General features: G+C 54.9%; 5 protein-coding genes across 10 annotated transcripts; all 5 read right to left on the minus strand.

Annotated features, from left to right (window-relative positions):
- Positions 1-616: 616 nt before the first annotated feature.
- PTPN6 (protein tyrosine phosphatase non-receptor type 6) lies at positions 617-16,844 on the minus strand. 3 transcript variants are annotated; one of them, XM_080811648.1, is made up of 16 exons: positions 16,713-16,844; positions 11,909-12,031; positions 11,463-11,657; positions 7,986-8,175; positions 7,710-7,826; positions 7,490-7,603; positions 7,244-7,340; positions 6,771-6,850; positions 6,450-6,599; positions 4,783-4,914; positions 4,503-4,657; positions 2,398-2,465; positions 2,140-2,291; positions 1,951-2,042; positions 1,435-1,555; positions 617-1,229 (listed from the first exon to the last, which is right to left on the minus strand). In XM_080811648.1, exons 1-15 carry the CDS (start codon positions 16,724-16,726, stop codon positions 1,441-1,443), a joined length of 1,794 nt encoding a protein of 597 aa, XP_080667774.1. In that variant the 5' UTR covers positions 16,727-16,844; the 3' UTR covers positions 617-1,229; positions 1,435-1,440. The 3 variants fall into 3 exon arrangements, 2 of the variants coding, with proteins under 2 accessions (XP_080667774.1, XP_080667773.1); XM_080811647.1 differs by lacking the exon at positions 16,713-16,844 and adding an exon at positions 12,121-12,498; XR_013967289.1 differs by lacking the exon at positions 16,713-16,844 and adding an exon at positions 12,121-12,500 and having other exon boundaries at positions 1,037-1,229; positions 2,398-3,661.
- A 578-nt stretch (positions 16,845-17,422) lies between these two features.
- Positions 17,423-19,252, minus strand: LOC308347206 (protein C10). Its single transcript, XM_080810368.1, has 4 exons — positions 19,109-19,252; positions 18,864-18,996; positions 18,411-18,587; positions 17,423-17,640 (listed from the first exon to the last, which is right to left on the minus strand). Exons 2-4 carry the CDS (start codon positions 18,913-18,915, stop codon positions 17,489-17,491), a joined length of 381 nt encoding a protein of 126 aa, XP_080666494.1. The 5' UTR covers positions 18,916-18,996; positions 19,109-19,252; the 3' UTR covers positions 17,423-17,488.
- Positions 19,253-20,111: 859 nt separating this feature from the next.
- On the minus strand, positions 20,112-32,239 carry ATN1 (atrophin 1). 4 transcript variants are annotated; one of them, XM_080810365.1, is made up of 10 exons: positions 32,106-32,239; positions 27,151-27,345; positions 26,887-27,024; positions 26,656-26,731; positions 23,903-25,956; positions 23,450-23,672; positions 22,378-23,074; positions 21,347-21,490; positions 20,820-21,000; positions 20,112-20,668 (listed from the first exon to the last, which is right to left on the minus strand). In XM_080810365.1, exons 3-10 carry the CDS (start codon positions 26,919-26,921, stop codon positions 20,635-20,637), a joined length of 3,444 nt encoding a protein of 1,147 aa, XP_080666491.1. In that variant the 5' UTR covers positions 26,922-27,024; positions 27,151-27,345; positions 32,106-32,239; the 3' UTR covers positions 20,112-20,634. The 4 variants fall into 4 exon arrangements, with proteins under 4 accessions (XP_080666491.1, XP_080666489.1, XP_080666490.1 ...); XM_080810363.1 differs by having other exon boundaries at positions 23,903-25,953; positions 26,618-26,731; XM_080810364.1 differs by having other exon boundaries at positions 23,999-25,956; positions 26,618-26,731.
- Positions 32,240-36,436: 4,197 nt separating this feature from the next.
- ENO2 (enolase 2) lies at positions 36,437-43,087 on the minus strand (the record flags this gene model as incomplete). Its single annotated transcript, XM_080812219.1, has 11 exons — positions 36,437-37,367; positions 37,661-37,719; positions 37,886-37,994; positions 38,230-38,431; positions 39,468-39,665; positions 40,793-41,015; positions 41,247-41,380; positions 41,827-41,896; positions 42,200-42,258; positions 42,404-42,499; positions 43,003-43,087. The coding sequence occupies 11 exons, from the start codon at positions 43,085-43,087 to the stop codon at positions 37,298-37,300; spliced, it is 1,305 nt and encodes a 434-aa protein (XP_080668345.1). The 3' UTR covers positions 36,437-37,297.
- A 2,610-nt stretch (positions 43,088-45,697) lies between these two features.
- LRRC23 (leucine rich repeat containing 23) lies at positions 45,698-49,895 on the minus strand (the record flags this gene model as incomplete). The annotated part of the gene is made up of 6 exons (XM_080810284.1): positions 45,698-45,971; positions 47,356-47,492; positions 48,083-48,213; positions 48,875-49,128; positions 49,580-49,689; positions 49,773-49,895. 6 exons carry the CDS (start codon positions 49,893-49,895, stop codon positions 45,698-45,700), a joined length of 1,029 nt encoding a protein of 342 aa, XP_080666410.1.
- Between the last annotated feature and the right edge of the window lie 5,240 nt (positions 49,896-55,135).

Here is a 55,135-nt window from a genome sequence, read left to right on the forward strand (position 1 = left end):
AACAGTTCTGTGCCTGCGAGCAAGTCATGGATGGCCGATCTGTGCCTCAGTTTCCCCCGCGGTGCAGTGGAAATCGCACAGGCACCTAGATTGAATGTGTAGTCTTTGAAACAGTGCCCCGACCCATGACAAGTGTGGAATGAGTTATCGTTGCCGGTTGCGACCTTCGTCCCTTATCTCAACGATCTTCAGGACCGCCCTGTCGGGAGCATCGCGCTCCATTTAATTGTATAGATATGTGGGGGTTTTTTTAATTTTTATTTACTTATTTGACAGACAGAGATCACAAGTAGGCAGAGAGGCAGGCAGAGAGGGGCAGGGGAAGCAGGCTTCCCGCTGAGCAGAGAGCCCAACTCTATCCCAGGACCCTGGGATCATGACCTGAGCCAAAGGCAGAGGCTTAACCCACTGAGCTACTCAGGTGCCCCAGATATGTATTTTTTTTTAATTGAAGTACAGTTGGCACAATGTTACATCAGTTTTGGGTGTACAACATAGTGATCCCACAAGTTGAGACAGCAGGCTATGCTCCCCACAGGTGCAGCCACCACCTGTCACCACACAACCATTACGACACCATTGACTGTATTTCCTGCACTGTACCTTTTTTTTTTTTAAGATTTCATTTATTTATTTGACAGACAGAGATCACAAGAAGGTAGAGAGGCAGGCAGAGAGAGGAAGGGAAGCAGGCTCCCCGCTGAGCAGAGAGCCCATGCGGGGCTTGATCCCAGGACCCTGGGATCATGACCTGAGCCAAAGGCAGAGGCTTTAACCCATTGTACCTTTAATCAGTCTCCACGTTAAAGGAGAGACCGAGGAGCCCGGCCCTTGGCCACACTCCTATGTTAAGCAGTGTCCAGAACCGGGTCTGACTGTGAAGGCTGAACTTTAATGTACGCACGTGTGAAAACACACACACACACACACACACACACACACACACACACACGCACACAGGGCTCCCTGCTCACCTCCCCCTCTGTTCCCTTCTGAGCCCCTCCCATCCAAGCATTCAGAATTAGAGACCCCCACACACAGTAATCCTAAGGGCTTTATTTACAAGAGTAAAGGGCCCCAGCACTGCCTGAGGCCTTGCTGGGCTATATACACGTCAGGAAGAGGGAAGTAGGGACGCAGCCATTTAAATTACAATAGAATGGGGGCGGGCTCCTAGGTTCCGGCTGTGGCTTGGTTCACGGAGGCCTCTGCGGGTATCAGGCCTGAGGCTGCAGAGAGAAGGGAGTAAGAAGGTGCCTGGAACCCAGAAGGGGTACAAGGGTCTGGAAAGGCTGGGAAGAGCAGGGTGAGGTGGTTGCCACCCCATCCCACCAGGGGAAAGCACTGGATCCAGGGAACACTGGGGACAGGGCAGGCAGGAGCCCGAAGTTTGGGGGTTGGGGGAGTGGTGTGGGGGGTGGGGTGGGAGCGTACCCTGGCTCACTTCCTCTTAAGGGAACCCTTGCTCTTCTCCTTGTCTGCCGACCGCTGCTTCTTCACCTTCTCCTCCTTCTTGTTCTTACTGTGCAAGTTCTCATATACGTCCTCCTTGTGTCTGCAGGTGTGGTGGGCAAGTGTGTGGGGGCAGTTGGCACAGGTCAGGAGACAGGGCCGATGCCCCAGCACCAGCAACCCCCTCTCCCTCCCCATTTCACAGATGAACAAACTGAGGCCAGGAGAGATGAGAGTGGGTCACTGTCCTTTCACTAGACCAAAAGCTCCCTGCAGGGAGCGGCTGCATCTCCCACATTAGTAACACCACCGGTGCCCAGCACAGGCCCCACAGAGAGGGCACTCGGGAAATACTTGTTCACACAGGTAGGAAGAGCCAAGCTGGAACTTGAACCCAGGCCTCCCTAACAGCAGGCCCCTGTGGTCTCTGGAAAGGGAAGGCCAGACAGGGAGGAGGGATGGGCAGCTGCGGGGAGGTGGCAGGCAGGGGTCACTCACTTGGAGGAGGTGCGGGAGGCCTTGGCATGAGCGTTCTTCATGGCTGGGGGGTAGGTGATGTTCCCGTACTCTGACTCCCGGCCCTTCTGGGACTGTGGGCAGAGGTGGGGTGGAAGGGCAGTGGTCCCAGCGGCATACAGCGAGACCCGCAACCCCCTAGCACCCTACCAGGCCCTGCTCTGCACCCACCTGCATGACCTCCAGCTTCTTCTTGGTAGTTTCAATGAACTGGGCGATGGCCACATAGATGAACTTGTACTGTGCCTCCGTCTGCACCATGCCCGAGCGCTGCGCCCGTACCATCTGGATGGTCTTCTGGATGTCAATGTCACAGTCCAACCCTGGGCAGGAGTGGTAGTTGGACCCCAGGCCCAGAAAAGGGTGGACACCGAGGAGCCGCTCACCCAGCCCCCTCCCCCAACTGCGTCCCCCACAAGTCACCCTCACCCTTGGTGGAGATGCTCTCCATGAGCATGTCGATGACAATGATGGTGCCCGTGCGGCCAATGCCTGCGCTGGGGAGGGAAGGGGGCGCCATCAGAGGCCTAGGCCACGCCTCCCTGGGAAAGGGGAGCCCCAGCATTCAGCTCTGGCAGAAACCGAGGCTCCAGTGAGAGGAGGTGACATGTCCAGGGTCACCGGGCACGCTAGCCAGAGGTAAAAGCTGGCCGGCATGTGCACCTGTACTCAGGGCTTCAGCCCAGGGATCTGTGAGCCGGCCTGGCTCTCCAGTGCCCCCAAGCTGGATCCCACCCCCTCCCCCACGCTGCCCCCTTTCCTTCTTCCCAGCACCTCACTCCCCCACTTCCTGCTTCACTTCCTCATTGCTGGCTGGGGGCTACTCCCTACTCTGGAAGATCTAGGACCACCCCAGTCCCACCAGCATCCTGCCTGCCCCCCAGGCACTCTGGGCCTCCCCCAGCTCTCTCCCAAACCCTTGGCCTGAATGAGGCCTTCCCCGCCAAGCACCCCCACCACCACCACACCACCATTCAAAAGTTTTATTTAGAGCTTTTAAGAGGGTTTTGTTTCTTCAGACCCTGAGGACAGGGAAAGGGCAGCTTTCAAGGCAGTAGGGCACAAAGGGGGCTGGGGTAAGGAGACGGAGAGGTGTGGAGGCACTGTGAGGCATGAGGTCTCCCTTCTTTCCTCACCCTCTGCCACATCCTGGGGCACACAGGTCCCGGGAACCTCAGGATCCCTCAGAGACCCCAGTCCTGCCTCTTGGCAGAGCTGCCAGGCTCATGGCCTGAGTCGCACTAATTTCAAACCCAGATTGTCAAAAATAACCCCCCCTTACCCACTTCCTTCCTGTAACATCTAAATAAAGGCCATGGGGATTTCAAAAGGTAGAAGGGGAGTAGAAGGAGGGTCCTTCTTAATGATGGGCCTACCCCTGCCTGCAGAGCAGAGTCCCTTAGATGACAGGCAGGGGGCACCCCCAGATTCAGCCCACCCAGCCCTGCCCCAGGACTAAAGTCACTGGTGGGAAGAAGGAAGATGCGTGAGGCCCTCAGCCTGGGGTCACTGGAGGGAGTGGGGAGGGAAGTAGATGAAACAGGCTCCTGTTTCCCCATCCCCTGCCTGGTGTGTTATTAAACCATCAATAGCTCCCATTTCTGGAGGGATTACTGCATTCCAGACACAGGGACAGGGTCTCAGTGAATCTTCACAGCAAGCACAGGAGATCCTGAATTTACAGATGAGGAATCTGAGGGTCAGAGAAGTGAAGTAATTTGTCTGTGATCACACAGCCAGTGAGCAGAAGAGCAGGAGTTTAAACCTCCTGGTCTCTGTCCAGGAACCTGCACCCACAGCATCCCATCGACCCAGACCAGGCCAGCTGGGTAGGCCCATCTCCAGGACTCTAACCCTCAGAACTGAGGGGCCCCCCACTCCTCCTTGCTTCTCCACCTCCACCACCTAGCAGAAACAGGGGCTCCTGATCATGAACTTGATGGAGCTAGTAATGCAGCTGCCCCTCTGGGAAGATATCTCCCATCCCTGCACCACCCTGGAGGCCGAACTGGGCTCCCTAGCTGGGAAGGCGGAGAGAGAAAAGAAGTCTAAGCACCCCAGGGCTACAGATTCAGAGAAAGAAAACATAAGGAGCCACACTGACCCCAGATGGAAGGTGCCAGGACCAAGAGGAAATACAGGCTGAGTAAGCCCGTGTGAGAAAGCAGGAGCGACCAGGACCTAGGTCTGTTGTGAGCACCCGCACAGACTCTCCCACGGGCTGGCTGGCAAGTCACCGGGGTGTTTGCTCATCTGTATTCGGGAACGTTGGGGGAGGTGGCCCATGCAGTTAAGTCTCTACAGAAGCCACCTGTCCCCCACCCCAGGCACAGGCTCCATCAGCAAGGTTGCTACAAGCTAAGTTTCTGCCTTGGGTCTGGAGCCATCCAGGAGCCCGGAGACAGCTGGGATCAGGGGGAGCACTGAATGCGTGAATGGGAAATGATTGTTTACAAGAGCACATGGCCCTCAGTCCCCAGTATTTCCCAGCCAGAGACTCTTTTGATTACTACTGCTAACCTCATTATTCTCACCTGCAGTGTACAATGATGGGTCCTGCGTGAGGCAGACTTTCCTGCCGCTGGTTGATCTGGTCCAGGAAGCTGAGGACACCTCCAGGCTCACTGGGGACCCCATGGTCAGGCCAGCTCAGGTACTGGTAGTGCCAGATCTCTCGAACCAGGTCCCCCTGGGCAGAACGCATGGGGCCAGTGCCCTCTGTTCCCACATGTCGCCCCATCCCCCACCCCAGCGGGCAAGAGCAGATCCAAGGAGGGGGTCCCAGGGAGCGAGGCAGGGCTGGAGAACACTCACATTCTCCAGTGGGGAGACATGTAGGGTCCGGAGCTTGTACTCCGCTGTGTCATGTTCCCTGCAGTTGGTGACCACATAGGGTCCGTAGACACGCTGTGTGCCCACCTCTGGCCAGTATGGGACGCACTTGTTCTGCAAAGGGAGGGTGGAGGTGAGGATGCTCAGGGGCCGGTTCCAGGCCCTTTTCGAGGTCCTGTGTCCCCAGTGCTGGCCCAGTCGGCTGGATGAATGGATGAACTGGCCTAGAATCCGAGGCAGATCCAGTCCTGGCTTAGCCAGCAACAGGTGGTGAGACCTGACAAACCCCTTGACCTTACAGTTCACTCAGTAAACACTGGCTGGTGCACACATTGTACCTGAGCTAGCTCCTGCAGCCCAGCCCAGACCAGGGTCACAGACACAACAAAGACGCAGCCTATGCCCCTGGGCCTCCACCATCCACAGAGAGACAGGCGAGCAGGGGAAACAGAGCCGCTGGGGAGCACGGCAGAAAGGGAGAGACTAATCCTCCCTCTAGATTATGGAGGAAATCAGAGGTGGCTTCACAGAGGAGGGAACGTTTGAGCCGGGCGTTCAAAAACAAGGAGTCTGTCAGGCAGAGATAGTGCAGAGAGAGGAAGTCCTTTCCTAGCAGAAAGTGCGCTCGTGCGAAGGCGTGGGAACCTGAGGCAGGCGGTTGCAGGGAAGCCACCAGGCCTTGAGGGCCGGCTCTTAGAGTGGGACTGGATCTTGAAGACAACTGGGAGCCACAGGAAGATTCTCAGAGAAGGCACAACCTAACACAGTGTGTGTGCTCTGAGGGGGACCCTTCTGACTCCAGGGGAGACGTGCTATAGATGGGGGGGCAGCCTACAGGGATGGAGACCGGCTGGGCTGCGGAGTGAGGGTGAGGGGCAGACTCCAGAGACTTAGGAGGCAGAGAGGACAGGAGGGCTGTTGCTAGGATGGGGACAGGTGGGAAGGGGCATGTTGCTTCGAGACACTTTAAGGAAGAAAGTCCATTTAAAACCTGGGTCTGGGGGCTACTGGACAGCTCAGTCTGTCGAGCATTTGACTTTGGCTCAGGTCATGATCTCAGGATCCTGGGATCCAGCCCGGCATTGCATCAGGTTCCGAGCTGAGCAGGGAGTCTGCTCTTCCCTCTGCCCCTCCCCCCAGCCCCACTCACATGATTTCTCTCTGTGTCAAATAAATAAAATCTCTAAAAAAAATTTTTTTAAGGTTTTATTTATTCATTTGAGAGAGAGAGAGTATGAACACGAGAGAGGGGGAAGAGCAGAGGGGGAGGGAGAAACAGGCTCACCCCTGAGCAGGGAGGTGGAAGCAGGGCTGATCCCAGGACCCCAGGATCATGACCTGAGCCAAAGGCAGATGTTTAACTGACTGAGCTGCCCAGGTGCCCCTAAATAAAATCTTTTTTAAAATAATTAAAAAAATAAAACCTGGGTCTGGTGGTCAGGAGAGCCCCAGGTTGGAAGCAGGGATCTGGGAGACAGTGTGTACCCAAGATGGTCTCTATGCCTCAGTTTCCCAACAAGGGCTGGACCTTGCCCTCTGAGGTTCCTTTCTGCCCTGGCACCTGGATTCTCTTTGGTTTCATGGTGATGGGTGTTACACCCTGGGGAGGAGGGCTGTGGGGGTCGGGGGCACATGGGACTCGGCCTTACCCGGCCCTTCTCCACCTCTCGAGTGGTCATGACGATGACGCGGGTGTTCTCCTGCCATACCATCTGCCAGAAGTCATTGACCGTGGCCTCCAGGCAGCCCTGGCTGGCGATGTAGGTCTTAGTGTTCTCATCGGGGCCTAGCAGCTGGTTCTGGAAGCAAGTGTAGAGAGCTGCATCCCAGGCCTGTGGGCCCCCGCATCCCCACCCCCCTCACCACCTAACTTGTCGGCTGTGCCTACGTGACTCTGGATCCAGTGCCCCTGTGAATGGGGAATCCCCAGGGCCCAGGCTCTCCTCCCTCGACGAGCAGGTACCACCAACCTTGACATAGTTGGCATTGATGTAGTCGGACCCAGGGATGTTACTGTCACGTCCCTGCAGGATCACTCGGGTGTGGTCAACTGGGAGTGGGTGGGGAGGAAACGAGATGGGCCTGGATCAGCCAGGCACTCACCAGCCCCTGGGGCAGACCCTTCCTAAGCTCACAGGCCATTCTTGTCTCTGAGGCCAGGAGGCTGTCGGAACACTGTGGGCAGCTGGGGAGTTGGGGGGCAGGGATGAAGGTTTCAGAGGAAGGAGGATGGTGAACATTGGGTGTGGGGAGGCTCCACTGCATGGGGCAGAGGCTTTCTGGAGGAGAGGAGGCTGGGTGAGGCCCTGGGTGGACCCTCCTCGAGCTGGGGGTAGAGACCGTATGAGATGGGAGGAGGTTGGCTCAGGGAAGGGCAGTCTCCTGAGTGACACTGCCTGGGAAGGGGGAGGGATGGAGGCTGCCCCAGGGGTAGGGTACTCACATGGGAGAATGTTCTTATAACGGTTCTTGCTCTTGTTCTCTGGCCTCTGCCCTTCCAGCCGCTGGTGCAAGTTCTTTACCTCCTGCTTCTGCAGACTCTGAGGGGCGAGAGGAGGAAGTAAAGTGCTGGCCCCTGGAGGGACATCCATGCCCGGAGGGAAGGTGGGGCAGACCAGTGTAAGGGGTCGGGAGAGAGGGGATGGGGTCTGGACCCCACACCAGTCACTCTGATGGCCCCACCATGCACCTCAAACTCTTCCCAGAAGCCAGCTTTGGCTGTGTCCTCCGACTCCTTCTTCTTGTTGAGTTCCAAGACCCGATTCTCAATGTCTGCGGCATTCACCCGAGTGGCATAGTATGGCTGGGCAGGGAGGGGCAAGAAATCAGTGACTCGAGATCCCAAAAGCTTCTGGGTCTGCGGGATCACTCAGGAAGGGGAAGGAGGCAGCCAGGCCCGCCCCTCTCACCTGCCGCAGGTAGACAAAGGCCCCCGAGGCCTCCTCGATCCCTGTCTTCTTGAAATGCTCCACCAGGTCTGTGAGACTGTCGAAGGTCTCTGAACCACCCACAGTGTACCGTCCACCCTGAGGGATGCCAAGTCAGGCCATTCCGCACGATCTGAGTCTCCCTCCCTGGACCCCCAGCCTTGGACTGAAGCCCAGGCTGACCCATGCCACCACCCCTGCTCTGGGTATAGACGGGAGCCCGGGCAGGAGGCCCTATCAAATGCTTGGCTGCCTTACCTCACACATGACCTTGATATGAGTGACTCTGAGCGGGGAGCCTGGGCCAGCCTTGGGCTGGTCGCTGAGCACGGATAGCACAAAATCTCCAGGCTGGCTGAGACTCTCACGCACAAGGAATGTCCAGGGCTCCCCCTTGGCCTGCAGCAGTGTCTCTGCCTGTCCCCCAGACATGTGACCATGGTACCACCTAGAGAAGGCAACATAGGGGAAGGGACACCTAAGCCCAGGGGCAGACGCTGAGCAGAGATGTTCACAGAGAGGGACAGGGCCAGGCACTGTGCTAGATGCTTTCAAATCCACCACCATATTTTTAAAAATATCTCTCTTTTTTAAAGATTTTATTTATTTATTTGACAGAGATCACAAGTAGGCAGAGAGGCAAGCAGGTCGGCGTGGGGGAAGCAGGCTCCCTGTTGAGCAGAGAGCCCGAGGCGGGACTCAATCCCAGGACCCTGAGATCGTGACCTGAGCCAAAGGCAGATGCTTAACCCACTGAGCCACCCAGGCGCCCCTAAAAAATATCTTTTTAAAGTCATCTCTGGGGCACCTGGGTGGCTCAGTGGGTTAAGCCGCTGCGTTCAGCTCAGGTCACGATCTCGGGGTCCTGGGATTGAGTCCCGCATCGGGCTCTCTGCTCAGCAGGGAGCCTGCTTCCCTCTCTCTCTCTCTGCCTGCCTCTCTGTCTACTTGTGATCTCTGTCTGTCAAATAAATAAATAAAATCTTAATAAATAAATAAATAAATAAATAAATAAAGTAATCTCTGCACCCACCATGGGGCTCAAACTTATAACCCCAAGATCAAGAGTGGCATGCTCCTCCAAATGAGCCAGCCAGGTGCCTCTCAGATCCACCACGATGTTTAGGTCCATTGCTCTCACAAAAATGCTGAGAGGTAGGCACCATCCCATTGTACAGATGAGGAACCTGAAGCTTATCGATCACACTGGCCCAAGACCCTGAGCTGATAGGGAAGCCTTGGGAGTTCTAACCAGGCCTGCCTCTGAGAGTGTAAGACAGAGGCAGAAAGGCAGGCTATACCCAGAAGAACTGTAGGGGAGAAAACAAGGAAGGGTCTCAGGAAAGCCAGGGCTGCACTAGGAAAAGAGGAGGGAGACCAAGAGAAACATAGAGGCCAAACCACAGAGAGCAATGGAGATGGGAGTCACGAGGGAGTCACAATGGGGACAACTCCCCCTGGGTACCAGGGAAGACAGACAACCCTGGGGGCGGGGGCGAGAAACAGTGGGGGGGGGGGCTCTGGGGTAGCCCAGAGATGGAGATGAGGCTGGGGCTTGGAGGGGCTCAGAAGGGCAGAAAGCAGAACTAGGACCTTTCCCCGAAGCACACCCCCTTCCCAGGAGGAAACTGTAGCCCCACAATGCCCAGCCCCACAGGAAACCACGTGATGGAAAAAACACAAAACTCCTTCTGGGGAGAGAGTGAGAAGTGAGGGTGTGAGGTTTCCTCAGCCCAGGGACCAGGGGAGGGGGCATTTTCCAACCGCAGGGATGGGGGGGGGGTGGGAGGGGCCGGTCTGTCTGGCCCCAGCTCACTCTTGCCCTGTGCAGAAGCAGCACCTGGCGGGTGGGGGGGGGGTCACCCCATCCCACCACTCAGGGATAGACCAGAGCTCCCCCCACCCCCACCCCGCAGTGGGGAGGGGGCTGACCCTGGTCTCCCTGGCCCAGGATGAGGAAGTTTCCATGCAAATATCAGGCTGACCACAAGCAGAGAGCTAGCCATTGGCGGGACAAATGCAAATTCCCTCTGAGGAGGAGGGGCAGCGACTAGGGCAAGGAACACAAAGGGAGGTATGGAGAAAGCCTCCCACACAAAATCCCAGGGTCAGGGGTGAGACGGGCATCCTCGCATCATGGCCTGGGGAACCAAAAGGGCCTCTTAGAGTCAGCTAAGCCTTCGCCGCTACCTCAGTCCTTCCCTCTCCCCCAGCTCTATCCTTCTCCTGCTTCTCCAGGCCTCAGGCTCCCCCTGGGGCGGGGGTGGGGGGGCCTGCCCAGCTTCTCTTTCCCTCTTCAGCTCCATCCATTCCTGCTCCTCCTCCAGGGCCTCCATCAACCCACCCTGTAGCAGGGCAGATGCTGACTTTGGGCAAAAAGGAAGAGAGGACACGAAGAGTTCAAGAGGGCCTGGGTAGCAAGCCCCCATGAGTGTGGCAGGCGGGGCAGAGGAAAAGGGCAAGAGGGAGAGGACACCAAGCAAGGACCAAGAAAGGCCACCATGAACAAAGTCACCCATGCCTGGGCCTCACTCCTCGAAGAGGTGGCTTCAAAGGGAATGGATCCGTGGCTTCATGCTGGCTTGGAGAGTGGCATCCAGCGGCCATGAAGCCCTTACCTCAGCCTCACCCAGTTCCAACTTTTTTTTTTTTTTAAGATTTTATTTATTTATTTGACAGACAGAGATCACAAGTAGGCAGAGAGGCAAGCAGAGAGAGAGAGGAGGAGGAAGCAGACTCCCCACCGAGCAGAGAGCCCGATGCGGGGCTCGATCCCAGGACCCCGAGATCATGACCCGAGCCGAAGGCAGAGGCTTTAACCCACTGAGCCACCCAGGCGCCCCCCCAGTTCCAACTTTTAACCACTGACTGGAACAAAGATGTGAGTTGAGCAGCGGGCCTCTCAGATAGACTGAAACCTGGCAGAACCCAGGGTCGCAATCATGACAACAATGAACACACACATACAGGCCAAGGCAAGTTGCCTTGGCCCCAGGAAGGTGAAAAACAATGGCCCTGGAATTATTTGGCTGCCCTTCACTTTGATGGAGCCGTCTTTGGGACACAGCCACTAAAAGAAGCCACCGTGTGATCCTGACGGTCCGTCAGGATCCGTCAGGTCCCCACCCATGCTATAGGGAGACCGTACGTGCTGCGGCCTGCCCAGTCCTGGGGACCACGTCTTTGGAGAGGGACAGGAGAGAGGAGGGCAACGCCTTGAGTATTACCCAATGCCCAGGTACCAGGCCCCTTGCACGCGCAACCCTGTCACACAGTTTTCCACTGATCCGTGTTCTGGTCAAGGGACTGGTCAAGCCCCATGGAGCCCCCGCAAGCAGACCCATCATCACCGCGCTGCTCAGACAAGACATTAAGTGTCCTCCTGTACAAGTCCCTGTGCCCCTCCTCAACAGCCTCTCAGTGAGAGACCATTTACAGCCAGGCAGACTCAGCTCCATAGAAGGAAGAAGAGCTTTCTAACAACAGAGCTGGCCTACTACCAGATGCAGCCACTAGGCCTCTGCATCCCCAGGAGGGCCTGGGGCACCAGCCAACTGGGACCCTGAAGAAGGGCAAGGCCATGGCCCCTGCTTTCTCGAGGGGTTGAGGGAAAGGGATGGGAGGTCCGTCCCCTGAGACACAGGTCCAGGATCACGTGGAAGAAAGGGGCTTGCAGAGCGCTGGGAAGGCAGTGGGGCGGCCCTAGCAGTGGGAGTGGGCCAGCAAGTCCCTCACCTCTCGCTGGTGGGGTCGGAGCAGTTCAGCGGGTACTTGAGGTGGATGATGGTGCCGTCTCGGTCCTGCAGGACGCCCTGCTGCTGGGTGTAGTACTCCACGAGCTCTGTCAGCGTCGCGAACTTCTCCCCTCCATATAGATCATAGAAATCGCCCGAGTTCTGGATCCGAATATGGGTCACCTGATCCCCCACCCTGCAGGGCACCCGGTGGTGAGGCCAGTGGGTGCAAGAGTAGAGGTGGGGACATAGGGGGGATGGGCTGGGGCACACGCACGCGCGCACACACACACACACACAGGGATGGGATGGGATGGGCACAGACAGACACAGGGGTGGGGGTCACATCAGTGCTGGAGTTGGGGGCCGGGGGAGCAGGCACTGCCACGAGGGAACCAGGAATGAGGTGCCGAAACACTTGCCCAGGCTGGCATGGAGGGCCCTTACCTGACGGAGAGGGAGAAGTCCCCCTGGTTCTTGCGACTGGGCCGAGCCAGGAAGCTCCCATGGACCCCGCGGCCCTTCAGCAGGGTCTCGGCGTCCAGCCCGCTGAGGTCTCGGTGAAACCACCTGCAGGTCCCCCGGGGAGCAGTGAGGAGATGGCCCTCTGGCCGCAGGGCACCCCTGCCTCCTGCGTCCTGTGGGTCCCAGGGCCTTACCTCACCATCCTGGGGGTGCAGGGAGTGAGGTGAGCAGGGCAGTCCCGGCAGGCCGAGCACTCTGGGGCTAATGGCTCAGTGCAGCTTGGCTCGGAGCGCCCAGGCCACCTCACAGCCCTGGCCTCCTGTCCTGGTGCTGGGGCTGCCACTCCACAGCCCGGGGGCAGCCAGCAGGGCGGGGACAGGAAGGGGCGCGGCCGACCCCTTGGGGGAACTCGCTGTACTTCTCGTTTTAGAGCAGAGCAGAAGAGACTGCAAAGCAGGGTGGCAGTCGGGGGTGGGGATGGGGCCCACTTCCCACACATCTGCCATCGGATTCGGGAGCATGGCACTCCCAAGAGTGATGACACACGGAATATGGACACAAATGTGCCTTGTGCCCTACTGGCGAAGGCCGTGCTTCATAAATGTGAACCCACACGGTCACACGCCATCTCTTCTTCCCCCGCCCTAATCCACACTCCACACTCATGATGACAGTGACAGTGACAAGTCTTATTTCATGGAGTCTCACGCCATGCCAGGCACTGTGCTATGATGTCACTGATGTGCCTTAGCCCATTTATTCCTCACAAGAGCTCTGCAAAGCGGGTGCCTCTCTCTTTCCCTTCTACGGACAGGGAACCTGACACTCGGAGAATGTAGGGAACTTCCCCGGGGCTGGCCATTCGGTGCATGGCAGTGCTGGGATGTCACCCACACACACTGGTTCCCAAAGACGGTGACTTTAGCTACTGTGTGCTGTCCCTGGGGGCTTCCAAAAACGGAGGCTGGGAGCTCAGGGCCACTGGGGGTTGCAGGGAAGGGGAGACTTTCTTCTTTTTTTTTTTTTTAAGATTTTATTTATTTATTTGACAGAGATTACAAGTAGACAGAGAGGCAGGCAGAGAGAGAGGAAGGGAAGCAGGCTCCCTGCTGAGCAGAGAGCCCGACGCGGGGCTCGATCCCAGGACCCCGGGATCACAACCTGAGCCTCGATCCCAGGACCCCGGGATCACAACCTGAGCCGAAGGCAGAGGCTTTAACCCACTGAGCCACTCAGGAGCCCCAAGGGGAGACTTTCTAACAGCCAAGGCCAAGCAGGTGCTTACAAACCATACAAAGGTGCTCTCACCTCCCACGACAGATATCTGGAGGAGCCGCTGGGACAGAGGGACGGACAAAATGACCCCCGCACAGCTGTCAGACTCACACCTTTTCTATTTCTTGTCCCAAGTCTTTGTGCCCTAGCCAGGCAGTGGAGCCAAGGAACAGAACTCGAGGGGATGCAGCTCTAGGGAAGCAGGCGGGGAATAGAGCCACCAGCAACCTCAGTGCTGTCCACCCTGTGCCTGAGCCATAGGCTCTCCTCCAGGGGCCTGCTCTGAATCAGCCAGAGCTCAGGACTCTGACCAGGGGCCTGCCCCCTGGGGGCTAGGGACTGAGGTCCCTGCCATGGTTCATATTCTCGGGGCTGGTTGACCTTGAGAGCCCTACACACCAGAAACTTGTGATGCTCCCCGTGCGTAATTCCATATACAAACACAAACACTACCAAACCAAAACAAGAGAAAAGCGGCCCAACCAAGGATACACAGAAAGCTCGAATCGGTGGTTTCCCCCAAGGGAAAGAGACTAGGTGGCTGGGGGAGAGATCTGGGAGTGACATTTACTTCTCCCTTATACCTGTTTTATGTTTTTTGTTTTTTAAGATTTTATTTATTTATTTGTCAGAGAGAGAGAGAGAGCACGAGCATGGGGAGTGGCAGAGGGAGAGGGAGAAGCAGGCTCTCGGATGAGCAGGGAGACCAATGCAGGACTCTGTCCCAGGACCCTGGGATCATGACCTGAGCTGAAGGCAGACGCTTAACAGACTGAGCCACCCAGGCATCCCTATACCTGTTTTTTTTTTTTTTTTTTTAATTGAAGTAGAGTTGACACCCAACATGACATTAGTTTCAGGTGTACAACATAGTGATTCAACAAGTCTACGCGGTATGACACAGCTCACCACGGCACAACTACCACCTTTCACCATCAACATTATTACAATACCACTGGCAAGGGGCACCTGGGTGGCTCAGTCAGTTAAGTGTCTGCCTTCACCTCAGGTCATGATCCCAGGGTCCTGGGATAGAGCCCCAAAGTGAGCTCCCTGCTCAGCGGGGAGCCTGCTTCTCCCTCTGCCTCTTCCCCCTGCTCATGCTCTCACTCACTGTCTCTCTCAAATAAGTAAATAAATATATATATAAATAAACAAATAAATAATCTTTAAAAATTTTTTTTTAAAATACCACTATCTTCCCTACACCATGCCTTTCATCCCCATGGTTCATTCACTCCATAGCTGGACGTCTGTACCTCCCACTGGCCTTCACCCATTTTGCCCCTCTCCCACCCACTTCGCCTCAGGCGCACTGTCAGTTTATTCTCTGTGTTTATGGGTCCGTTTCTGACTTTTGTTCACCCCTCAATCCATCCCTGTTGTCAAAAATTGCAAGATCTTATTCTTTGTTTGGCTGAGTAATATTCCATTGTATATATGTACCCCACATCTTCCTTATCTATTCATCTGTCAGTGGACACTTAGGTTGCTTCCTTATCTTGTCTACTGTAAATAATGCTGCGATGAGATAGGGGTGCCTACATCTTTTTTAATTACTGTTTCCATTTTCTTCAGGTAAATACCCAGTAGCGGAATTCCTGGATCACCTGGTATTTCAACTTGTAATTCTCTGAGGAAGCTCCATACTGGTTTCCACAGTGGCTGGGCCAGCTGACATTCCCACCAGCCCTTTTCTTTATATCCTCACCAACACTTGTTATTTCTTATCTTTCTGATTCTAACCATCCTGACAAACGGGAGGTGCTATCTCGGGGAGTCTGATTTGCATTTCCCTGGGGATGAGTGATGTTGAGCATCCGTGTCTGTTGGCCATGTGGATGTCTTCCTTCCCCCATATCCCTTTTTGAAAGTTGTCGCATGGGTATGTATTTCCTTTAATGAAAATAAAGAAATTGCCTGGGAGATGGCAATTTGTAGGAAATAGCTGGGGTGCTGGGAACGCTGGCTGGTGTATGCACAGGTGGATGAGACATGATGTTCATCAGGCCGTATGTTTAATTCAGGTTAAGCGCTCATGGTAAGCATTCATGCACTTTATGTATGCTATTACCTCAATAAAAAATAAGGCAAAATAATAACCGAGTGTTAAAGTTCAACTAAAGTCTCTATTTCCTACGATGACTACTTTATTACTTTTTCAAATATCAAACATCAATTCTCCACCTCCCCCCCAGAAATGGGTTCTCCCCCTCCCTCTTCCCTCTGGTACCTGGGAAGCTTGGTCTGTTTATTGGATGACCGAACCCTGACTACCCTTTCCATCTTGGATTTTGAGCCCCACCGAAAGACCACGAATTCCCTCCCAAAGCTATAGGGGCAGAAAGAGGAGCTACACAGCGGGATCCACCCCAGGGGGTCCACAGCCTGGCCCCTCCCTTCAGGAGTTCAAAGGCTGACACAACACCAGAGTGCAGAGTATGCGTCCAATAAACAAGCTCATCAATGGCCAGGCACAGGCGTGATCAGCTTCCAGTCCTACACACACACACCCTGCTTGTCATACACAGATGAGTACACATGCACATGCATACACAGGCCCACTACACATACCTCACCATCCACATCCATCTACACGTGTCCCTGGCCCAGGGCAGACACCCACACGCGGACACACAATCCTGCCCGCACATGACGCTTCGGGTCTCTGCCTCCCTCTTCCCTGCTTTCTCTGTGCACCCTGTCCTTGGTCCTGTGTACCCACAGCAGGGCCTCTGCCCATGGGCACTACATGGCTGGCTCTGCCTCATCATCCAGCTCTTGGCGCCCCTGTCCTCTCCTCCGGAAAGCCCTCCTGGATCCCTCCAGTTAACAATGCCATTGGCACCCCCAGACGCTTGCTGACACCTGAAGCTGTCTCATTTCCTGTATGACACTTCTGAAAATCTAAAATTAGTCCTATTTTTTGGGTTCTCTGTGTCGTCTGTTGCCTCCCACTGGAATGAAGCTTTCTGAGAGCAAGGACCGTGCCTGTCTTCTTCGCTAAATTATTGTCAGCACCTTACTAAGTACCTGGTCTATAGGGGATGCTCGATAGTGTCTGTTGCATGAATGATGCATGGGAGGGGGAAGGGAAGAGACCCTGAAAAAAAGTGGAGCGAACCCCAGATGCCGGGAAGTTCCGTGGGAAGAGGGGAGTTTTCTTCGGTTTGCCTTTCAGACAGGGTATGTTTCAGGTGATGTGTGCTACCCAGGGGTTGGGGTAAGCAGACAGCAGAAGTGGGGGACCAGAGAGTGAAGGGAGACAAGCAATGGAGAGAGAAGAAAGATGCATCTGTCACAGGGAAGGTGCTAGAGACAAGGAGGCAGAGGGGTATAAATGAGACTGGAGCTCCTCACATCTTGAGGCAGGGACAGGAAGAAAACCCAGGCCATGACCAGCAGCAGGTCATGCTCATGGTCCCACACCTGCCAGTGGGGAGCATACACCCTGCCACTCTCTCCCAAACTAACAGGAGACTGTGGCACCCGGGGGGACCCAGGGACTTACCCACGGGACAGCATCTCCCCAGATGGACGGGGGAGTCACAGGCAGAGGGCCACAAGGGGTGGGGCCGAGTATGGGCGCAGCTGTGCACAGCAGCCCAAACAGGTGAGGAGGAACACAGGGAGCTCAGCGTCTTCCTGGATGCAGCCTGCCAAGCCAATGGCACCACAGCAGCGGGCCGCTGGTTTAATGATCCCTGGAGAAGGGACAGGTGGGAGGGGCTGGCCTCAGACTGCCCACAGCCGCAGGCCTCTCCCTCCAGTCCCACTGGATTGTCCAGGGCCCGCCCGTCCTCACTCCTTCCCCTGGGAGGGGAGGAGCCACCTGGAGCTCCACCTGGAACTCAAGCTGACTGAGCTGCTGGAAGGGGGTGGGGTGGGGTGGGGGCAAAGACCAGGAAGTAACCCCAGCCAAGGGTGTACGGACCAATGGGGGAGCCTCCCAGCTCCCAGAAGCTAAGGGGCTTCCAAAACAGCCCAGGAGGCCCCTCTCCTCAGAGGAGGTGGCACCCGTGCAGGTTCACCACACAACCCTCCCTTCCCCCAGGGTATTGAGGGGCATGTCCTTCCTCCCATCCTGCCCCGGGGCAGGGTAGTTCCCAGCTGGAGCTTACGGAGGATCCGGACAGGGAGCTGAAGCAGCCTGGAATGGCGGAGGGAACCTGGGGCCAGGAGGTGGGGGTTGTCAGGGTCACAAAAGACTGACGCCGAGGCTAAGTCACAGGCACGTTTATTATCCTCTGGAACATTAAGGTCTTCCCTGCGCGGGAGGGCCGACCCTCAGGAGGCAGCCACACTGCCGCCAGAAGCAGGCCCGTGGGGAGGCAATGTCATGGGGGGCAGGAACAGTGCCTTCAGCTTGCCGGACAAGCTAGCAATCTCGGGATCCTGGGCTTCGTAAGACTTGACCAAGCGGGCAAACTTTAGGACACCTGCAAGGGGAAGTGGAGCATCAAGCCATGCCCTCAGGGAACAGGTGTGCCCAGACTGGGGGGGGGGGGGCAGCTTAGGCATGAGTCACTGGTTGTTCCCCCTCTGGTCAGGTAGCTGTCAACAAAACAAGGCACAAGCAGGCCTCTGTCCCGGGTAGTTTGGATCCACCATTTCCTGGTCTAGACCAGGCAAAACAGTGAATGAAATACCTCTAAGCAGCCGGCCTCTCGTGATCAGGTGAACCGTTCTGGCAATTTACTCACAAGAACCCACGGTATGAACGTGCATAAGGTCCCACGTCTATAACCTGAACACAGGAGGGCCATGGGTAAGCCGGGCTGAATCAATCAGCAACCCTGGGAACACCATGATCTCATCAAGGAAACTGACCAGCCAGCCCTCCAACAGAGACAAGCTAAAACCCCCTGGAGGGGCTGCAGAAGCATACTGCCATGCAAACACCCCACTAGAACTCATCAGAAGAGGGTTCGGCTCCAGCTCTGCTGTGACTTCGAGCACTTAGTATACTACTAGAGTCTGTTTCTTCATCCTAAAGTGGGATAACAGTATAATTACTGCTAAGTACAAAAAGCACTTTGGACTTCACCTGGCACAAGTTCAGAACAGACTCCCAGCTCCTACGGCCAATACTGTTCGTCGGATTGTGGCTGCCTCCGTGTGGCGAGGCAAGGGAGGACGGCTCAGGGACCCAGTGGGATCCAGCGCCCTCTCCCGGACCCACGCCACCGCCAACCCTCGTCCGACCCACCTTCCCCGTCGCAGCTGAAGCCATAGGCCTTGATAACCTCCTGCTGAATCTGCGTGGCCACGGGCAGCACGAATTGCAGCATTTTGCCCATGTCGTTGCACGCGTTGTCCCGAGCCTCGTCCATGCGCACGGCGTTCTCCGGGGCCGAGAACGCCTGGATTACCTCCGCCAGGACCACTGCACCGCAGACGCATCCCCGGGTAGGAGTCGAAGCACGGCCGGCGGGCCCAGCCGAGAACGCAGGGAAGAGGGCAGGAAATTAGTGGACTGAAGCCAGAGTAACCCGATAAACTCGACCCAGATTCCCTCGCTCTAGGACCCCTCCTGGGGGAGAGAGGATGGAACCCTGTGCCCCCATTTCCCGGCGGTGCAACCACACCCCTCGCTCTGTCCCCTCCGCCCGCGCCCTTCTCCAGCAGGAAGCCCACGCGGTGGCCAGAATATGCTTCTCACCCTTGGCTTGCTCGGCGCTCAGGGCCGCGGGTGGGGCCGAGGCGGACGCCATAGGGTAACAAAAGCTGCACGTGCAGCGAAACCAACGAAATGCTCAGGAGAAACGGGATGCCTCTCAGAATGGCTCTCAAAACTGATGGAAGGGAAGCAGTATCAGCAGCAGCCGGAAGCCGAGAAAGCCTGTGGGCGTAGCGCAGCGCGCCACAAACGCTCTAACTGCTTTAAAAAAAGAGAGCACCACTTACGCGGACCACAGAACACTCGAAAAGACCGAACGAATTAAGCTACCAAAACTAAAAAACTTCTATTGTTATAAACTCGGGAGAGGAAGGGTCTTCCGGCGAAAACCGGAAAACCTGCTAGACAAATTCTAAAAGAGCTGTAACACTACAGGAAGTACGCTGGAGAGAACATGGGGTATCCAGGAACGCCACTATTGGTGAGGGTGAGCTCAGAGTCGCCTTTTCTAATTCCTATTGATGTATAAGCAACGGGGGAAGTTACAACTTTCAAAAGGAAAAACGGGGGGAAAAGAAACTTATTTATATTACCCATTTCTAGAGTTTGGGAACATTTGATTCGAGTTTATGCAAATGAACTCGGAGCTGATTGGCTGGGACGGCTGGTCACACCCCCTTCAGTTTTTGCGAACGTAGTGATTCGCAGCAATGAACGCTGAAAGCTAAGGCGGCTTTCGTGCTCTCCTAAAATGGCCTTGTGACGCCGAGTGTGCGCGCGAGCGTAGCACCTTCTAATTTCTCTTCTAGGCATTTGAAATGGTCGCCCACTCCCTCCTCAAGCCATGGGGTACTTATGACTCCGGAGTTCTAATCACTTTAACCCAATGAAACTACGGCCCTGCACCTCCGCTTCATAACCCTTTCTCAATCTATTCGACAAAAAGGATTCTGGACTCTGGTGGCTCCTAGCTGTGGGGTCAGCAGCAGAAAGGCCTCCAAAGTCTGAGCGGCTTCCTAGGTCTGACTCTATCAGAGGCGTGCCTGTTTTCCCGCACCCCACTCGGGCATCCAGCGTCTGGACTTCCCTGCATTGCGAGGCAGGGAGGGACTAGCTCCGCAGTACCCCTCCAGCGGAGCCCCTGGGTCCTGCCGAGAGCTCCTCTGCGATTCCACGTCTCTACACCCAGTGTCCTGTTCCACAGCTTTCTCTCCAGGCACTGCTCACCCCCCCCACCTCACCCCCAACTCCGCCCCCCAGAGCCCGCAAAGAACCAGTCACAGCCATCTTCCTGGGGAGTCGTGAGGATGTTTTTGTTTGGTTTTGGTTGGGATGTTTTTTAAAGAGCGTCATATAGATATTTATATATATAAATTATTAATGTGGGGGAGGGGCAAGGGGCATACATCGCAGAAGGGGCGCGCGCACAGGAACTGGGGACGGGCGGGGGCAGCACACGATGCTACGCAAAACAGCCACATCTAACAGATGAAATCATCACACCAACGGGGTGGGGGAGGGGCGGTGGCCACCGAGGGCTGGGCATGGGGGAGGAAGAAAGCAGGGGGACAGGAAAAAGGGACCTGGTCCAAGATACTGTGCGCTTTCTGCCCCCACCCTGACGCCACCTCCCCACCTCTGCCTACCACAGGAGCCTTGGCCTTCCTCTGTCCCTTCCTCCCTCCCTCTGCCCAGCTGCTGAAACCCTGCAAAGGAGCAGCACCCCTCCCTCCTCAGCTCTGGGGGGCGGGCTGGGAGGGAGGCCTTGGAGGTCCAGATGCAGGCGCCATGGGTGCTCTCTTGATGGCAGGTCCTACAGTGGCTTGTCGCTTTCCTTCTTCAGGTGACTGGTGGAGAGGGGATAAAGAGCAGAGCCATGAGACTGAGGTCAACCCTGCCCAGGGCCCCTGTCACAGAGTTGAATGGTGGAGCAGGGGCTCCTCCCCCCACCCCAGGAACCCAAAGCCCGCCCCTCTGTGCCCCAGGAAGCCAATGCACCTGTAGTAGTCCTCCTGGGCAGGTAGCGGCACACTGTGCAGCGGGTGGTGGGCGTGCAGCCACTGCTGCTGCTCCAGGGCCAGGCGCTGCAGCTCAGCCGACTGCGCGTGCATGGCCTGCAGCTGGTGAGCTGCGGACATTGGGGCAGAGAGGGAGGCTGGCAGGTCCCGGTAAGGAGCAGCTGTGGGCAGGAAGGGTGGGGGGCACAGGACCGATGGAATGCTGAGCACTTACTCTGGGCCGGGAGACAGCTAGCCTCCTTACGTACAGAGGCGACAGAGACTAAAACACTTACAGGGAAAAGTCAGTCCTGCAAGTTGCCAGCCATGGAGAGGATTCAAACCTCCGCCTGGCACTCAAACCTGCACCTCTCTTGGGCAGGGCCTCAGCCCTCCTTCTCCTATTCCCAGCTCCTCTGGATACCTCCGCATCCCTTCCCAATCCCAAAGAGGCCCACCCCACCGCCCAATCTCCTCCTTCCTGCCCTTATCTCATCAGACCCTCCCCACCCCCACCTTCATCCTTACCAAAGAGCTGGTGACGAAGAACTTCGTTCTCGTGCAGAGGGTGAGGAAGAAGGGGGTTGGGGAGGGTCCCAGCTGGGTAGGGGATCCGGGTAAGGTGAGACCCTGAAGCCAGGGGGTCAATGAGAGGGTGCACCGAGGCAGAGGCTGGAGGGTAGAGAAGAGGAAGGTGTCACCAAAAGGCAAGTTTGGAGAAAACCATGCACGTGGGTGAATGGATCCAAGCCGGGAAGAGATGGACAACCAAACACAGAAAGACCCAGTGAGGAACAAGGAAGAGCAAAGGAAGAACTAGGGGACTGGTGGGTGGCCAGGACAAGACCTTACTGGAGTAAGGGACACAGGAACACACAGAGGCCAAATAACAGGAGATTACAGTTTGTCAGAGGGGTCTGAGGAAAAGGAAAGAGACGTGGACTGCTTAAAGGAGATAGAGGGAACCAGAAAGTTTAGGAAGTAAGACAGGAAGAGACAGAGGAGGTTAAGAGAGAAAGCACAAGGGAGCCCAGAATGACCAGGACTGTAACGTTAGATCAGGCAATGTTCTCGACAATAATATGGCAAAAGGACAGTAAATAAAGCTCATTAGTACCTAAGATACCCCCAGCCAAAGCTATAAGGGCTCTTTCTGGAAGGCTGTAGATCTAGAGATGGGGAAGAACATGAAAACACCTCCACTTGGGAGGAGAAAAGATGGCAAGAAATGGTAACAGAGTTTAATCCAAAGGAGCAAGGAAACAGGTATGTGAAGGGGGTTGGGAGGTGTGGTCTGAGGGCAGAAAGGTAGCATTCCCTCCAAGGTTTCCTCTACCACACGTGGAATGCTAGACTCTGAAGTGGGGTAGCGTGTGCATTATTACAGTCCCTGTGGCAAGGCTGGGGCATGAGATGGGGGATGACAGGGAGGCAAAGATCAGGGGAGCAATCCCCGGAAAGAGGCTCATGCCAGACTTTAGAGGAGGGAAGTCTTGGCCTGAGGAACAGAAAAGCCCAATCACTTGCCAGGAACCAAGAGAAAGTAGTAGGAGTCTCACCTGCATGGATGGCATCCTGCTGGTGGAGATGCAGGTGCGAGTGGATGTGGGAGTGCTGGTGGTGATGGGGGGTCACATTAAGCATCTGCAGCCGGGCCAGCGGGTCATTGCCCAGGGCTGCCACTCTTTCTGCATGCTGCCTCTCAGCTGCCAGACGCTCCGCATAGGACATGTCAGGCCGCAGGGCTGGCCCAGCTGCCAGCGCTAGACGTTCTCTCTCCAGGGGCCCCAGACTCGGATGAAAAGGAAAAGGGTGCAGGCCGGGTGGGCCAGGCTGCAGAGCCAGGCCCCCATGTCGGGGGAAGGGATCAAGGCCTGGCCCTGGGACCCCATGTAGGGGTTCCAGCTCACTGGGCTTCACCTCAAAGCCAGGCTTGAGGCGGTCACGGAGATCTCGTTCACGGGCTTCCCGCTCCCTCTCCCGGGCTGCTGGGTCGCTGCTGTACAAGGCCGGGACATTGTAACCCAGGAGCCCCGGGTCCACTGCCCCTAGGGGCACGTAGAAGGGATGGTTGCGATTGCCAGGAGACATGACGTGGGGTCGGGCGTATTCACTGAGCGTGCGCAGGGCTGGAGTGTCAGGACCCAGGTAGGGGGGCACTGTAGCTACAGCGCTGCCCGGCTCAAACGGAGGGCGATGGGGCACAGGACCAAGAGATGGGCACTCCACTGGCGCCCGGCCCTCCTGAGCCAACTTCTGTGGGATACAGGGGGGAAAACAGTGTCAAAACAGCAAGTCTGGAAAAAGGCAGCTTGTCCTGAGCTACTCATTTGCCTCGCCAGCTGAAAATCAAAACGCTTCACTTTACTAGAACTCAGTTAAGCGGGAATTTCCCTAACCCTTTCTCCTGGACTTTGGCTACCCCTACCATCTGCAGCTACTCTGATCTCAATTTGTCCTCCCCCAAACCCAGGAATGCGAGGATTCCTCCCGCTAGAATCCTTTCGTCTCTATTTCCCGGGCTGCCGTGCCTCCTCCTTTCCGACAGGGAGCGCAATGACGCCCCCGCAACCCACCCTGCGCGGCGCAAAGCGCCAGAAAGGCGGATGGCGCATGTGGTGACGCACTCACCACGCTGCGTTCCAGCTCACGCTCCTTCTCGCGTTCCCGCTCCTTCTCGCGTTCCCGCTCGCGCTCGCGCTCCTTCTCTTCGCGCGCGCGCTGCTCGGCCTCGCGCCGCACCTTCTCCACCAGGTCGGCCCGCTTCTTGGCCAGCTTGGAGCCCTCCAGCGGCACGAAGTACAGGTCGCTGCGCGCGCACGAGTTAAAGCCGCGATCCAGGTGTTTGTTGAACCTGCCGGGCGCGAGGGCGGCGCGCGCTTAGACCCGGCGAGCTGCCAGATCGGCCCGGCGGTGACCCTGCCCCCAAGCCCGCCTGCGCAGACCGTGAGGGAGAGGCCAAGTTCTGGAGTACTTGAGAAAGCACCATGAGAACGAGTGGGGTTCCCCCGCACCGCTCTTTCCGTTGCCTAGCTCTGTCGCTCCCCATTCCAGGCCCAACCGCACCCCGGCTCGGAGGCTCACCTGGCTGACTGGCTGGCATGGCTGGGCACGTCTACCACCTTGGGAGGGGGCGAGGGGCTACGGGCGGGGGGCACTGGGCTCTCGGGGGTCTCATACTCTTCAGCGGGCTCTTGCTTGATCTGCGTGGCGTTCAGGGGCGGCCCGGAGGCAGGGGCTGCAGGCGGTGGCGGCAGGGATGACAGGCCTGAAGGCCCGGCAGGTGGCAGGGGTCCTGGCCCCACAGTGGGCGAGCCTGGCTTGAAGGTCCCTGGGCCCGCGGGCGGCGAGGCGCCTCGGTAGCCGGGTGGGGTCCCTGTTCGGAAGGAGGGAGGCGACCCCGGCTTGTATCCCGGTGGGGTGGCCGTCTTGTAGGCCCCTGGGGACGGGGCTCTCTTTCCATAGGGCGGGGGCCCAGGTGGGGAAGCTGTTTTGTAGCCTGCTGGCGAGGAAGCCACTGTGGCAATGACCGTGGAAAGCGTAGCCGAGGAAGTGGTGACCGGAGGCACCGGCGGGAAGGGGTAGGGCGCTCCTTGGGGGCCCTGGGAAGGGGAGGGGTGTGAACATGGGTAGGATCCTTGAGAGGAAGAAGAGGAGGAGGAGTTGGAAGAGGAGGAAGAGGCGGGGGGGCCATTGGGGCCTGCTTGGCTGTAGGACATCTGGCCGTGAGGTGGGGGCAGGTGTGCTGGCCCTGGTGGGTAGGGCCTCAGAGACCCCAGGGAGGGAGACATGGCATAAGGATGGGCATGGTGGGAGCTGCTGCTCTCCAGGGGGTGGGGATATGCTCCAGGTGGAGGGGGCCCAGAGCTCCCATGATGCTGTTGCTGCTGTTGCTGCTGTTGCTGCTGTTGCTGCTGTTGCTGTTGCTGCTGCTGCTGCTGCTGCTGCTGCTGCTGCTGCTGGTGGTGATGGTGATGTGTTGGGGCTGGTGGGTGGCCTGTGGATTGGCCTCCAGTTGAAGGAGGGAAGGGACCTGGGTGGGCATTGCTGTTGGCTAAGAGTCGGCCATAGGGAGGAGGTGGTGGGGGACCCTGGCTCCACACAGCCTGGGATGGAAGGGAAGGCTGAGTATACTTCGGTGGTTGATTGGAGACAGTCAGGCTTGTTGGGGGAGGGAAGGAGTGGGGATAACTGGGCAGTGCCTGGGAAGCTGGGTACTGGGAGGCAGAGGAAGAGGATGAAGAGCTGGAAGAGGAGGCCGCTGCAGAGCTACTACCAGAGGATGAATATGGATACCTCATTGGGGGGGCTGGGGCAGAAGAGGAGGAAGCAGGTGGCAGAGGATGGGGTGAGGGAGCAAGAGTGGGGCCCTTCTCTGGGCCAGGAGGAAGTCCACCCATACCCTGCCCCATGGCATGGGGAGACGGCAGATGCCCAGGTAGTGGCTGGGCCCCCAGGCCAGGAGGAGAGGCTGAGGCATTGTTAAGGGGTCTCAGGGCAGGTGGGGGAGGCAGGTTCGGTGTCACATGGGGGAAGGAGGCCGGTGGTGGAGCAGAGGGCAGGTTTCCACCACCCACTGGAGTGTTAGGTGGCTTTGTTGGGGGAGCACCACCAGCCCCAGAGCTTGATATTGAAATGGGGGTGGTTGGTGGGGGGTGCTGTTTACCCCCAGTAGGAGCCCCCACTGAAGAGGCAGCTCCTCCCCCCTTGGAACCCATTGGGGGTCCAGACAAAACTCCTCCACCAGTGCCCCCAGGGTAGAGCTGTGGATGAGGGGGAGGGGCCCCAGGAGGAGCCTGGAACATTCGAGATGTGGGGGGCTCCATGGGAGCATGATATCCAGTGGGTGTCACAGAAGGATGGGGCTCAAAGCCAGGCTCTGGCTGTCGGGAGGTGCTGTCTTGCGGTGAAGGGGAGGGAGGAAAGAGTGGAGGTGGGTGGTAGGGGCGGGCTGGGCCCTGGGACAGGCCAGAAGATGAGTCGGAGTCATTCTCCACACTTCCAGGGCTGTAGATGCTGGGAGACGTGCTTCGGTTATCTTGGTCAATATCCCTAGGGTCACTGCTGCCATCATCATTGAGGCTCCGCCCATCTAAACTATCCAGATCGGAGGGAGACTGTGGCCGAGGGAGCTCCTGCTGCAGAAGAAGGAGGACCATTTTTTTTTCTTTTTCCTTGCCCCCCCCCCCTACATTTGGGGCCTCCCTTGCACAAAATCATTTCTCCCAACATACCACTGTACCATGTGATGAATACTCTTGCTCAAGCCCACCTACCATGTGGGGATTCCCCCCTCTCCCCACATTCTCAGCCAGTGTTGTTTCCCTCCCTGGGAAACTCCATTCTTTCCTCAAGTGTCCATCTCAAGCACCTTCTCCCCATCCACAGCTAAACCCAAATCCCTGTCTTCCACCAGCTCATATCCACCCTCTTCTCATCTCCTTTCACCCCATTAACTACACATGCCAGAAACCTGTGGTTTTTAAAAAGACCACTCCTGCATTTTCCTTTTGAGACCTCTCACCCTCTCACCTTTAATCTCCTCCCCAGCCCCTTCATGAAAACCAGGACCTGGGGAAAAAGAGCCTAGAATCCCCCACACTCCCAGTCCCCTCTGGCCCTGCTTGGTCATCTAGTGACCTGGCTACATCCCTGTCTGGCATATTACAGACAGCACTCCTTTAATAAGCACCAGGTCTCTCATATCCCAGGCGAGATACAGTAGGAATCATGAGTGAAAGAAGTTTTCAGTTAACAGTGGTCAGAAAATGGGTCAGGATGGCTGCTAGGGTCTCCCACCTCAGTTTTGGTCTTTTTTGGTGCATTGGTCTCCTCACTTTCACTCTCTGAGATCTCCTCACTCCGGCCCTGCTTGCTGACCTTTGGGGTGGAGGCTTCCTCGACGCGGGCCTTCTGTTAGAGAGAAAAGAGAAAATCCCTGTCTTCTACCTCCCAAAGCCTCCACCGTAACCCTCTGCCAGACAGGAAGTTCCCCCACAACACACACACACATACACCCTCAGCTCCAGTGCCTGGGCATCCTGTGGGAGGACCCGAGGACAGAATACCTTGGCTGTCTGCCTAGACTTCTCGGCTTTGCCATCACTGCTGGACGTGCTGACCCCTCCAGGGGAGGCCCGGCCCCTCGATCTCAGTTCTTCCCGGGGCCCAGGGGCCTCTTTCTTCCGTCCACTCCTCATTGACATCTGAGGGAGAAGGAAGGAAGCACCTAACTTCATGGTGTGCCTTATTTCTGTTCTACTTCTCCAGGCCCTCACCCCTAGTTCCGCCACCCTTCATCATTCATGTCTCTCATTTCAGCTATTACTCACTGAGTCTTTATTCTGTCGTGTCTTCATTCTTCAGGCTGTGGAGACCCCATTCTCCTCTGCCTGGGCAGCTGAATACAGAAACTTCTCTGCTTCCCCCCAAGTTCCCCACAGCTGTGGTCTGGGAAGCAGGCAGCAGGATCTCCCAAGTGTCCAGTACAGGCACCTGGAACTTGCAGGATCTGTTTTCAGTGAAGCCTGTTAGAAGAGACCACCAGAGTCTCCAAACTGGGGAACAGTGTCTGAAGGGGTTATCACTGGGCTTATCGCAGCCCAGCCCTGGGCCTTTGGGCCAGGAGGCACAAGCTCCCATAAGACATTGCTGGCCTGCCCCGCGGGCCACCCAGGCTGTCTACAAGTGAAGCAGACTTTGCTTGCAACATCATCTCTTTCATCTCTGGAGAAAGAAAATTCAGATGGACCTGTGAGGTCACATTATTTACCCTTCATGATACCTAGGAAATACCTGTGTGTCCATGAGTTCCACAGAACCTTACCAGGGAGCATAAAGAAATGTAGCTCAGGGCACCTGGGTGGCTCAGTTGGTTAAACATCTGCCTTTGGCTCAGGTCATAATCCCAGGGTCCTGGGATTAGGTCCCACATCAGGCTCCCCTTACTCTGCAGGGAGCCTGGTTCTCCTTCTCCCTCTGCCAGCCACTCCCCCTGCTTGTGCTCTCTCTCAAAAAAAATTTTTTTAAAGATTTTATTTGACAGAGACAGTGAGAGAGGGAACACAAGCAAGGGGAGTGGGAGAGGGAGGTGGTGTCCCACTGAGCAGGGAGCTGGATGCGGGGCTTGATCCCAGGACCCAGAGATCATGACCTGAGCAGAAGGCAGACGTTTAATGACTGAGCCACCCAGGCGCCCCAGTCAAATAAAATCTTTAAAAAAAAAAGGTGGGGCACCTGCGTGGCTCAGTGGGTTAAGCCTCTGCCTTTGGCTTGGGTCATGGTCTCAGGGTCCTGGGATTGAGCCCCACATCGGGCTCTCTGCTCAGCAGGGAGCCTGCTTCCTCCTCTCTCTCTGCCTGCCTCTCTGCCTACTTGTGATCTCTGTCTGTCAAATAAATTAAAAAAATATTTTTAAAAAAAAGGTATCTGAGATAGTAAGTAATTTACTGAGTGCTGTCTTATGTCAAGCCCTTACAATTTCACTGAATACTTATAACCAACCCTCCAGTATTCTTATTTCCATTATACAGGTGGGGAGACTGAGGCTCAAAGATTGAGACTGTGACTTGCCCAACTTTGTGTGATGAATACACAGAAGCCTGTGACAGCATCAGAATCAAACCCATGTCTCCCTGACTTCAAAGCCCATGCTGTTTCTTCTAGACTTTGCTATAGTCTCATCAGAAGCTGGTGGGGAGAATTCTCAGAAGGCTCAGATCAGTCCCAGAGATATGAAAAGAATCTTTTCACATCAGAGTAGGTGGGAGAAGAATGTCCCATTCTCTAACACAAAGGCACACAGTCCTACCAAGCCCAAGCCCAAACCTGGGTATTCCCAAAGTGCAGAACTTCATTTCTGGGAGCCCCCCTGAGGCCCTCTGTCTAGTGCTTGGGTTCCCTTAGGCTAGAAAGTCAGGACTTTCACTTTACCAATCCAAGCAGTGAGGATCAGTGAGCACATAATACAATAATACAAAGTTACCAGTTTCTGAGTCTGTACCCCCACTTGGCTTCCACGGGGACACATACCTCACCACCTGTCTATATCTGTACCTGTATCTACAGCCAGCTATTTTCACTCACACTTGTTTGTTTTTCTAGCTAAGTGTCACATCTCTCCATTTTATTGACCATGAAGTCTTTTGAGAGCAAAAACTATCTTCCCACCATTTTCTTCCTTTCCCTATCTCCCACTGGTGTCACTTATATATGGGTGCCCTGTTCTGTCCTTGCCATTGACCTGTAAGCCCACTCACTTCAGTAGGTCTTTTCGAATAAAATGCTGCTGGCTTTGGTGGGAACAGGGTAAACTTAGCCACCTATTACTGAGGCAGAGGCCTGGCTAGGTAAATGGCATTTTCACAGTAGATAGCATGTTTTTCCCAAGGAATACAGAGTAATTATTTATCACTCATCTCCGCTGAACCCTACTGAGACAGGCGGTGAGGGGTGAACCTAACCTTTACAGAAAACTTAAATAATGATTTACTTAGAGTCACAAAGAGCTGAGACACAGTTCCAGGTCTTCTGAACTTAGAACCCATGCTCTGCCCAGCAAATCGGCCATCTTTCTTCAACTACAACTATTACCACATTTTGGAATTTTTATGTAGATGGGTTTTAAGACATTGTCAAACACCCTCAAAATCCAAAGAACAAAACCCGACAGAAGAGAAGGGGAAAACAATCTCAACGAAAGCACAGCAAAGATGACTATTTGTGACTGGTGTGTCTTTGCCAGCCCCATTAGAGGAGAGTCCCCATGTCTCACCCCAATCTCAGAATCCGTTCACCAAGTCAGAGCGAGGAGATCCAAAAGCTCAGAGAAATGCATGAATGGAACTGAAAAACACAGCAATCAGGATGCCCCTCCCCCTACTGCCACTGTTTTAAACAGATGAAATCTGATAAAATTATCAGTGAGTAGCTTTGAAGGAGAAAAGCAGTCATAAAAGCGTAGGTAATCCTGGGGGAAAGGAGTGGCAAGGGGAGAGCAGTTAGGGTTGGGCTGTACCTGCCGTTTCTGAACTCAGAGCATGCTTTAGCATCAACAAGGTGAGCTATACTCCATCTTGCCCTAGTAGCCGGTCAGTGGAACTAATACTTCAAGAACACCTACTGTGTATCTGGCAACACACTATGCACATTCCCCTTCACAGCCTTACTGCAAAAGAAAAATGACAAATACCAGACTGGGGAGATGCAAAAGTGAGAAAAAGGGAGAGTCTCTAAGAACAGGAAAAGAGAGAAATATGAGAAGGACGTCAGAGGGAATACACAATCAAGGCACAAGGCTTTCTGGGAAAGGCTTGCAGGGTGAATTTCAGGATTGCTGGCCCAGCCCCCAACATCATTCCAGACCTGCCAGACTAATAAACCAGTCCAAAGTGACTCCTAGATAACAATGCACCAAGCTAAGCCTTTTTAGAATACCAGGTTGTCAGAGAGGCCTCAGAAATCATCTTATCTATAACCCCTTCATCTTACAACAAAGCCAAGACTCAAAGAGAAGTGACTGACCCAAGGCCACAGTTAGAGGTACAGCGAGGACTAGACACAGTTATCCTGGCTCCTGTTCCAGAGTATTTCCACTGCCCTCTCCCCTGGGCCACCCTCACAAGGGATGGGCTGGTTAGAGAGCCCAGCCTCTCCCACAAGGTCAGGGAAATAGAAGGTTGAAGGTTAGCTGAGGGCAGGGGTCACTGTCGTGATGTCCCGGAAAGAGGCAGAGGGAGACTCAGGAAGGGAGACTCAAGCTTAAGAAAATGTCAGAATATCAGTGCAAAGAAGCAAAAAGACTACCAAATACAATAAGTTCCTAATAATAAGGTAGGCAGAGGCCAGAAAGAACTACCAAAAGATGGTGTAACTTGAACAGGAGCATTCCCATGCTCTCACCATGCCTAGGGGGAGGAACCAGGAGCAACACCTATGACCTGAAAATAACATGTCCACCTGTTCCAACAGACTGCTGGAAGGAAGGCGGGTGGACCCCCTGGGGAACCTCCCATCCACCAGCAGCACCAGAAACACCTTCCAGAACAAGCCAAGAGTCCCAAGGACAGAGTGAAAGGCTGAGGTCCATCAAAATCCTGAACCCCCACCTATAGGACATCCCACTGGATCACTACTATGGCAATAAAATGGTAGAACCTGCCCCTCAAGAGTCTATCCCAGGAGTCCATCTGCCAGCCACTCCCCCTCCAGTTGCCAAAGCAACTCCTATCCTTCCATGGCACCCTCGGGGAAGGGAGCTGGAGAGTGCCTGCCCCCGTGGAAACAAGCCCATGCACAAAGAGCAATCTCTGAAATCCGAACAGAAATGAAGATATGACCCCCTCCACAGAAACCACAACTCCAGGGTCAGCCGCTGCTCTAGGGATTTGAGGGAGGAGGTCACAACTTGCCTGGAGTGCCTATAAGATTGTTCAGTTCTCTCCTCCTTCACCCTCCCAGAAACCCTTTCTCCCTAACTCTCCCTTCAATGGTCCCATCTTTCTCCTCATTAGTTCTAGGGGGACCACACTACTCGGCCCCAGTGTGCTCCTCTCCAAGAAGTAACTGTGGCTGGGATTGGAACAACAAGGTCAGAGGTGGCCTGAAGTGGGCGAAAGAAAATCGAATCACAAAGGCATCCACTTCCCACTTCCACCCCGTAACACCTCTGCTGCTGCTTCTCGAAGGTGGACCTCTCCTCGGCCCTTTCAGAGCCTCCCTTTCCCCAGGTTCCATTCTCCCTCATCAGCTACAATCCCTCTCTTTCCACCTACCACACCCCTTCCCCATTTCTCACTTCCCTTCTATACCCTGCACCCCCAACCCCGAGTTCTGAAATCCGGGCTCTGGGCCTTTTCCTGAAGCTCTAATGCCCCACCTCGCTGCCATATCTCCATTCCTTTTTTGCCTTCGCCCGAAGCCCCCTCGCGGGCATCCCCCCCCTTTTCCTCTGCCAACCCTCCACCTCGGTGCTTCTCTTTTGGTCCCGGGGTCCTGGCTACCCTCTTGCCCCATCAACCCTCCTCCTGAGAGACCCTCCCACCTCCCTCCACCTTCCCGGTCCTCCGGGTGCCCGGGCCCCCATCCCTCCTCCGGGTCCGGCCCCACCCCCTGAACCCCCCCAACCCCAGCCTCAGCCCGGGCAGAGCCCCCAGTGGGGGTACCGGGTCGGGAAAATAACAAATGGAGGCGCCGGCGGCGGCGGGAGGGGGAACTGGGAGGGGTGGGGGTGGGGAGCCGCGGGCCAGAACCCGGGCGGGCCTGAGGCCGGGGCGGCAGCAGGTCTTACCTGGTCGTAGCTCGGGACGGCTGGCTGGCTCCGAGCGAGATTCGGGGCTCCGGCGCCTCCGGGGGGCGGCGGCGGCCGCTCCCCCGCCCCCCTCTCCTCTTCCCGGCTTCAGTCGCCGCCGCGACGGCGGCGGCGGCGGCCCCGGCCCCCCCGGAGGGCGGCCCCCATCCCCCCCCCTTTTCCCCCACCTGGCCCGGATCGCCCGCCTGCCCCTCGGAGCAGATCCCGGTCCGCGCGCTCGTTCAGCCCCTCCCCAGGCCCGCCACCTTCCCCCGGCCGCCCGGAATGCCCGGGCCGCGCCGCCCGCCCCCGCCGCGCCGCTCGCCCCCGCGGCCCGGCCGGCCCTCCGCGCGGCTCTGACCCGCCGCCTCCCGCCCGCCGCCCGCCGCCCGCGCCCGCCCCGCGCAGCCCGCACTCGCGCGATCCCCGGCCCCCCTAGGCGGCCTCCGCCCGCGGCCCCCGCCCCTTCCCCGGCGGTCGTCCCCCCCGCCTCACCCCCTCCTAGCCCCTCTTCGAGGCCAGCGGTGCCCCCTAAATGGGTCCAGGCCCGAGGCCCCGGCCCGACGCGGGGCTGCGGGCGGGCTGGGCGGCGCGTCCGGCGACTAGCACAGGAAAGCGGACGGCGAAGGGAGGGAGCTTGGGAGAGGGGGATGGGAGAAGGGAGGAAGAGGGAGAAGGAGGGAGCGCGGAGGAACGGAGGAGAGAGGGGCCAGGAGGGAGACGCGAGGGAGGGAGCGCGAGGCAAGCTGCGAGGGGGGAGAGAGGGGGATCCGGAGAGGGGGAGGCGCTGTGCGAGTTGGCCGAGGCCGGCCGAGGGGGCTGGGGCGCGGGGAGGGGTTCGCCGAGGCGGAATGTGGGGAACCGGAGAGAGCTAGGTGGGAGGGGCTGTCGGTTAAGGGCAGAGAAGGGGGAGACTGGAGAAGTTTGGGGGCCGAGGGGGTCTGTGGCAGAGAGGAAGTGGAAGGTTGTTGGGTGTGTGGCAGAGATTGGTCTAATGGGGGTACATTGCGAAAATGGAGCTACGTGGGGGCTTTGGGGGGCAGTGAGGTATGTGACAAGGAGGGGTGACTAAAGCTTGGGGTGACACGTAGCAGGAGGGGTGGGGGTGATGATGCGGGAGAATGGGATGGAAGCTTGAGGTCATGCGGAGGGGAAGAAAGTGAAAAGATGTAGAGAGATATATATATATATATATATGGATGGGGTTTCTGGAAGAGAGTAGTTTGGAGGTGATTGGTGTTGGGAAAAGAATAGAGAACATAAGAAGGGGGGATGATGATGGAAAGCTGGAGAAAGTCCAGAGACGTCAGCATGGAGAGAAGGGGAAAGGTGAGGAACCTTAAGAAGGGATGAAGGAGGTGGGGGCAGAGGCATATTCTTGGGGACCTGTAGAGCTGGGTGGGAAAGGGGTGGGGAGACACCAGGATGGCTGGATTCTGGAGATGGGGGGTTTCCAAGAGAACTGAAGAGGGTTTGGGTTGGCTAGACAAAGGTGGATACAGTGGGGTGGGGGCAGAGGGGGAAGTGGGTAAAGAAGATTAGAAGGAAATGTAAGATAAACAAGGCCTTTGGTGGCAGTATGGAGGGAGTTCCGAGATGGGAAAGAGCAGAGTGGAGATGGGAAGGGAAAGCAGTAGAAGGAAATGATAGAAATGGGAGAGGGCAAGCACCCCTGTGTAGGGAAGGGATTAATTCACAGGAGCAGGGCACCATCTTCAGGCCCTTATGTCTGGTGGTGGCTCCATTTTCCTTCTCAAACCTGTTCGAAGTCATCACAGATTGTACTCTGGGCCACAGGGAAGGGGTCCAGTGGGGAATAGGCTCAAGGTGGAGCCAAATCCCTAGGTACCCTGGTCCCCCAATCCCAGCCCTCCTACTGTGGAGACAATCCCCACCCACCCCCAGACCACAGGTTCTTCCTTCAACCCTCCCCCTGTCAGCCAGCCAGCCATTTCGTCTTGCAGCCTGAAGCCAGCACCCCCACCAGTCCACCACCAGTGTCTTCTTCTGGGCTGTCTCCCTGGCCCCACACCGAGCAGCAACATCTCCCAGGACAAAGGACACCAAGACACTGGGTGATTTTTGGCAGCTGAGATTGGGAAGGCCAGAGAATGGGAGGGAGGCGGGCTGGGAAACTGGAAGAGCTGGAGCTGGAGCTGGAGCCTGGATTGGGAGCCCTTACCAGTTCTCCAGATTGGGGGTGAGAGTAGGGCATGTGAGGGGGCAAGCCTGGTAGAGGCCAAGGATGGGCCCTGAATGGTAGGATCCCACAAGGCTTCTGGGAAGGAAGGAGGTTGGATTTGTAGCAACTCAGTGGGTTTTGCCTCATATGTCCTTGGGCCAGGCTCAGCCAGGTTCTGGGACTACCAAAAAGCTCTAACAGATTCTAAAGCACTGGAGAACCCGAGCCAGAAGGCTTCTGTGGCCTAGCAGTGAATCACCACTCTTCTGCAAAGCCTCTGAATTGGCCACTCACTTTTCTGCCCCATGCCCACCTTTTTTATCCCTCGGGGCCCTCCAGAGACCAGGCCAGCTCCCTATCTCCCTCTTCCGGATGATCCCTGCCCTCCCTTCCTCAGTGCCCTAGAACGGCCCCAGCTCCTTCTCCCCACCCCCACAACTTTGTTCCAAGACTCCTCCTCCTCACTCTCCTTTGCGTTTCCTCTTTCTGCACTTCTCAGTTCAGTCTCCCACTGGGCCCGTGGCCCAGGCCCTTCCCATCTCCCTTCCAGGCTGAACTGCTCTCTCTTGTTTTTTAACCACTGAGGGATAGGCTAGGATGGTGACACACCTGAACCTAAAAGAAAAATTTAGGCAGAGGTAGGAATGGAAGATAAGGAGTGTCAGAGAAGCCAGGGCCTACCACCTCCAATTCCTCTCTGACCTGAGGATCAGGCTCACCACTCAGCTTTGGGGTGCATCACACGCACACACACCCCACCATCACACAACCCAGCTCCCTTTATGGCCCCAGCCCCCCACAACCCACTGGTATCTAGGCAACGGCACAAAGGGAAAGGGGGGAGAGGGGCCTGGGAGGCCCAGACAACAGCTGTAACCCAATCCAACCCAGTACCTGGCGGGGGCGGGGAGGGGGGGCTAGGGGTGGGCATGGCTGCCAGAGAAGGCCACCTAGCAAGGAGGGAGGAAAGGGCAGAGGTTCGAAATAGTCCTGGTCAGTCCAGGAGTTGGAGAAGAAAGATGGCTATCATGGACCCCAGAGAAAACCCGAGAGGCCCAGAGAAAAGTACAGTGTGCCCCAAGGGAAACGGAAAGGAGCGCCAGGAGACAGGAGAGAAGGGAAAGATGAGATGTCCGCACTGAAATTAAGAGGCATAGAGGAACAGGGGCAAGAAGCTCTTTGAACTGAAAATGGCTGAGGTGTCAGTGACACAGAAAGAACAGAGAATGGGTCTTGCCCATACAGGAACAAATCCTCTTCTAGTCCTGGAGCTGGGCAGAATGGCAGAGAGCCCAGGACCAGAACTCAGAGTAGAAGCAGTTTAGGAGGCCCAGAGGGGACAACCTTGAAATTCCTCCCATCCCACCCCTAGCTCAGGGTGAGTATGGCGTCCAGCGGAACCTTGCCTCCCTCTAGTGGCCACAGCTCCCCATGTGTAGCCCCTACATGCTGGGCTCGTTCAGTATCCCAGCCCTAGGAGAGAGGGTTTCTCTCCCTGGGTGGTTGCTGGGCCCCAGTCAAAGTCAGTCAGGGACCCCTTGGAGCTGAAGAGTGATAGTGGGTCTCCAGCCGCACATGGGGGCCCTACCCAGGCCAACCCAGCACTTGTGGTTCTGACTCCCCAGTTTACTAGAAGACTCCATTTCCTCAGACCCTCCTCTGTGTCTACTGGTTCCACTCTTTTCCACTCTTCTCTCCCTAGTTCCCCATCTCACAGGTGATGCCCACACAGTGCTGATGCAGCTCGGAATGGCCCATGGAGAGAGGCCTCGATAGGAACTGCTCTAGTCCATGGCTTGGTCTCCTCTTTGGTCAAGGCCTACAGGAATGTGAGAACACTCTGAACCCCTCTTCCTAAAAATGCACACGCACAAACTCTTTGACATTTCTAGGAATTCTCAAACTCCAGACTTGAGAACCCTTCATTTGCCTGGGTCCTGGGGCCAGGCTTCTGCTGGCAAGGCAGGAGAAGCAGGGTCCCCACCTGGCCAGGAAGGGGTAGCCAATGCCATCATCTTAGCCATACTTGTTCGGTTTCCTCCTCTTTTGGGTCCTCCCCAGCTCTGCTATGCAGGTTCGCCAACTTCCGGGTGCTCCATCTTCTCTCCCCTCATACGGACTAGAGTAAGACTCTTGAGACACAACAAAGCACTGTGATTCAGACTTTAATGGTGGTGCTCATTTCCACACCACAGAGCTGGTGGCAACTGTGGAATGTGGCACAGGGGAGTGAGACATTGCTCTGGTGCAGCTGGAGGAAGAACAGGGAAGCCGGGGCTGAGGAGAGAGTTAGGGGAAAGAGCCCCTGGGGCCCACAGCCCTACCTCTGGACCAAGCCGGCTTCGGTTAAGGGCTGGTGGACACAGAGGAGCTGATGAGCAAGGCCCTTTTCTGTTACCCTTCCCATTCCAGCAAGACCTCCCAGCCCCAGGCCATCTCCGAATCTCCTGCCACATCACACACACACACACACACACACACACACTCATTTTCGGTCAGGCCAGGTTTGGACACTGGAGTTAGGGAGAAATGAGGAATTGATTAAGACAAATGAACAATAAATAAATGAATAAATAATCCACTAAGAGCTCGGGCCAGGCCCGATCACGCCGTCAGCATGCCCCTCCACCTCAGCTGGCCGCGCCTCCTGACTCCTACACAACATGGAAGACAGGTGGAAGCGACACACACAGTGACACACGGCCCCTCTCAACACGCCTTACCAACCAACCCAGATGCACCCTTCCCAGACCCTGACTGTTCTTCCATGGACTCCCTTATAATCCTCAGTCCCATGGCCAGTTTTTGAGGAGAGAGAATAGAAAGGACAGAGAAGTGGAGAGTGTGGAACCCAGAGGGGGAAGAGCACACAGCTGGGGCTGGACAAGCCAAGGAAGAGCGCAGCAGGTCAGCCGGGGGGTCCGGGGAGAGATGTCACAGAGCAGAACAGGAAGAAAGAGGTTCCAGGAGAGTGGCAAAGGGGTTCCAAGTCTCCGGGCAAGGAGAGGGATCACAGCACGCTGGGATTGCGGAAATTATGTCCAGCGAAGCGGGCTTCATCCCCCAGCTCTTCTTCAATTCTGAGAGAGAAGCCAGAGAGGAAAGAGTCAGGGAAGCAGGGAGAATCCTGCTTCTTTTTCCGGGGGGCCTCTATCCTCCAAATCCATCACAGCAGCTGCTTTGATGTCCTGGCCCAAGTGTGGGCATTCCCACGTGATTATGGGAGCCGCTGATCAGTAAAGCCATCATTCCAAAATAAGTATTTTCTGGATAGCTACTGTTTTCCAGGCCCTGGGTGCTGGAGGTGGGACGGTGGGCAAATAGAGCTTTTAACCCTCTGGGCCCTGGGCTCCCAGCCCCCAGGTATCCTCACCTCATGAGCTGGTTGTACTTAGCCAGACGCTCTGAACGGCACGGGGCTCCAGTCTTGATCTGAAACGTGCCCAAAGATAAGCAGCTCAGTCGCTGCCCCTCCGTCTCCTATAAGAAAACTTAACACTCCTTTGACATTCCCCTGACACCCGAAAACACCTGGAAAGAGAGACCCAGTCACCTGACCAGAACCCACCAACTGCACATAGCTCTCCCTTGCACTCACCTGGCCTGTGCAGAGCCCCACCACCAGGTCGGCGATGAACGTGTCCTCGGTCTCTCCAGAGCGGTGACTCACCATGACCCCCCAGCCATTCTCCTGGGCCAGCTTGCACCTGCAGCCACACACCAGCACTGACCCCCAGCCCCTCACACAGGGCAATCCCTTCCCAGCCCCAACACTGGTCTGGCACAAAGCTCTCTGGGAGGGCCAAAAGGCATGGGGTGGAAAGTGACTACAGGTTCCCCACTCTCTTCAGCCTCTATGCCAGGACGAGGCTGGGAGCACTTGCCGGAGGTTTCCTGTAGCAACGGGCTGCTGGGTCAGGAAGAGCCAGCGGGGACACTCACGCTTGGATGGCTTCAGTGACCGAACCGATCTGGTTGACCTTGAGCAGCAGACAGTTGCAGGCCTTTTCCTCCACGGCCCGCTCGATACGCTTTGGGTTGGTCACCGTCAGGTCATCACCCACAATCTGGATCCCTACATTGGCTGTGAACTTCGACCAGGCAGCCCAATCATCCTGGTCAAAGGGGTCCTCAATGGAGACCACTGGAGAGAGAGCAGGAGGGGCTCCGCATCAGGCAGGAACACCTCCCCACTATGGCTCCCTGGAATGGACAGATCCCCCGGCTAACTGAGCCTGCCTATCCTTGCCTCCCTGCCTACAAGATAGGCCTGCCCGATTCTCAGCTCAATTCTTTCAGAAAACCTACCAGGGGCGCCTGGGTGGCTCAGTCAGTTGAGTGTCTGACTCTTGGTTTCGGCCCAGGTCATGATCTGTGGGTTGTGGGATTCAGCCCTGCATCAGGCTCCAAACACTCAGCATGGGGTCTGCTTGGGATTCTTTCCCCCTCCTCTTCTGCTCCCCCAACCCCCATGCTCTCTCCCTCTCAAATAAATAAAATCCTTAAAAGAAAATAAAAGAAAAAAAAAGGAAAACCTTCCAAAAAACCAATGGTTCAGAGTCTTTCTCAAAAGACTCTCACTCTTTTGCATTTTTCCCACTTTCACTACTGGGAAGCTTTTCCTCAATGCTATTTGAAATCCTTCATTCTGCATTTATGACTACTTTCTCTTGCTCTGTCTCAGGGAAATGGAAACCAGATTCCTCCATGCAGGGGTTACAGCCCTTGAGTCTTGGAGAGGGTAATTTGGCTCCTCGTCAGCCTTTCTGTTCTACTCTCACAGTGCCTGCCGGTCCACTCAGCATCTACAACTTCATCAGTCAAAAACACTGACACATACAAGTTCCATGCTGGGCCCTGTCACCCTCTCACCATCGCTGGTTCCTTCCAAAGCCCTCCCTGTGATCCTGGGAACTTTGGAACGCATGACTTTAATTAGGACAGAAGTAGATAAAACAGATTCACCATGGGTACCTGCAAATTTAAACTACCTACAAAGCTTGTCTCTGCTCTTGGTCTCAGGACGGAGCTCCTCCCCCCACTCGGTCCTGATTCTCGGGCTCCTCTTAGACCTCTGCCTGACACCTACCAGCACCACATACAGTCCAGAGTTGCCCCACACATCCCTGCCTGCCCCTTGACCCTCACACTGCCCTTCCTCCCACACCCCTTGTTCTCACCAGGATAGTCCCTGACAAAGTCCTGGTAGAGGGCCCCCAGCTGGTCCCCAGTGATGTATCGGGAAGGATCAGCAGGAGACTTGAAGTCCAAGTCGTATTTGCCATCACGATGAAACTCCGAGGCAGCGACATCCATGCCAATGACAATCTTTTCTGTGTAGCCAGCCTTGTCGATGGCTTCCTTCACCAGCTCCAAGGCTGGGGATGGAATACAGTGAGATTACCAGCAGGAAAGGTGGGCAAAGAGGAATGAGAGTAAGAAAGAAATTCAGAGCCCCGGTGGAGGACTATTGCTGGGGAGAAACCTGACTACAGTTGCTGGTGGGGTCTTCCCCAGGGCTGGGAAGGGCAGGCCATCTTCTAAGATGGCAGAGGAATGCAATTCTGTTCATAACAGGTTTTTTGTAAATAGCTATCATTTATGGAGGGCTAACTATGTCACCTAAGTACAATGATACTAAGAGGTAGATACCATTATTATTCCCATTTTACAGATAAGAAAGACAAGCACAGAGAAGTTAAGTAAGAAAGATCACCAGCCAGTAACTCTTCAAGTCAAGGTTCAAATAGAGGCAATTTGGCCCCAGAACCTGAACTCTCAGCCACTTCTGTTATTGTTTTTATTCGCCATACAGCTCCTGCCAAGGCAGAGAAAAATTAGGGATCTTAGAGGCTCACTGAGAGGCTGGGGTGGAAATGGGATAGACTTAGAATAGAATCCATAGAGTATGATATTATCCCATCAAACTGAGAGTCCTATGAAGTTCAAGTCCAGGATGGATCCTACAAGGCACCTAGACCACTTCCCAGCATTTCCAGGGCCTCCAGTAAGAACTTAGAGTTGCTAACAAGGGGTGCCTACACAGCTGAGTCAGTTAAGTGTCTGTCTTCAGCTCATGATCTTGGGGTCCTGGGATAGAGCCCCGCATCAGGCTTCCTGCTCAGTGGGGAGTCTGCTTCTCCCTCTCCCTCTGCCCCTCCCACCACTTATGCGCGCACATGCTCTCTCTCTCTCTCAAGTACATAAAATCTTAAACTATATATAGATAGATAGATATAGACATATTATCTATCTATCTACCTACCTATAAATAGATAGATAGATAGATGGATAGCTAACAAATCTAGCTGGGCCCGTGAAGACTGTCCTCTTAGGCCTGCATGTGAATGTGGCAGGCCTTCTGGGACCCAGTTCCAGTACTGGTACCTCTTGGAGCTAGCTCAAGGGCCACCATACTCCTCAAGACCTGGTGAAGTGTGTGGCCCTTCTTGATGTCCCAGGACAGAGTGAAACTTCAAGCAGGGAGTGGAGCTCCTGGCCTCACCTTCACTGTTCTCCAGGATGTTGGGGGCAAAGCCGCCTTCATCTCCCACATTGGTGGCATCCTTTCCATACTTGTCCTTGATGACGCCCTTGAGTGTGTGGTAGACCTCTGCCCCGAGTCGCATGGCATCCCGAAAGCTCTCAGCGCCCACTGGGAGGATCATAAATTCCTGCATGGCCAGCTTATTCCCAGCGTGAGAGCCACCATTGATCACGTTGAAGGCCTGGGGGGGGCCACAGGACAGAAAACTCACAGAGCACTTCCCTCCTCCACCCCCAAGAGCGTTAACCCGAGATTGTCTGCCCCCACTTCCCAGACTCAAAGTCTCCTGCCCCCATCCTTTCTCTTTAGCTGCCTCAATGCACTCTCCCCCCATCATTCCTCACAAGATCTCATGCTCCCGCCCACCACTCCCACCCCCGGGAGAGGCCCAGGCAGGGCAGGCATGGCTCACCGGCACCGGAAGGATGAGGTCCGAGTTTCCGGCCAGCTGAGCAATGTGGCGATATAGGGGCAATTCCCGCTCGGCCGCCCCTGCCTTACACACGGCCAGGGACACACCCAGGATGGCATTGGCCCCAAACTTGGCTGGGAGATTATAGAGGAAGGCACTGAGCAAAAATGGCCCTATCTTTTTGAGCCCTGGCCTCCACCTGCTCTCCCAAAAGGAGCCAGTAAAGGAGACCCCCTCCTCCCTCTCCACTCCTGCAACACCTCGTCAGTGCTCCCCTGAAGATAGCGGACACACACACACACAACGTGATGGGAAAGGGCAGAGAGATCCACCTATTTCTAAGCATCCCGAGACCACAGGCTATCTCCTGCCAGCTCGCCCTCTTTGAGCTGCAAGGAAGTTCTTCCTTCTGTCTAATGTCACTCCCTCCCACTGCAGTTAAATTCATCTTCTCTTATTCTGGCTTTGGGAGGAGAATGGAAGCTGAGCTAACTCCTGACAGTCCTTCCTAAGGAAGCCCCCATAGTGCTCCACACGTCCTCCCCCTCCCACCTCCCCACTTTCGCCCAGCCCAGCTTACATTTGTTCTCAGTCCCATCTAGCTCCAACATGAGGTTGTCCAGCTTCTCCTGCTCCACCACAGAGAGACCCTGTGGGCAGAGCCTCCATCACCCCAGGCCAGCATGGAGGCTGGACTCTAAGGCAGGTTCCCCTCTGGCCAGGGTTCCTGGGAGAGCAGCCTGTCTGGATTAGAGGACCTGAACCCCAAAGGGGCAGGGAGCAGTAAAGGAGTCTACCCACCCTTCCTTGGTAACCATGATTCCCAAGACATGGACCTTTCTCCCCTGGATCCCTTCTCCCCTAATCCAAGATTCCTTCAGGACTGTGGTCCTGCCCACCAGCGCCCCACCCCGCCCCCCCTTCCCCAGCCCCCAGCAAAGAGTGGGCCTCACTGAGCTGATGAGGGCAGAAGCGATGGTGGTGTTGATGTGGTCCACTGCCTTCAGGACACCTGGGGAGAGGCAGGGAAGCCCAGCTGGGTCAGGGTGGAAGGGGCCAGAAGTGGGGGGCATGCAAAAAGGGGATTGGGAACTGGTGTAAGGTTAAGAGTATAAAGCTGAGGCATGGGAGAGCCTAGAAAAGAGAAAGGGCCTCACCTTTGCCTAAGTAACGCTGTTTGTCCCCATCCCTCAGCTCCAGGGCCTCATAGATCCCAGTGGAAGCTCCACTGGGCACTGCAGCCCGGAAAAGACCTGGGAGAGGAACATGAAATAAGGAGGGGCACAGAAGGATATTCAGGGGCCTAGGGATTCCTTCAGCCTTCCAGCTCCAAGCTGCCTGCCACATCCAGTCCCATCCCCACACTGCTCTCTAGCGCACACGCGCGTGCATGCGCGCGCACACACACACACACACACACACACACAGGCAGTGGCCTCCTCATCTGTGCAGCTGAGGTCCCACATGCACAAGGAGGACCCCACAGACACGAAGCTATGCTGTCAGCACACACATGCCCACATGCCTGGGGCACGCACAGACGTGCAGAGGAACTGTATACCTCATACACTGAAACAGGACACACAGATTGGCCTATCCTCGCTCCCCTGGACAGAGAGGATGCAACCCCCATAATCGAGGCTTGTAAGCCTGGCCCAGCACCCCATCCCCACTGGGAATCAAGGCATCATCCCCTCCAGGGCCAGGGGAAACCCCGACTGAGGGCTGTGGGAAGACCCCAGGCTAGGCTCACTACCTTTGGCAGTGTGGAGATCCACCTCCACCGTGGGGTTCCCACGGGAGTCCAGGATCTCCCGGGCCCAGATCTTCTCTATCGACATGATGGCTGAGATCTCGGGTGGAAGGAAAGGAAGGAGAAAGATAAGAGGTTTAGAGAGGTGGAGCCTGATCAGTGGGAGGGACCAGAGGCTGGGAGGGATGGGAAAGAGGTTACTGCAGTGGGGGGGGGAGGGGGAGGAGCTGGCTGCAGTCCTGGCTTTAGAAGGGATCCCCCCCCACCCCATGGGGAGAGAAGGTCAATGCAGTGAGGAAGGGGAGGTCACTGCAGTGGGGGGAGGGGGAGGATCAAACGGTGAGAAGGGAGGACACCGCAGTGAGGGAGGGAGGGGCCCTGGGAGAGGTTCCCTTGCCCCCTCAGTAGCTCCAGCAGCCCACTGGTGGGGTTCCCCCAGATCTCAGAGTGTAATGGCTGCCAGACTTGCATTTCTCCTTGGAGCCAAGAAGAGGATGGGCTGTCTGGGTAGCTGGGGCCTCTCCTCCAGAGCCCACATCCCACCCTAACTTGACACCCTAACCCCTACTCCAAGATCCTAGCCCCTCTCCCAAACATCCGTCCCTTCTCTTCCCAAGAGATGTATAGTGGTGAAGTCTGGTGAAAGGGTCCTGGGGAAGCCCTCAGTCCTTGGGAATTGAGTGGGGAGGGAGAAGAGATCTCTTCTCCCAGATCTCCCCGCCCCCCAACACCCCCCTTCCCCAACACCCCCCACCCGGCTCCCCACCCCACCCCCTAGACAAATTCTCCCTTCTTCCCATCCCTCCCCCGTGCAGCATCGAGAGGTAATGTAAAAGGAGAGAGGCAATGTGGGGGAGGAGTGGGAAAGAAGGGAGTCTAGAAGTCTAGGGATGCTGAGGAATGGGAGAAGACGTTTCCCCAGATGCATAGCCAGGGGACGTGCTAGGATAAAAATGCACGGCCCGTGAAGACCCCTAACTTAACAAGCACAGAACCCGAGGCGAAGAGGTGTGGGGAGAGGGTCAGACAAGGGTAGAGAAAGGCGCAGTTAGAGAGAAACAGGTGCAGGGAGGCATGGCGCCCAGATGAGGAGGGGGCAACAGCCGGAAACCGAGAGGAGCGGTCCCAGAAGGCCGGGGAGGGAGGATGCCCGGGGGAGGTGAGGATGACGGAGCAGGTGCGCAGCGCCACGGGGCGAGGGATGCGCGCAGGCCACGGGAGAGGGCGGGGGTGGGGGACACGGTGGCTAGGGGAGGGGGCCCAGAGGGGCGCAGGGGCCAGCCGGGGCTTCACCTCGGGGCTGCAGACTCAGCCTGTGGCGGTGGCGGTGGCAGGCGCGGCGGCGGCAGGGGCGGCGGCGGCGGCGGCGACGACGCAGAGAGAGCGGGAGTGGTGGCGGCGGCGGCGGCGGCTGCGGCTCCCGGGCGGCGGGCGGGGGGCGGGCGGGGGGGAGGCGCCGATAGGGCCGGGCGGGCGCATGTGACCCGGAGCCCCCGATGAGTCAGAGCCTCCGGCGGAGGAGCACGTAGGAGCGCGGGTGGGGGGCCGATGGGGGAGATGGGGGGAGGCCGGGAGAAGAGCAATGGGGGGGGCCGGGGGCGACCCAGGCCCTGAGGCCCGGCACCCACGCGCGCTCACACCCACACCCCGCTCCCCTGGAAAGTAACAGGCACAGCCTCACACCAGTGAAGCCTATGACAGACTTGGTGTCTCACAACCCCAATCAGACACAAGAGTATCAAAATGTCTCTTTATTTGAAAACCAAACTGTTTCTCACACACCCCTCCGCCTCCGCAGCTCCTCTGCAGCCAATTCTGCAAGCATCCCCTGGGCCGATCCCGGCCTGGTTCCCCTACACCTGCCTGAGCCCCCTCACCCCACAGACACACAGGCACACCCACCCAGGTTCCAGGCAGGGATCAGACCCACCCAGACGCTGCCCAGGTGCCCATTACAGAGCCTGGGCAGCAGGCTGTGATAAATTCCCAGGTCTGGGCCAAGAGAAGCCATGCTCTGTCTCAGGATGAGGGGTTGAATGTGGCAGCACCGCTCTCTGGGAGTCTTCTCAGTTCTTAGGGTCAATGTCTTTGATCTCCTGGAGGAGGAGGGCGAAGGAAAACCCCTGGGCCTTACTGCATTCCCCTTGCTTCCTGTGCCCCCTTCCAGAGTGCCCAGCCACCCCACTCCCCTGGGCTGGTCACCTCACTCTCTTTCTGCCTTATCCTGTCCTCCTTTCTTCCCCTCATCCCTGTTTCTTGTTATTTTTAGATTCAGATTTTTAGTGCAAAATCTTCCTCCCCTGCCTCCTCTCCTCAGCCCAGCTCCCATCCTTAACCACCACCTCCACCCTCCACCCCCAGCGCCCCCCCACCACACCCCAGACCGGTCCTTTCCAGCTGATCTTCGTTTGTCGCTGCACACTGGCATCTCTGCCTGCCACCCCAATTCTCTCCCTTAACTTTCCTCTCCTAATGTATCCTCCTAAGCCTTTTCTCAGCTCCTCCCAAGCCCCTCTGGTCCTTCCTCCCCACCCCAAGACACCCCCTAACTCCTAAGCCTGGTCTCTCCAAGGGATCTCCGCCATATTCCTTCCTGAACCACCTCCTCCTACAGCAACTTCTCTGGCTCCGGCTGACAGACCCTTGGCCTCCTCTTCCCGCCTGTCAGCTTCCTCACCATCCTTGGAGACTCAAAGAGCTACACGGATGGCACTTTCAGTTTGGAGTTATGCTCAGCCTCAGCCTCCTCCTCCTGGGTCTCCTTCAACCTCTGACGGATCTCGTCAGCCTCGGCCCGTTCCTCCTCCTCGAAGAAATCTTTATCCAGGCGCTCGAGGTGTGTTATCTGCACCAGGGCCTCCTGGCGATAGTCGTTCTCATCTGTACACGGGTTGTCCAACAGCACCAAGGCTCGCAGCTTGGGCAGGTCCCGAAGCTTGGCTAGCTCCCCCAGGTGGGTCACCATGTTGCCCCTGCCAGGTGTGGTTAGGAGGGATTCACCCCAGGGGGGATTAATGGGCTTTGGGGGCCCCACCACCAGGAAGAAATCCCCTGGGAGAATCTCTCATCGGGCTCTGGTTTCCCTAGAAACACTGCCTCTGTGGATTGGCTTGATCAGCATAGCCTGATAGCCTGAGCAGAGCCAAGCACTCTAGTGCTGCCTCAGCCCTTCCAGTACACTGTGAGTGCCACAGTCTGTTCTGTAATGTGCTGGTCATTAGTTCTCCTTTTGGAGCAGCAAAGCTATGTCACCAACCCTGTCTTGTTAGTTGGAGAGGAGGGGGGATATCTCCCTTGCAGTGTCAAAGTGCTTGTGTATCAGTCATACCTAATCAAAGGTTAGAAAGCAGGACCCAGGCCAGTGGAGAAGGAACTGGGATCTGAGCTCATGGAGGTGGGTGCTAGGTTGGTACTCCCCTCAGGAAGGAGCCTAGAGCTAGGGATCTAGCATCTTTGGCCCCAGAGGCATCTCCCAGTCATTAAGGGGCATCTCCCCTACACTTATGTCCAAGCAACCCCAGTTAGTAGCCATTGAGGAGGGTCTATTTTCTCTGTCTAGATTATTAATAGGAAAAGAGCAGCCCCCCCCCCCCAACTCTACCAGACCAACACAGCAGAACTAATTAACAAGACATTTCTCCAGGAGCCATGGCAGGAATTGGGAGCTCCAAGATGCAACCATCTCTCCCTACTTGGAGGTTCTCTTTCCTTTGCCAGTTTTGAGGATTTGGCCGTGTTGACTAAGGAGGCAGTTACCTTCCATCTTGCTTAAAGAAACATGCATAAAATCCTCCAATGGACAAGGGTTACTGAAAGAAAATCCACCCCCCCCAATCCGATCAATCCCCAGTGCCTTTCCATCTAGAGATTTTCTTTCTAATACTCTTCTCTTCTCAAATATGAGAACATCTTGTGTTTTTATACCAGTAAGGAAGCCATCCCTTACAAGTAGGGCTCAGGAGAAGAGAGGCAGGAAATGGGAAGGGAAATGGGAGTCCAGGAGATGGAGAAGGGCAGAGAAAATTTACATGGAATAGGACCAAGAAAAGAGAGTTGGAGCAAGATTGTGAATCCCTTGAAAACAGGGACCAACTCTGATTCCTTTAGATGTTTCCAGAATACAGCACCAAGCCTGGTATGTCACACATTCTCAGTAACTGTGGACTGAGTGAATAAAGATTCAGGGGTCCGAGGCTGTACACAGTAAGGAAAGGAGGGCTAAAGACCAGATGGAGGATGAGGGGAGAGTCTAGAAGCAGGCTAGGATTGGGGCTTTGGGGCCAGGGAGGAACATGGGGTCAGAAGCCACTCCTGGTCCAGGGCAGGGACAAGGTGGGGCCAGGAAGGGGTGCATACCTCAGATTGAGATACTGCAGTGATGTCATTTCTTTGGAGAAGCCACTCAGTGTTTCAATCTGGTTGTCTCGAAGATGCAAGGTAGTGAGATTACTTAGGTGCTCCAAGCCCTCCACCTTCTTCAGCATGTTCTGGGCCTAGCCCCAGGATACAGCACAGAGATCGGGAAAAGGTAGCAGGGACAGGGAAGAGAAGTCAGAGATGCAGGAAATGTAAGAGTGGCAGTGCAGGGGTGCAGGAGGGGAGTAAAAGTGGGTAGAGATGGGGGTAGACAGCAAAGAAGTCTAGGAGAAGCTGCCAGTCCAGAGAAAGGTCAGCAGTAACCACCCCCCATCCCACCAAAGCCCCCTCTGATTCAGGAGGAGATGCTTTGACCCACGCCGAAGCCCATACGCCCCACTGTTCCACTGAGCAGAAATGGCTTCAGCACCGCCCTAGAATCAAGAAGCTCAAGAGCCAAAAAGACTTAACATTCAAGTGGCTTCTCTAGTCTGATATCTGTAAATTACGCTACTACCTGTATCAAAGCAAATTGTCTCTATTCCCATGTGTTATGTATTATCAGCCCTACAAAGTAGGAAGGGCTCAGTAAATGATACCAAATGCCCATGATGATGGTGAGGTTAATAGCTGAGCCTACTAGAAGCCAGGCACCCTGCCCCCCACCCCTCGGCCCCGAGCTGTGCCCTCTTCCCCGTACCGACCACCCTCTAACCCAGTGAGCTACCAGGAAGAGGTTCTTCAGCTTAGGAAGGTTGATTCCCAGGGTGCTCTCCAGCTGGTTCCCCCGCAGCTCCAGTGTGTGCAGGCTGATCAGCTTTTGGGGGTCCAGACCAGTCACCCTGCGGATGCGGTTCCCTAAGGAGCAAGACGGTGGTATGAGCTCATTGAGCTGTCCCAATGTCCAGCGGTAGCACCTGAATGATGGGAGCCTCTGTATCATCTTGTCCCTCTAATGTGGTGTGTCTGTGAGGAGGGACAGCTCCAGACTTGACACCTCTGGGGCGCTGGGGCAAGGGGTCTGGGAGTCTAAGGGCCAAATGGACATGTCCATCCAAGCCTTTGAGGAGGGAATGAAGACTGACCAGTACCCCCCATGCTTAACTCCTTCTTCTCCCTCAATTCTTTGTTCAGATGTCAGCTTCTCACTGACGCTTGTCCTAACCAGCCTGTTTGAAATTACCACCTGTGCCTCTACCTAGTCCCTTTATCCTAATCTGTTTTCCACAGCACCTATTTCTTCTCCACATTGTACATAAATTTATTTATTTATTATGCCCATTGGTAGCTGTCTGTCTCCCTTATTTGAATGTAAGCTGCATGAGACTAGGGATTTTGTTTTGTTTATTGCTACATCTCCAGCACATGGAAATGTCATAGTGAATCATAAGGGCTGTCTGAATGAATGAATGAATGAATGAAGATTATTGTGTGGCACAGCCCAAGACCACACTACCCGCTTCTGCTGGCCCCAAGCTAGGAAGGAGAGACTCTTGTGTAGCCCGACTGAAAGATCCACCTTTGAGATCCAGGCTGCCCAGACGAGGGTGGGAGATGCCCTCAGTGTCAGTGATCTGGTTATAGGCAAAGCTGGCAATCTGTAGGTATGGCAGCTCCTTCAGGTGTGCGCTCCGCAGATTGTTGCCATCGGCCTTGAGCCAGAGCAGGTGGGTCAGGTAATTGAGTGGGGACAAGTCTGTCAGGTGGTTCTCGGAAACATCCACATAGCGCAGATGGATGTAGGACCGTAACAGGTGGATGTCGGTCAGGTCCCTAGGAGACAGCAGAGGCCAGAGTTAGAGTGAAGAATCCAGCAAGGACTGGCAGAGACGCTACAGCAGAGGGCAATGTGGAGATGGCTTATACCTGAGAGAAGAATGGGTGACTGATGGCGGTGGTGAGGAAGGGGGAGAGAAGGTAGGTGGGTTCTTCACAGGGAGCAGGGGCTTCAGTCTGTGAAGAGCCGAGAACTGGCCCTCTGAAGGACAAGAGGAGGAGTCCCGTCCAGTAGGAATCCCCCTGACAGACCTTCATAGCCTCCAATTCCCCAGGCCAGCTCTGAAGCAGGGACTCACAGGGCTCCGGGAAAGTAAATTCTATCCTTCCCTTCCACTGGCCAAGGTAAGAGAGATCCAGACTCCCAGTGGCAACAACCAGGCAGGAGGGTGAGAGAGGAGATTGGACCCTACAACCTCAGCCCTCTTCTGGTCCCCCATAAGCGCACCTCTCTTTAACCTCCAGCTTGACATAAGCGTGAGCCAGTCCATTGCCTGTCTTACAGAGCAAAGAAAGCCCTTCCTTCATCATGTCCTCCGTGAGGGGGTTGAGCATCCACTGCAAGAGGAAGTGGAGTCAAGCATCCCTTTCGTCCCAACACCCTCCCTTAGCCTTAGGACCCCACCGTTTCCAGCTCTCACTTCCTCTGAATACTCTTCTCCCTCCTTCCTGTAGTCCTCCCACTCCTCCGTCTCCTTCTCATCATCTTCTTTTTCCAGATCATCCTGGTCTGGCTCGAAGTCTTCCAGCTCTTCATCTGACATCTTTCTTCCCTGCTGAAGTCTCTGGAGTGAGAGATCAAGCTCAGTGCGCCTCCCCAAAAAATGTGTCCTGAGCTCTAGCCAACCCTCAGCTCCCTGGCCTCCATTGACGGGGTGCCCTTCCCATCACCCCTGATCTCTTCCCAACTGTGCTTCCCTCCTTATCCCTGTGAGCATCTCATTTTGACGCCCAGCCTCCACTTTGACTTCCCACCAAGGACCTCTCTCCCTCCAAGGTGCCTTCCCAGGCCTTTCCTGCCCTTCACGGGGCTCCAACTGTCTTCTCGCAGCTCTGCCTCCCTGCTTCCTGGCCTCCCCTCTCCCCAGGTCTTCCCGCCTCCCCCTTCAGCCACGTTCTCCTATCAACCTCCTTCACCCCTCTCCTCCCTGCCTTCCCTAACCCCTGCTCCAGTCATTTCTTTTCACTCTACCGCCCTGTCTAGCCCTATTTCCCCGTCCCCTCTGGGGCACCAGACTGACGCTCTCTCCAACCCTCCCACCCAATCCTTCACTAAGGGGCTCGGACCCTGGTTCCGCCCTACTAAAAAATGAGGCTCCGGAGAGGGTCTTGGCCCTGACAAGGAAGGAGTGTTTTGGGGAGAGGGGAAAGGCGCGAGGAGGCGTTGTGTACTGTTGTTATGGCAACGGTGGGGCGGGACACTTGGCTACATCAACGGCGCAACCGCTGAGAGGAGGGCCGCGAGGGGTCGGCGACCAACTGACGCGAAAAATCCACCCCAGAGCAAGTGGACCAGTAGTCGCCCGGTCAGGAAGCCAACTTCCCAGTCCTGCGAAGTCTGGGCGTTAATTGGCCCAGGGCAAAAGGCAGTGGGTGGGGCTTGGAACTGGGCAGTGGGGAGGGGAGATGGGCGGGGCTACGCGGAAGTCACTCAAGACGTTAAAGGGACCGCACATCCTCAAAGCAAAAGTGACTTCAGAAGAAACATGCTCTGAATCTAAAGGGGGAAGAGGAGCAAGAAACACCAAGGTATGCGGTCTGGTTTCTACCCCCACTCCAGCCTTGCACTTGGCTGACCTTTGCAAGGTGGCTTGGTGGAGCGGAAGGAGCCCAGGCCAATGTATCTTAAGACCTGTGTTGGAGCCTTGGCAAATCTGCAGTTTACTAGCAATTTACCTGAGACTCTGCTTTCTCATCTGTAAAATAGGCTTAAGTGACACCAACAGACGGGGTTCGAGTGTGTGTGTAACCTATGCTAATGCAATGTAGATTGCTAAACCCCGTTCGGAGCATTTCACTTTTCCTCATATCCTGGACTGGTTTGATGCAAACCTTTTAGGGGCTAGTAAGGGAGAAAATCCAACAAGCGCCCACTGAAATACACCTCATCCAACGTTGTAATGTAGACAAGACCTGATAGAGCCCTAGGCAGGCACTCAGGTCTGCGTGACTTGTTGAAGGAGATGAAAAAGAAGTTAAGGTTCAGAAAGTATTTCCTGAGAGTTTGTGCCAAATACTGTGTGAGATGTCTTCACAAGTGATTTAATGTTTACACCAGTCCTGTGAGATAGATATTTGAAAGAAGAGGAGACTAAGGCTCAGAATGGTTAATATTTATGACCCAATTCCTGCCAGGAGAAAGAGAGATAGTACCAATCTTATGGGATCTAATATAAATAAAACAGCTAGGCAACAAGGTAAGATATCATGATTAGGGCACCTGGGTGGCTCAGTGGGTTAAGGCCTCTGCCTTCAGCTCGGGTCATGATCCCAGGGTTCTGGGATCGAGCCCCGCATCGGGCTCTCTGCTCCGCAGGGAGCCTGCTTTCTCCTCTCTCTCTGCCTGCCTCTCTGCCTACTTGTGATCTGTCAAATAAATAAATAAAATCTTTTAAAAAAAAGATATGATTAATTGTTAAATTGTGTGTTACAGACTTACTATGACACGCAAAGTGATCTGATGGAAGATCTGGTGGGCTAGAAATCAGGACCTGTTACCTCCTGCCCTGTCCAGCTTGGATAAAACAGTTAATAGACAAATCTGGTCACTTGATGTCATGGAACTGGCAGAGTCAGAGACACCAGGTTCAAAACCCACCCTATCATTTAATCCCTATGTGTTCCTCAGCAGGTTATATAACTTTTACTGAGGTTTAATCTTCACATTTGTGAATTAGAGATAAAGACATCCGTTTCCATAAGGATTCTTAGAAGGTCAAAAGAGACAATGTGGGTAAATTGCCTTGCACTTAGTTGACCGTCTATCTGGATCTCCCTGGCCCTCCCCACCTCTTGCCTGTTTCCTCAGTCCTGGGATTGTTGTGAGGAATAAGAAAGGAAATGTGAAAACACTCAGGGAGGTTAGAAATGTGAGGCAAATGAACCCAACTGTATTGTTGGAGTGGGAAAGGAAAAGTCCATGTGGTCTGATGTAGCTAGAGGGAAAGGCTGTGACTTTCCTTGGCCCAGAAGAAAGAAGACATATTAGGTGGGAAGAAAAGACATGACAGAAGGATGAGGGAAGTATCATCGAGCCCTGCTTTGATTAAGCACTTACTCTGTGCCAGGCTGTGAGTACTGGGCACCTTAAGCACAATAAAGGACAGTTCCTATCATCTGGAGCCTCACAGTCCACTGACAGGGTTAAGTAAACGAGTAATTCAATATAATGAGACAAATGTTCTAATAATGATACCTGACACTAGCAGAGCTTTTACTGAGTGCCAGGGGATAATTTCATAGTACATGTGTCTAGATAATATCACGTATTCAGGGCAGAGATTCCAGACAGAGGAAGCACCTTTGGTAAGTCCTGGAGGAGAGAGAGGCCAGTCAGTACCCATGCAAAGAAAATAGTTTGGGGCACCTGGATGGCTCAGTCGGTTAAGCTGCTGACTCTTGATTTTGACTCAAGTTGTGATCTCAGAGTCGTGGGATCGAGCCCCGTGTTGGGCTGGCTCCACACTCAGTGTGAAGTCTCCTTGTCCCTCTCCCTCTGCTCCTCCCCCTTCTCTCTCTTTCTCAAACAAACAAACAAATAAATTAAAAAAAAAAAAGTGGGTGGTTCTGCTGGATGGAACAGGAGGCTTAGGGTCATGAGGTAGGAGCTGCAAACAGAGCTGAGCATACTGAGGAAGCTGGACTTTATCCTAAAAACTGGGGGGAGCCACTAGAGGTTTTATTTTGTGTTTCGTTGACGAGGACTGAACCTACACTGTGTAATGACAGCTAGATACTCCATGTCCTCTCTGATGACATCTTTCCTCTAGAATGGTCTAGATAGAATCTCCTGGAATTATAAAAGTAATATTTAAACTTAAGTATGTATAGAGAAACATACAAGTCCATGAACTCTCAGCATCTTTCTAATTTATGAATAAAGATGTAGAGTTTGGGGTGCCTGGGTGGCTCAGTCGATTAAGCATCTGCCTTCAGCTGAGGTCATGATCCCAGGGTCCTGGGATCGAGCCCTGCATCAGGCTCCCTGCTCAATGGGGACCCTGCTTCTCCCTCTCCCACTCCCCCGCTTGTGTTCCCTCTCTCGCTGTGTCTCTTCTCTGTCAAATAAATAAATAAATAAAATCTTTAAAAAAAGAAAAAGAAAAAAATAATTTCAAATCATTTTTCATATTCCTGTGAAGTTATTAATTTTTTTATTGATTTTTAGGAACTTGGATTTGGAGATTAACTGTGGCAAAAACTGCGGGTTGCCTACGTGATATTCAGTCTACCCTTCTTCCTTCCTAACTGAACTGTTTTTGAACAGTGTTATTTTATTTTATTACAAGATTTTATTGCCCCTGGCAACCACTAATTTACTTCTTGTCTCTATAGATTTGCCTATTTTGCACATTTTACGTAAATGAAATCATATAACATGGGGTCCTCTGTGACTACCTTCTTTCACCTGAGCATCAGACCTCCAAGTTTCGTCTGTGTTGTAGCATCTATCAGGACTTTGTCCCTTTTGATTGCTGAGCAATGTTCCATTGTGTGGTTAATGCCACATTTTATTTTTTCATTCATCGATTGATGGTTATTTGGGTTGTTTCCTTTTTTTTTTTTTTTAGGATTTTATTTATTTATTTGACAGAAACAGCGAGAGAGGGAACACAAGTAGGGGGAGTGGGAGAGGGAGAAGCAGGCTTCCCATGGAGCAGGGAGCCTGATACAGGGTTCCATCCTAGGACCCTGGGATCATGACCTGAGCCAAAGGCAGATGCTTAATCAACTGAGCCACCCAGGCACCTCTGTTTCCATTTTTTGGCTATTATGAGTAATGTTGCTATGAACACTCACGGACAAATTTTTGTGTGGCCATTTGTTTTCATTTCTCTTGCTTACATACCCAATTGATATCAATACAAAAATAATACTTTTAGTATCAAAATATTGAATTCTGTGCTATAATGAAAGGATTCCAAAGGAGGATATCATCCTTTGCCCTATGGAGATTTCATTCTAAAATATTTACATTATCTGGGGTGCCTGGGTGGCTCAGTGGGTTAAAGCCTCTGCCTTCAGCTCAGGTCATGATCTCTGGGTCCTGGGATCCAGCCCCACATCCGACTCTCTGCTCAGTGGGGAACCTGCTTCCCTTCCTCTCTCTCTCTCTCTCTGCCTGCCTCTCTGTCTACTTGTGATCTCTGTCTGTCAGATAAATAAATAAAATCTTTAAAAAATTTATTTACAGGGGCGCCTGGGTGGCTCAGTGGGTTAAAGCCTCTGCCTTCGGCTTGGGTCATGATCCCGGGGTCCTGGGATCAAGCCCCATATTGGGTTCTCTGCTCCGCAGGGAGCCTGCTTCCTCCTCTCTCTCTCTGCCTGCCTCTCTGCCTACCTGTGATCTCTGTAAAATAAATAAAATCTTTTAAAAAAATATTTACAGTATCAACATATTCATTCATTTAGTCAAGTATATATATTGAGCACTTGCTATGTACTAAGCATTTTGGTAAGAGCCTAATAAAATATTGTATGCTAATGCTCAGAAGGAAACTATTTTCATTTGGAAAATCTATTACAGGGGGGCTTGTCTGGCTCAGTCTGTAGAACATGCGACTCTTGATCTTGGGGCTGTGAATTCAAGGCACCAAGTTAAGTGTAGAGATTACTTAAAAATGAAAAAATCTGTAAAAAGTGAAAAAATCTATTATGATTACAACCTGACTTCAGACATTTCAATTTAGTTTATTGGCAAATTTTTCCTTACAAGTGAAATGGTAAGGAGTGGAATTGCTGTATGGTTTGGTAACTTTATATTTAACCTTTTAAGGAACTGCCA

The sequence above is a fragment of the Martes martes genome, assembly GCF_963455335.1.
Source record: "Martes martes genome assembly, chromosome: 8".
Lineage (NCBI taxonomy): Eukaryota > Metazoa > Chordata > Mammalia > Carnivora > Mustelidae > Martes > Martes martes.

Coding starts and splice junctions, on each gene's coding strand:
- ATN1 (XM_080810362.1), bottom strand. CDS start 27,177: ATGAAGACACGACAGAATAAAGACTCA. Junction 27,025..27,150: donor CACGACAGAATAAAGACTCA/GTGAGTAATAGC, acceptor CTTCTCCCTCAG/ATGTCAATGAGGAGTGGACG. Junction 23,673..23,902: donor CATGCCAGCCAGTCAGCCAG/GTGAGCCTCCGA, acceptor CGCGCCCGGCAG/GTTCAACAAACACCTGGATC.
- LOC308347206 (XM_080810368.1), bottom strand. CDS start 18,915: ATGGCGTCCGCCTCGGCCCCACCCGCGGCCCTGAGCGCCGAGCAAGCC. Junction 18,588..18,863: donor GAGCGCCGAGCAAGCCAAGG/GTGAGAAGCATA, acceptor TCTGCGGTGCAG/TGGTCCTGGCGGAGGTAATC. Junction 17,641..18,410: donor CTTCAGCTGCGACGGGGAAG/GTGGGTCGGACG, acceptor TTCCCCTTGCAG/GTGTCCTAAAGTTTGCCCGC.
- PTPN6 (XM_080811647.1), bottom strand. CDS start 12,425: ATGTGTGGGAAGTGGGCCCCATCCCCACCCCCGACTGCCACCCTGCTT. Junction 6,851..7,243: donor TTATAAGAACATTCTCCCAT/GTGAGTACCCTA, acceptor ACCCACTCCCAG/TTGACCACACCCGAGTGATC. Junction 6,600..6,770: donor TCAATGCCAACTATGTCAAG/GTTGGTGGTACC, acceptor ACTTGCTTCCAG/AACCAGCTGCTAGGCCCCGA.